We start from the raw sequence: 72,089 nt of genomic DNA, 5'->3' as shown, positions 1-72,089 counted from the left end.
TAGCAAATCTCGAGGCTCCAAGCCTGGCAGTTTCATAGTTCGAGTCCTAAAATCCCAAAGGTGATAAGGAGCCAGCTGCTCTGCTAGTGCATAGCAAACATTTGATCTTCCCAGCCTGGGAGAGAAACCTCACCGCTGTCCCCTACTTTACGTCAACTCGGGTAATTCCACATTGTGGGATCGTCATTGGCAATGCCCTCCTTCTTAGATACTAATTTCTGTATTGGCTAAAGCCTTTTTGCTTGCAAGTGACAGAAATCTAATGCAAACTAGTTCAAATAGAAAGGAGAATTTACAAGCTCACGGAACACGGGTAGAAGAAGCTTCCACTACAATCGGATCTGGGAAACAGTGAAGTTCTCAGGTCTCCACTTCTCAGCTCTGCTTCTCTCTGAGAGTTGGTCTCATTCTCTCCTGACAGATGGGCTCCCCCTGTGTGGTGGGGAGAAGGCCCTTGGCAACCCCAAACCCACAGCATCCAGGAACAGATACCCCAGCAGAATGAGAATCGTCTTCCTCATGGCATCCAGTTATCCATCCATGAAAGGTCTCTGGTTGACCCTAAATGGTCATATACCCAACTCATGAACTCGTCCCTGTTTCCAGGTGAGTGGCTTACAATCAAGTGGCAGGCCTGAGTTGTGTACCCTCCCCATGCCTGTGGGTCGAGTGAAAGGACAGGGGTTTGTGACTGGCAGCCCCCACCAACACGTGGAATGCACAGAACAGTCCTCCAAAGGAGAGAGGGTCCTGTTGCTAGAATAAGCAGGAAGGGGATACAGAGAAGACAAAAACGACACCAATTCTACTACACTGACTTCCCTGCCTCCCTGGGGCTGAGATTCCTAAACTCACACACACGCCGCCAGGATGGAGAACCTGAGACTTACGATCCACAAAGTATCATAAAAAAAAAAAAAAGAGAAGAGAAGAAAAGAAAAAATGGCTGTGTTACTCACAAAGATGTCTGATGTGGATATTTAAACGTGAAGGCTGCGGGGAGAGTGACTCCTCAAGCCACTGGGGCAGGACCTAGGAGTGTCTGGACATACTTCCACCCAGGCCTCTTGCACTTCTCAGAAGTGACCTTCTCTTTTCATGCTGTGGTGGCTAAACACAGGGATGACATGTCAATCTTTGTATCCCCAGGCCACTGTTGGATGCTCCTGGAACTGTGATGTTCAAGGCCTAAGGTTCTGGTTGTGTTTGAGGGGCCAGAGTTAAGAAGCCTGTACCAGGTTAGAGTTCCTGTGGGCAGGATTGGATTGAGTAGAATATGACACCAGAGGCAGTGTAGCCAGAGGGACAGATTCTCTTATAGCAAAGGGCACTCAAAGGTCATGGCAGGGCACATGGCACGGACTGCCACATCCAGGAAGGAATTGGGAGGTGATAAAAGATGGGTCAGGCAAGAGGTTCCAGCCTAGGGACATGAATGACACCAAAGTCGTGAGACCTGCTTCCCTGAGGTTCCTGAAAACTCCTGGGGAGGTTAGGCTTGAGCCTGAAAGGAACTGGAGGCGAATGTGGGACAATGGATTTTGTACTGAAATCATTTTCTAAGTGCCCAGTTGTTTTACACTTTAAGGTTTTTTATGCATATTTTATGGATTGTGATTTTCAATTGAAGAAAATGTATCTTGCATAACGGTCTAGGATATTTTTGCCTCAAGGCTATTATATCACTTATTTTTATATAATTGACATTCTAAATTTCATAGAAGTGGTTGTTTTTAGAGCACAGGGGGCTTTATACAGCACTTAATCCAGTGGTTTTTAACACTAGTTTTTTTTTTAATCACTGAAACCCTTTTTTGTCTCCTAGGTAAAATCTGTAAGATGGTGTCATTCATTCAACAAATATCTATGTTCCAGACACTGGGGCTAAGCCCTGAAAAAAGGGCAGGCATGAAGCTCTGTCCCCCAATGGGGCCTGGAGAGTCCCAGAAACCCCAGCCGACTCCTCTGCTGAGCCTGTCGCCTCCTGCCACAGCCTTACATTCCCCTGAGGCTCTGGCCCAGTGCGCAGATCCCTGATCTGGGGTCACGCCTCACTCAGAAGGAGGACATTGAGGTCAAAGGGCAAATCATTCATGTCGCATCTTACAATGTAAGCATCAGAGAGTTTAATTTCGTCTATCACTTTCCTTTTGCTTTAGACCAAAAAGAACATCACAATTCGCCCACCTTCCTCTTTTAAAAAAACAGTTCCTCCTACACCTGCTCTCAGAATTCCTTTGCTTCAAGTGGAGGAACACAATCTCTTTTTTTCTTGCTTGGTGCTCCCTTTAGACTGTCATTTTGCTTCTTGAAGGAGATCCGTGTGGGAGGATGGGAGTAGAGTTGGGTTGGCAGAATTAAGAAGGTAAATAACGGTCGCTGTGGGGGAGCAGGAGATTTGGGGGGAGAGGAGAAGATGCGGAAATGTGATTATGGCAAAATTATCAGGAAAGAAAGCGTAAAAGTTGAAGGTCAAGAGAAGAAGTAAAGGCCACTCAGTGAGGATTCTACGTGGATCACCAGAGCGTCAGGGACGGAAGAACACTGGTAATGAGGGTAAGCTGTGGATGCCATGGGATGACTGAAAGGAATTTATACAATAAAGGCATTTCCATGGGGACACATTTTCTTCGTGGATATTCTCTTGTCTCACCACCTTTGTGATCAAAGAACTACAATTGCTGGTCAAACTTGAGACCAGCCCATGACACTGAAATGGAATATGATGTAATTCAAAATAAATTAGCTGAGCACCTACCATGTGGCAGGTACTGTGACACACTGAGAGTCTAAAGGACTAGGAGTTACAGCCTTACCTCCCAGGAACCCTCTATCTGGAGAGGGAGAAAGACCCATAAGCAAACAAGCACAACATTGATTCATTCGTTGACCACTATGTGCTCAGTGCTTACTCTGAGCCGGGCACTGGGCTGGGCAACCGGAAATACAGGCCAGCACCAACAGAAACATTTCTTCAACTCCTGGCGTATGTGGCATGGGGGGAGGCAAGCCAATCAAATAATCACAGGAGCAATTACAGCATTGCTTCTGTTACTGGGCTATAAATGTGAGGCCCAGGGAGCTATGAGAGGCTGAAATGGGGCATTTGATCTAACCAGAGAGCTCTGGGAAGGCTGTCCCCAGCTGAGATCTGAAAGAAGACTGCAGATTGACTAGGCAAAGAGAGGAGAAAAGAGTCTTCTAGGCAGAAGAAATAGCTCCATCCAGGTCAGAGAGCAACGGGAGGGAGCTAGGTGCAAGATTGGTGAGGTCGGATGGAACCCAAGCAGGTACTTGTAAGCCACACACAGAGGGCTTTTGTCCTTATCCTAAGAGTAATGGGGAGCCATAAATCCTTTCTAAGAGTTCCGTGTAAGAAGCGCCATGGGCACAGAGAGGATGTAATTAATTCTTCCCGAGGGGTGGGGAAGTCTGAAAAAGCTACTGAGAAGATATGACATTTGGGCTGGGCATTGTCAGATGAGGGGGTATTTTTCTAGGTGATAAAACTGGGTAAAGCCATCCCAGACCATGCCAATGGCATGAGGAAAGGAAAAGGGGAAGGGAACTGGGTTATGTTGGGCAAGATGGGGCAGGACACGTGAGATTCTGGGTGTGCTGACAAGTCGGGGTGTGGGGGTTGCTGAAGGAAGAGTTGGAGATGATGCCAAGAAACCAAACTTGGGCAGTTGAGGCATATGCCAGAAATATGGAGAAGAGAAGGAAGAACAAGTACAAAGAGAAAGACCAAGCCAACTGGCCCAAAGAGGCGTTGAACAGGAGTCTTAGTTTTGTTTTTCCTGCCAAGGATTGTCTTCTGTCCCCCTCTAGGAAGCCAGGTAGACAAAATTGCCTCCACCATCAGAATTAGTGCTTGCCCTCTGAGAAGCTGGCTCTGGCTCTGGGTGGGGGGCCCTCAGAATGCCAAGTCCCCAGCCAGCTACATCCTCATTTCTGTACCCCATGGCTCTTCTCTCAGGCCCTTCTCCTTGATCCAGGTGTTCGGTTGCCCAGGTTCTTTGTCGAGGGTTCTGTTGATCCTGTCATGTGGACTCTGCCTTCTTAACTTTCATTTTCAAGTTTTCCACTCTGGGTTTTCGATCCTTCAGCTTGGCTTCCCAAGCTCCTTTTCTGTCACTTTCTCACCACCAAATTTGACCCCTTTAGACTCTTGAGACCCATCCTCTATGGATCTTTTCAACATCCTCTCCTCTATTTTCCTGCCAATTTCCCAGTTTGGTTATTCCTAGTCAATTTTTCCCAAAGACTCTGCCATATGATGCCACTCTTGAACCCACCTAAAATAAGAGCCACTGCTGATTCTTACTACTTTCCAGGGAGCCCACCGCTACCCTATCCCATCCTTTATTACCCATTCACCTTTGCTCTTTCAACAGCCTGAGGAAATGTAGCACCTGAAACATTTCAAACATGAATTGCCACCACCCACCATTCTCCCCAGCACCCAGTCAATGACTGAATCAAACAAACAGAAAGCTGGTCCTGGCATGCACTTCTCCACATCAGCTTCAAGATTCTGGGAAACTGAGTTAAGTTGAATGATTTCTGTTTAAAATAAAGCAGGGCCCTGTTAGGGTTTCATGAGGTAATGTAAGTAGCATGATTAGCCCAATGGCTGACACACGGCAAGTGCTCACTGAGGGATTGCTACTATTAAATATTTTGGCAGTGAAAATATATATTCACATTACTTTTATTTCATATTTTCCTGGTATTAGGTTGTATGGCAACTGGCTAACAAGCCAAACAAGAAGTAAATGACTTGGATTAGAGGTCCGCAAACCTTTTCTGTAAAGGGCCAGATGGTGTTTCAGGCTTTGCAGGCAACATGCTTTCTGTACTACTCCACGCTGCCTGTGTAAACTCAGCCTTAGAAAACAGCAAACAAATGGGTGTGGCCGTGTTGCAATAAAAGGTTATTTACAAAAACAGGTAACAGGCCAGTGGGCCATAGTTTGCTGACCTCTGATGTACATGGTGGCCTGTGATAAAATATTGACTAATAAATTAAAGAATTTATTAATTTAACAAATGGTCATTGACAGCCTACTCTGCTGGATGCTGGGCACACAATGGTAGGATGAAGAAATACAGTTCCTTCTCCATGGAGATGACAGCGAAGTGGAGGAGATGGACGTTAATCAAATAAGCACAGAGATAAATGGAAAGTTACAAATATGATTAGAGTTATGAAGAAAAAATATATGGCACTATTAGACTATTTGACACAGGGGCATTTGTTTGTTTACTTGGCTGTTTGGTGGGGGTTGGTTAGAGAAGCAAGGAAATGTTGCTTGAGCTGAGATCTGAAGGATGAGAATAAGTTTACTTGATTGAAGAAGTTGTGGAAGGGTTTCCCAGGCAAAGGACCCAAGGTGTGCAAAGCCCCCTGATGGGAGGAAAAAATGGAATGTCCAAAGAGTTGAGTTAAGACTGGTGTGGCAAAGCTCAAGTAATGGGAGCTTGGTGAAGATTATGGTCTCCAGCCTGAAAGCAACAGCAAGCCAATAACCAGCTTTAAAGCATGATCAGATTTGCATATTGATAAAAAGATCTCTTCAGCTAAGGTGTTGAAAATGGAGTGGAGGGGGACATACAACATTGCAATGAGAGAAATTTCCAGTTATGGCTAGATCATTCTTTTGAAAGAGAGAGATTGGGTGGTTTGATGATTTGCAAGTAAAAATTGCTTTTCTGCATCATGGAAAAATCATTTAAACTCTTTCTGGTCTACGGAAAATAAAGAAAAAATGAAGATTTGTATTTCATCAGTGCCAACCTTTTTATCTTCTCAATGTGTCTCTTTCAGCAGCAAAATGCAGATTAATTTGCATAAAAGTTTACTCACACACAGTTCTGGTGACCTACTGACTCAACTTGTTTTTCAACTTGACTTATTTTCCACATGTGAAACATTTTGGCTCAGATAGCAGACAGGTTGTAATAAAACATTTCTCCTGTTGTTTAAACTAAAATACCATTCATTAAAACTATCTGGAAATAAATTAAGTATTTTCAAAGATCAAAAACTGATAATATAACTGTTGGTTTGGTTACCCATAAAATGAGGTTAAAAAACCAAAGAAATAATTTTTTAGGCTTCTTAAATTATACATGTTCTTTCTAACGGCACCAAAAACTTACAAGGTCTAGAACAGTAGTTCTCAACTGGGGGTGGTTTTGCCCCCCAGGGGGAATTTGGCAATGTCTGGAGACATTTTTGGTTGTCACAGCTAGGAAGTGGGGGGAGTTGCTACTGGCATCTAGCGTAGAGAGCCAGGGTTGCTGTTAAAACCCTACAAGACAGACAACAGACCTCCAAACCAAATGTTACTAATGCTAGTAGGGTAGAGAAACCCTGGTCTAGAATAATGTTAATCCACCATCTTCCTTCAACTCTGTTCCAGATGATGCTATGAAGTCTTTCCTTCCTTTCTTTCTTTCTTTCTTTCTTTCTTTCTTTCTTTCTTTCTTTCTTTCTTTTCTTTCTCTCTTTCTCTCTTTCTCTCTTTCTCTCTTTCCTCTCTCTTTCTTGCTTTTTCTTCCCTTTCTTCCTTCCTACCTTCCATCCTTTCTTCCTCTCCCCCTCCTTCTCTTTTTCTTGTTGATCTTTGTCTTCATCTTTGCCTTTGCTGACCCACTTGTTGTCCATAATCTGAAATGACACCCCTTGGCTTTTGCAGAAGTCATAAAATACCTCTTGGACACGGGTCACTTCCACCCTGGTGCATCATGAAATCCATACGTGATTGACTCAGCTCCTATCACAGTGACTTGTGTCCTCAATATGTCAATCATTCTCCCTCACTGGGACTCACTCATCTCCCTGCATCCATTCCTGCCCCCTCTCCTCCATCAAGAGCTCTGAAAACATGCAATTTAATCTTGTCAATCTCCTATTTATAAAAAAAATCTTCCGTGACTTCCCAAGAGGAAAGTCAAAAGCTTCATTGGCCTGGGAGACCCTGCATAATCTCTCTCTGCCCCATCACCACTCCCTTTCTTAATTTCATCTTTGCCACTCCTACGACTCACTCCATCCATGCTGGACCTCTTAATTTTGAGAATGCCATGCTCCGGTCTGTCACAGACCCTTCCCTCTGCCTGGAATGCTGTTCCCTTTATTTAACATCTACTTACCTAACATCTACTTATTCTTCAAATCCCAACTTAATCATAATTTCTCAAGGAAACCTTCCTTGACTCCCAGACTGGGTACATAGCATCAGAACACTCAAGACTATTTAATTATTTATGTCTTATCTTTTGTTTAATGATAATGTTGGCCTTCTCCACCAGACTATAAAGAAAACCATGAGTGGGTGTTCAAAGAGAACTTTGCGTTTCAGGCTGTTTCAAAGAGTTTTGATCTTTTATTTGTAACCACATGTCATGGACCTAATGTTTCCTATAAGAAAATAGTGGACTTGGGCAAAATTTTCAAATAATCCTGGCATCTCGCTGTATCGTTGCACAACAAGCCACATTTATGCATCTCAATACAGAGTCATTCTGACTCTAATATGAGCGTGCTGGCTGTGCTAGACATATTTTATGCCCCACCTTGTGTTCTTCTGGATCACTCTTTACTCTCGCCATTGCGGCAGCAACCAGTTGGTATAACCTTACCTTAGCTGCTCACATATCTCTAGCTTTCAGCCCTGGGACTGAGGTATCATGGGACACCTCGGGGAACCTGCTTGGACGCATGCATGCGCAGCTTAGAAGTGCAAGGGATTTAGCACCCTGCAGAGAAACTCTTGGACAACAGTTGATGGAGCTAGTGTTCTCCCACCAGTCCTACTGTCTTGGGCAGACTATTCTGGAATACATTCTAAGTCTTCTTCAGAAGGTCCCAGCTGGATCAAGTTCTAGCTGCCTACAGTGATGGTCAAGCCAATAATGCATCCTTGAATTGGCTTTCCTTCTTTCCCTCTTTCCTCAATCCGTCACTCATGCTCTGGGACCACTTCCAAAATAAACTGTCTGCACGTAAACCCTTGTTTTGGGCTCTCACTTTGTGGGGAATGCAGTCTAAGACAATGACATTGGATGTTGCAGGAGTCATGTGGGAGCAAATGTTTAATCAAACAGCAAGGAAATTCCACTTAGCTCCAGAAATCCCAGATCCACCTGTGGTAAGCTAAATAATGGCCTCCTAAATCTATCCATGTCCTAATCTCCAGAACCTATGAATATGTTACCTTAACACGATAAAATGGACTTGGCAGATGTGATTAAGGATCTTGAAGTAGGGAGATTATCTCGGATTATCCAGGTGGTCCCTAAATGTAGTCACAAATCTTTATAAGAGAGAGGCAAGAGGGTCAGAGTCAGAGAGCAGGTCATGTAGTGTGGAAGCAGAGATCGGAGTGACGCACTTTGACGATGGAGGAAGGCGCCACAAGCCAAGGAGTGCTGGCAGCCACGAGAGGCTGGGAAAGGCAAGGAAATGGATTCTCCCCTGAGCCTTAGAAAACGAAACTTGATTTTAGCCTAATAAAACTGGCTTTGGACTTCTAGCCTCCATAACTCTAAAAGAATAAATTTGTATTTTTTCAAGCCACTAAGTTTGTGGTAATTTGTTATAGTACTAATAAGAAACTAACAGTCTACCTCTTTGAAAGTGATATGATTGAATGTCTCTACTAATAAAAATAATAGTAGCTGCTAATATTTATTAATCCAAGTGCTTACTGTGAGTCAGATCCTGTGCTAACCACTTAGTCGCCATTCTTCCCTAATTTTCACAACAACCCTATAAGGTTGATATCGCCACTGTTCATCATTGTGGATATCATCCTACAACACTCCAGAGCCATCTCCTCCCTTCTCTGCCCTGGAAGGTGGGTCCATATAGACTGCCTCCACTGGCTGCCTTGATCTCTGGCTTGTAGTTGGGTTTGGCCAGTCAGAGGCAACAGAGGAGACGGGTGGGCGGTGAGGTCTCCAGCTCTCTCCCTCCCAGGTTATTACCCATTGGCTGTATCCCTCTCCTAAGGTCACGAGATCACATCAGGTAACTTCTCCACAGAGCTTGCCTGCAGGGTCTTTGCTCCTACTACCTCTGGGAGTTTCCCCATCACTCGTTGCTTTTCCTGAATCCTGCCCACACTTCTGTAAATAGCCCTTGAGTAAGCACTCCTTAAATCACTCTGTTTCTAAGTGCCATCTGATTTCTGCCAGGACACTGCCCGATATTCTCCAATTTACAGCTAAGGAAACTAGGGCTCAGAGAGCTTAGGTAACTCACACATTTCATCCAAGTATAAAATAACCAAAGAATGAGATGAATAGCAGAAGTTTCATCTGCTTTTGCTGTGGTAGGGAGCTTTGCTGATGTCCTCCCAAACTTGAAGAAAAGAAACAAATTCATCTTTGTCATTGTTGGATCTATTGATCACATGCACACAGAATCTGCCTGCATTTTTATCAGGCCGTCTCCCTTAAATGTTGCATTCTTATTTTGTAGGTGCACCTTCGGGTAGTTTTTAATAATATATGCAAATTTTGTGAAAATATACCATTTTCTATCTTGTTTTGATCATCTTGACACCACATTTTCCTGTTACACAAACATTTTAGAATGTGGTTTGTCCTCAAAGACCATGCCAATTGAGAGGAAACGTTTCTGTGAGTCGTCTGAGTTATATGCGGCCATTTTTGATGAAGTCTGCAATTCTAACAGCTGTGTCCTAAATTAAGAAGAAGATGGGCATTTCTCCAGAGATGAACCAATTCATCAAGAACCCATCTTGCACATAATATAAAACTTTAATAATTCAGCCCTACTGGGGGGCTGGCCAGGCCAAAACACATTGTTCAAAGAAAAGCAGCTTGATGGCTTTGAAATACAAACAAGAACTTGAACTGGGTAAATAGAATGCGGCCAAGCACGGTTCTTAGGGAGTCTGCTTGAATGAATAGCTAAGAAAGATTTATAATTGCTATATCAATTATTTCTATGGGAGTGGATTTTTTATGATGCTTGAGGATACTTAAAAAGTTTGCTCTCATAAGTAATTTAAACGTTTCTCTTGAAATACTGTTTGCACTATTAATTTATTTAGCAAATTAATCATAGAATCATAACATTTTAGAGCTGAAAGGGGCCTCAGAAAAAATCCAGTACAACTCTCTCTCTGCAAACAGTTTCTTGGATCATTCTTAGCTCCATGCTCACAGTACCAGGGCCAGCTCTCCACACACCCCCCTCAGTCTAGCTCGGACTCTGGAGCACTGCCACAGCTGGGGCTCCAGCACCACTGGCTCCTTCCTGCCTGCAAAAGGAGATCAGGAGATGTCGTAAGTGAGGTTATGCAGTGCTCCTCTCACTGGTCACCAAACAGAGACTTTGTTCTGCTCTACTCTCCTACCTTTTTTACCAGAACTCAGTGCCCTCATGTCTTATGTCCCATACTTTCCCAGTCACTTCCGCTATGGAGGCTCGGAGAACCACCAACTTCTCAGTGTCTTGCCTTGCTAATCTTCGACTCTGCACTGCCTCTCTAGACCTGTGAAATCTCACCCTCCAAAATGGCTTTGCCAAGGTCATTCATCACAGAGCTCAAGACTCATGTGACTTGACCATTCCTTGGTAACATTTGGAATGGCTGATGACTCCTTCCCTGAAGCTCTTTCCTCCTTTGGCTTCCGTTACAGAGGCTCCCTCCTGGCCCACCCTCACCCCTTGACCACGCCTTCCAGTCTTTTTGCTGGAGTTCCTGTTTACTGTCCTCTTCTCCTCTCATTTTACAGTTCTTCACAGGAAATCGCAGGCATTCCACCACTTTCTTGACTACCTGTATGCTGTTTACTCTCAGGTTTAAGTCCCTGGCCTAGATCTCTCTCCTGAGCTCCTAATTGCCTACTGAACACCTTTTGAAGTTCCACAGCCCCCCCTCCCAGTTCAACAGATCCAAAACAGAGCTATTCTTCCCCCTAGATGTGCTCCCCACTCAGGTTTTTCTTTCTGCGAATAAGAATATCATTCACATAGGTGCCCAAGCAGAAATATAGAAGTTACTAGGTCAGTCCATCAGAGGTTCCCCATTGCTCCCAAGATAAAATCCAAACTCCTTAGTATAACAAAAATGGAGGCCTGAGGGATCTGGCTACCGCAACTGAAACAGCTTCATCTCTCGCAGCTCCCTGTCCGGCCTCCCACCCGCTCCAGCTAGACTATCCTTGCCATGACCCTCAGACAGACGCTGGCTCCTATTCCAAGAGTCAGTTCAAGAATTATGTCCTCCATAAAGCTTTTTCTCACCAATTTCCCCCTCTCTGGAAGATTCAGTCATTGGGAATAGGAAGAAAGAGCAAGTTCCAAGAAACAAAGAAGAAGTAATAGTGTTGAGGAGATTCAAGTTGTCTCAATTAGGGGGAACTAAGTAACCAGCTTTAAAAATAGGAGATGCTCAGAACTTTTCCCTCCCTGATGCTTCTTGGTGCAGGATGCTTTCCAGAAAATGAAATGGCTCTATGGCTCTGTTTACATAACAGCTTCTCTGTGGTTTTTCTCCCCTTTGGCTGCTTAATTCTGGAGACAGATGTCTTTGAGTGCTGCTAATCACGTCCCTGTTAGCAGAAAGTCAAAAGGGGAAGGATGTAGACAGGGGAGGGACAAAGGTGCACGTTTCCCTATCTGATGTCCTCCCTGCTGTCTAGCCAGAGATCCAGAAATCAAGAGGATCTCCAGGATTCTGCAAGTCACACGAGTCTTGGCTTCTTTTTTTTTTTTTTTTTAATTTTTATTTATTTATTTTTCCCCCAAAGCCCCAGCAGATAGTTGTATGTCATAGCTGCACATCCTTCTAGTTGCTGTATGTGGGACGCGGCCTCAGCATGGCCGGAGAAGCAGTGCCTCGGTGCGCACCTGGGAACGAACCCGGGCCGCCAGCAGCGGAGCGCGCGCACCTAACCGCTAAGACACAGGGCCGGCCCATGGCTTCTTTTCTTTCAAATTACCTCCAAGACCTCAAACGGCCATGGCTACTGAAATCAGAGGTCTGGCAGTGGTAACAAATAAGCGTTGATGTGGCAGTCAGTCCCCACACCTGACCACGTATACATGTTTATGCTACGTTCTATCATTGAGTATTTAAATATGTCACCTGCTTTTATCTGTCTGAACTCCTGTGTAAAAATTTACGAAAGCAGGTCTCTCACATCTAAAAGTACTTAATACATGGTTTCTGGGTTAGAAATATAAATGTAAGAAAATTCTGAAATCTAAACTGGAGAAGCGAAAAGTCTTAACTATCACGTTTCCCGGATGAAGTCTTTTGTAGATTTCTTCCATTGAGCGGCAGGATGAACAGTCTACAATCAAATCAACAAAAGCTAGTGGCTTCTTTGGGATTTTACTGAGGACGAAGGAGGATTAACTTTGTCTGATTGAACTGAGAGTTTCTGAATGATTAAGAAACTAGAGCTTGACTAAGTCAGAAACCGTGCGGTCTATAACAGAAGACTTCTGAAGAAAAACAACATAAATTTCCAGAAGAAGCAAGCAGATGATTTCTGTAACTTCATAACCAGGGCAGGAACTCCATTTGCTTTCAGTTCTGGAAAAAGACCCTGAACCGAGGCCATTCCAGGACAAGGGGGTAAACTGTGTTTTCGGTGACTTCTTGGAAAGAGAAAAATTATCTATTGAAACTGAGGCCTCTGATTTGTTTTAATAATGTCTCCATTTTAGTTGGGTGAATGGGGAGGGGAGTGAGTTTTGAATTGCCTGCTTTCCTAGCATAAATGGTTTTTACTTGGTATATTTTTCTAATGAAAAGGAAAAGAACACAATTCTCACTAGGGAAAGGGTTCTAACGTTTTATTGAGTCTGCCATGGGCTAGATACTGAGAGAGAGGTTCTTACATACACATTCTCACTTTTAGAAATAGTAACAATAATGATAAAACTCTGTTGGCACGGCCACCACAGACTGAGAACTTCCTGTGTGCCACTGAGTGCTAAGTGTTTTACACAGATCACCTGGTTTTCAAGGTTTTCAAGATTCGTCCACATTGTAGCACATATCAGTATTTCATTCCTTCTTGTATTATCTTAAGATATCTATATATAACTGCTGTGGCCATTGAATATCCTCTCCTATTGTAGTCTTATTAGCTCCTCTGCAGATAATGCTTTCCACAATCTCTACAGACCCATGTAAAGACAGCCAGTATTGTAATTTTTAGGAGACACATAGCATTGTGCATCTTCTATTACCTTCCTTTTGAGCTCTTAGGCCAATTGGCTTGGGAATAAACCACTCGTTTATAACTCAAAGGGAAAAGGACTCAAAGATCTCAGGCCTGTCCCAGCTCATGTGGGAATGGGCCAAATTAGGAGAAATCGGTTTCTGTAAAGTCTGCTGGTCCTTGTGCATCTATCACCACGCTAATTATCTAATTTACTGCTTTATGACTTGGGCTTCCCACAAATTCCCTCTTTTGGTTCTTTTGTGCCCATTATCTGACCTACAAAAATTTAGGTGGGGTGACCAGATGGGGATTGGGCAGACCATTTCTATCTAGCATTTAGATTTTTTTCCCATTCCTTCTTTAGATAATATTAGAGAGGGACTCACGGTGTTGGAAGCAACCTTGGTCAGCATCCTCTTTTTAAGAGGCCTACCAAGGTCACACAGCAGTTCCTAGCAGAACTGGGCAGGGTCTTTCTCTTGCTGAGCAGAAAATAGCACAGATGCCCTTCAGAATCAGAAGATCCAGCTGCGAACTTCCACTCTGCCTCTTCTTAGCTGTGGGACCTCCTCAAACCATTTTCTCCTGGAGGTGTGACCATTAAATGAGATAACATGAGTAAAATACCAAACATTGCACTTGTGCATGGTCTTCATGCTTGATGACTCTCAACTGCCGTCCTCTCCAGGTCAGGGCTCTTTGGTTTGGACTTTGAGTGGTCCATTCCAGGTAGCTGACCAAAACCCATACTGCTCCACTACCCCTCCACTTCCAGAGCAGGGAGACTGGTTGGGCATCTGGCTGCCTAGGGGAGTGCCCTTTGATGGGTTGTAACCTGAGTGTCATCTGTCACAATGCCAGAACAGAACAGGGGACTGTACCTTTGATGGACACAGGGCTTCCTTCAGTCCAAGAGATGCTTCATCTGAGTCTGAAGCCAGTCATCATCTCAGTCTCTGTATGGCCGTCCCACCCTGAGAAGCTCTGGTAGCCTCCTGGGAAGTGTTTTGGTTGGAAAGTAAAGGTTTATTGTTCCCACTTTATGGTTCCCAAGGGTGAGAGTAAACCCAGAACATAGTCTGAACTCCCTCTTCGGGCCTGAACACATTACACTATCAAATATAACCCACCACTTGTAATGGAATCCTATTACTTATATCACAGTTTTCTCACTACAAAATATTGTCTTAATTTTAACCAGCATACTTACTCCTCGAGATCTAATGAGAGCTTCCCGTGCTCCCCAGTGTCCCAGCTAACCAAGCAGACAAGCTCTGTCTTGCAGTAATGCTTCTTCCAAGCCTCCTCCTTTCTTGTAGGCTATTGACCCAGGATATTTTTACATTCTTTGGCTTTCCCAGAGGTGGGTCTAACTGATTCTGAACCCTCTTTTCCTCGTCCTACAATCTCTTACCCTTCACCAGCAGGCCTGCTGACCTGCTACTGACTCCCCCTAAACCTCCTCAAGGCCATCCCAGAGCCCAGCCCAAAACTACCACCTTCTCAACACATCTGCTTCAGCCACTTGGAGGGAAAAAGAAAAGACATGTCCCTTGACAATTAATTATTCAACTTTGGCAGGTGCCTACTATATGTAAATCTGAACTAAATTCTGTCACTTTATAGATGACCTAATGCAAACTAATTAACATTTCTAAGCTTCAGTTTCCCCATCTCAAGAGTAGAGATAGTAAGAGCACCCATTACATAGGGTGGTTTTGAGTAATATGGGAGATAATGAATATAAAGGGCTTGGTGTGGTGTCTAGCACACATAAGTAATCAACTAATGTCAGCTATTGTTGTTGTTGCTATGCTGTCATTGGACAATAGCAAATACAAAGATACATAAGACATACTCCCCACCCTCAAGGAGCTTACAAGATACTTGGGATGACAAGGCATAAGCATGTGACAAGAAGATAGCATCAGAGATATCCTCATAAAGTATGTGATGCCATTATTTTTCAGATGAGTGAGGCACAGAATACCGTAAGCTAGAATATAACTTGGAAAGATTTCAGGTTGATGGAGGAATAACAAGCTGGACCTTGATGGATGAAGTGCGCTTAGACAGATAGTGAGGGGAGGAACATTCCAGGGAGGGGAAACAGCAGTAAGCAGCACACAGAGATAGGAGTGTGCAAGGGTTTGGGAGACCATGAGTGACGGGATAAGTGGAGAATTCATGCCAAGTAGATGGGAGTCAGATTACGACAAGAATTGTGTGTAACTGTACACTGTATGCACTTGAGGTTTTAAGATACAAAGCTGTAGAAGCTTAACATGGTGGCAGTACATGGGGTGGGACTGGGTGAGAGAGACTACAACAGAATAATAACTGTTACAATCATCCAAATTTAAGGTGAAGTGCAGAGATTCAGGTGACTGTCTGGAGGTGGAAAGGGAAGCCAGAGTTGAAAGACGCTTAGAGGGAAGAATTGTGCCCAGATTCAATAGGCGAGGGCAAAATGGAGTGGGGGTGTTATGCGGGGATAAGGGAGGCAGAGATCACCCTAAGGTTCTAATCCCAGCAGGCAGGGAGAATGGGGATTGTGTCATTAATGGAATATGAAGGTCATTCATTCAGTTGTTTGTTCAATAACATTAATTCTGCACTCTCTCTGTCAGACCCTGTGCCAGGTCATCAGGATCCAGAGATGAACACAGCAGTTCCTGCCTTCCAGGAAATAACAGTTTAGTCAGAAGGAAAAACTAGATTGGTGAAGGAAGATGAATATTTACTCATAAGTTGATAGACCTGAAAAAACTTAAATGTCACCTAGAGTACTCCTTATTCCGCCCCACTGAAACAAACTGTAAAGATAAAAAACTGGAGTCCAAAGAAAGTAAAACTCACAGCTCTGGTTCCTGTCAGAGCCGGCCCAGAATGGTGGAGGGGAAGTGGTTGGTGAGAGGAAGTGGAAGGTGGGGCCAGCAGGTGACCTTCACACTCCGTGATTCTAAAGGAGAGCGGGGCCTCAATTTGGACTTGAGCTTGACCTGGGGAAGGGGCAGACTGTGAATGAGGGGGGTCTCACCAGGATATGTTGGAAGTGGGAAGGGGGGCACACAGGATCCTCTTTTCCAGCTCCATTCTCCCAAAACCTTCCTTTGGACAAGTTAGGCTCTGGAGAAGGAAAGAGTTTGCAGAAGTGGCATGAGACTTCCCTAGGGGCCTCATCTGGAATTCTCACCCTGGAAGGCTGTGGGAGCCAGAAGAGGGAGGCAGGGAGGGTCACACAGGCCGTCTGGGGAGTAAAGAGCCAATTTACATGCACCAGTGGTTGCAAAGAAGAGTCTATCTGGAAAAGAATGCATGTGAGTAGATGACCGAGCCCAGAGGAATGAGACATCTCAGCAGATTATCTGCCCCTCTCATTCTGGAGAACCAGGACTAGGTGCCCTTAACCAGCCCAAAGCCTAGAGTGAGACTCCCCCCAGCCAGGGAGAGCACAGGCCCCTGCAGGCAGCTTTGAAGCTGCTGAGAGTGTACTTCAACTGTGATCTCAGGAGGCGTGGGCTTCTGCCTTGGCCCCACTGCCCACCAGCTGGGAGTGTGGAGACCACCCACCTCATCAGCTGGACCTCGGGTCACCCTCTGTAAAATGACGTCTCCAGTGTCTGCTCCTTCTATTAATTTCCTTGGAACCAGAGGGAGGCTCACAGGCCTTTGATTTGACCCCTGCAATTAGTGTCCTGGGGCTCAGACCTGCAGAAGCAGGAAAGAGAGGCAGGATTTCCTTCTTTTTATGGATGAATAATATTCTTTTGTGTGTGTATATATATACACATACACACATTTTCTATATCCATTCATTCATCGTTGATGGACGCTTAGGTTGTTTCCATGTCTTGGCTATTGTAAATAATGCTACAATGAACATGGGGGTGCAGATATCTTTTCAAGTTAGTGTTTTCATTTCCTTTGGATATATACCCAGAAGCGGAATTGCTGAATCATATGGTAGTTCTATTTTTAATTTTTTGAAGAACTTCTATACTCTTTTCCACAGTGGCTGCACCAACTTGCATTCCCACCAACAGTGCACAAGGGTTCCCTTTTCTCCATATCTTCACCAACATTCCTTGTTTCTTGTCTTTTTCATTATAGCCACTCTAACAGGTGTGAGGTGATATTTCATTGTGGTTTTGATTTGCAATTCCCTGATGATTAGTGAGGTTAAGCACCTTTTCACGTACCTGTTGGCCATCTGTATGTCTTTCTTGGAAAAATGTCTGTTCATATCCTCTGCCCATTTTTTAATCAGGTTGTTTGCTTTTTTTCTATTCAGTTGTATGAGTTCTTCATATATTTTAGACAGTATCTCTTATCAGATAAATGATTTGCAAATATTTTCTCTCATTCCATAGGTTGCCGTTTCATCTGGTTGATGGTTTCCTTGGCTGTGCAGAAGCTTTTTAGTTAGATGTAATCCCATTTATTTATTTTTGCTTTTGTTGCCTTTGTTCTTGGTATCAAATCTAAAAAAATCATTGCCAAGGCCGATATCAAGGAGCTTACTCCCTACATATTTTCTAGGTGTTTTATGGTTTCAAGTCTTACGTTCAAGTCTTTAAACAATTTTGAGTTAATATCTCTGGTATAAGTTGTAACATCTCATACATTTCTGATTTTATTTATTTGAGTCCTCTCTCTTTTTTCTTTGGTGAATCTAGCTAAAAGTTTGTCTATTTTGCTTATCTTTTCAAAAAACCAGCTCTTAGTTTCATTGATCTTTGCTTTTGTCTTTTGAGTCTCTATTTCATTTATTTCTGCTCTGGTCTTTGTTATTTCCTTCCTTCTACTAACTTTAGACTTAGTTTGTTCTTCTTTTTCTGATACTTTGAGGTGTAAGGTTAGGCTATTTATTCAAGATCTTTCTTGTTTCTTAATGTAGGCATTTATCGCTGTGAACGTCCCTCTTAGAACTACTTTTGCTGCATCCCATAAGTTTTGGCATGTTGTATTTCCATTTGTGTTTGTCTCAAGATTTTTTTTTATTTCTCTTTTGATTTCTTCTTTGACCACTTGGTTGTTCAGTATCATGTTGTTTAATCTCTATATATTTGTGAATTTTCCAGTTTTCTTCTTTCAATTCATTTCTAATTTTATACAATTGTAGTCAGAAAAGATGCTTGATAAAGTTTCAATCTTCTTAAATTTATTAAGCCTAGTTTTGTGGACCAACATATGATCTATTCTGGAGAATGTTCCATGTGAACTTGAGGAAAATGTGTATTCTGATGCTTTTGGATGGAATATTCTGTAAACAGCTGTTAAGCCCATCTGGTCTAATATGTCATTTAAGTCCAATGTTTCCTTATTGATTTTCTGTTTGGATAATCTGTTCATTGATGAAAGTGGGATATTGAAGTCCCTTACTACTATTGTATTGCTATCTATTTCTCCCTTTAGGTCTGTTAGTATTTGCTTTATATATTTAGGTGCTCCTATGTCGGGAGCATAAATATTTACAAATGTTATTTTCTATTGTTGGATAGCCCAGAATTCTTTAGGTCATACCATGCCACCATCTCTCCACACATAGCCTTCACTGTTGGGACCACATGATTGACACTCAATCATGCATTACCTTGTGACATTATTCACAGGGTATCAGGCAAGGGAATGAAAACCCATGGCAAACTGCAAACTGTGAGGTAAGGTAAACTATTGCTAACTCAGTTCTCACGTGCTGGTGACTTTCTGCTTCCAAAGGATTCTAAGTTACTTTCAAGGGCCATGTATTTAATGTCTGTGGGAATGAGGACATCCTCCACCATCCAGATGGAAGCCTGCCTCTTCCGTCTCTGCCACTGGCTGTGCCCAAACATTCTTGAACCTAGGTCACTCTGATTCTTCAGTACTGCTCAAATTGGTCATTGCATTTATACCACTACCACTATTGTCTTAGTCCAGGCCCTAATTTTTTGCACCCGCCCCCAACTCCAATCTACCCTTTTCACTCTGCTGTCACAGAGCCAAACAAGTCACTTGTCTCCTTAAAAACCACCAATGTTTCTTCATTGACTACAGGGCAAGGTCTAATCTCCTTAGTATGACCAGAAGCTCTTTTCCTTCCAAAACTTTTTTTCCACTCCTTTCCAGGCACTCCATGCCCCCACAAAAAACTACCCACCATTATCTGAATACCCCAAGATTTTTATCTCCCTATGCTTTTGTACATACTGTATATTCTGCCTCTTTTTCTCCTTCTTACTACCGGAACTCCGTCTTTCAATGCCTGCCTCAAAAATCACCTTCCCTGAATATAGACTTCTATTAATTTTATTTATTTATAACAATCACCATGACAAAAAAATAAGAGGATACAATGTGACATACAGAGATGCACACTATACAGCAAAGTGAAATATATTCCAAAATTTAGCAAATGATAGGAAAGTAAGACAAAGACAAGAGTGATGTTAGGCCGTGAAGGGATTCTCAAACATTCCTACACATTCGCTAGCCGTTCACAGTTGTTCACTTAAGTCTCTGAGGCCCTTACGTGTTTATGTGTCTTACTCCTCCCCTAGACTGTGAGTCCTTGAGGACAAGAAATTCATCTTAATCATTTCTGTATTTCCGGAATCTCAAATAATGTGTAGCACTTGTTAAGCACTAAATAAATGGTTATTGGATAAATGAGTAAAGGTCTAAATGGATATTATACTCATCTATATACCCCCCTCCTGGTAATGAATAATTTATATATAATGGGTGAAGTGATGGAGAGAAATTCAGAGAAAAACATCTAAGTACTTGAAAATATGGTCATCCTCTTTGGGGAAAATAGACTAATCTTTGGGAATAAATTGAATATTAAGAAGGAAAACTTAGAATGAAAAGAAATGGAAAAAAGAGCCAGTGAAAGAGGAAAAAGTGGGCATGACATAGGAAGGAGCAGTAAGGAGGTAGGGCAGACAAGAAGAGTGATGAGTCAATAGCTGTGAATGCTCCAGAGACGCAGGATCTTCTAGAGTCTGCTGTGTTTTGCATTTCCTGTGCCCCTCATAGTAGCAGCTAAAGAAACATTGTCAGGTCAGAAGTCAGACACAGATACCTTAAGGTCCCAAGTCAGGAGCACAGCAGAGGGAGCAACATCCGTGCCCTCAGATTTAGTTTGCATCTCTGTGTGAACACATCTTCATGCTATTTGCTGTTTTTATGTTTACCTCAGCTTTAACCCATTTCTGGCCACCTGTTCCTCTGGGCTCCAGAGCTCTCAGAAGCAACCCCTCTATCTACATTTACCCACCCTGGCTGCCAACTCTTTGAGGAACAGGCATTGCTTCCAGATCCCATAGGATTTCTGCATCTGCCTAGGCCTTCCTGACTTACTCATGCTCTAGGGTGTAGCCTCTGGGTCTGCCTGCGTGGTCCTGGCTGCCTCACCTTACTCCTCAAACGTGCATATGCCAACCTGCACAGTTCCCTGCTCGGCGGCTCTCCTCCCCTTCCCCACTCCCAACCCGGAGCTCCCTTGCCTCTGACAGACTCAGAGATTAAAATGCTCTTTGTCTCTTAGACTAAGTTCTTTAATTTACTCAAAAGGGAAACTATGTTGCTTTGGTTTTTTTCCAATGTAGCTTAACTTAAAATCACTATAAATTTTTAAAAGACAGCTGGTGACAAAAGACAGTTATTACACAGAAATACCCTATAAAATGTCTACCATGTTTTGTAAGAAATTTCATCCAAATGTTTCTGATTTTGAAATTGTTCACTTGTAATTGCTATTTAAGTCCAGGAATCATTTCAACTACCATCTATAACATTTTAACAGGGTTTTTTTCTTTTGAAATCACATAAAAGAAGCTTGTATCACATGTATTCTTATTCTGTAAACCAAAAAGTTAGATGGTTGCTAATTCCAGCACAGTCCCCATGTTGGAGGGCCACAGATAAGGCTGCTTGTTTTAGTTTGCAAAATCATTCTTTTCTGCCCATTCTCATAGGGGAAATCCCCTTCTCTCCATCTAACTTTCATGGGGAAAAAACCATAAAAGGCACAATATAAAAATACTAAAAAATGGGACAATGGAAATTCCCAAATTGAAGTAAAATCTAAACAGACCACCTCTTTCCTGAGCAAATTGTCAAAGGGTAGAAGATGGAGGCAGCAACACCTTGTGATTACGTTGATCTCCACACGGAGTTTGGGAGCTTTAGGAGTTTCCCAGAAAGTAGAGAGTAAATTGTCCAACACCTGACTGTGTAAGTATGTGACCTCATCAAAAATTTTTTAAAAAATACAAATTCATCTTGCAAATGTAGTGTATGGTCCTTTGCACGTGAGGACCATCCTCTCATCCCCCTGAAGAAATTAAAGAGCTGAGCACAAGTTTTCGGCAGTGAACTAAACAACACAGACCCTGATAACCCCGAAACTATCACCAGGAAAGAATTAAAGAGATGCTGAAATTCAAGTGCTGGCGATGCAGCTAAAGATTTGAAAGTGCTAGAACAGTAAAATTGTAGAGACAAAAGAGACTTGAGAAGCTATTTTGTAAATGAGGACAATGAGCTCCAAGTGCGTCTGATGGGCAGTGAGGTGACAGCGTGTGAAGAGAAGCGCACAGACAAAGGCAATGCGCTTCGAACGAAACAAGACTGGGTGTAACCGGGGTGAGATGCCATGGCCTTGCCGGCGAGGGCCCGGGCTCTGGTCCAGGCTCACTTAGAGCACACTCCTTGCTCCCTCTCCCTGAGTGCAGAGAAGTTGGCCCCAATGTAGGTGGTGATATAAAGAAACTGAAAAATTCAAAGCTAGTGATCACTGTGGGAAAATGAAGAGGTGTGGGGTGAGAAAGCCGAAAAGCTCATGATAATTATGAGAATAAAAAATTGACTAAGTTTAGACAAATTTTTAGTGAAAATTGTATAATCACATTATAAACTATCTTTCAAGCATGTAATTAAAAAACATGTCCTAACCTATTTTTTTAAAGAAAGTGTCCTTTTTTAATTCAGGTTTGTCTTTTTAAAGATTCATATGTTAATTTGATCTACAGCAACAGTAAGTACCACTTCTTCAGAAAAGCAAATTATACTATGGAACAAAGTGCTTAGCAAGAGCCTCTGCTTTGCTCCTTTTTTGGGGGGGGGGAGGGTGCAGAGTTTCTAGATTATAGGCACCAGAACTCAGTCTCGTTCTCTCTCTGAGCACCGCGTCCTCCCTTTGCTATACCTCTAAGTAGAAACGGCTCCCAGGTGGCCCCCATAGCCAGCTGTGGTTCAAGGTGCTCTTCAAGAGCACAGCACGAGAGTTTGAGTCCGATGGGGTGCTTGAAATTGTCATACTCATTGCCTCCAGGCACCAGAGTTTGCTGTCGATAATGAAGATAATCAAAGGAGGGGAAAACCCAAACGACTTCAAATAAGCCTAAACTTCACAAGTTTCAAAACTCAAAGGCTGGTAATTTGAGTTAAGGATCTTTTGTGGGCTGAACTTGACTTAATTAATGTCCCACCCTTGCCTTTACCAATAATGCCTTCAAAAAAGAGCAGTTGAAGCTGTCTTTCGGAAATCAGATAAAGGAAAAAATTAGGTCCATTTGGCCTAAAGAAGAGAAGATGGAGAAGAGGTTCACTAACCACCTCAAGGGTAAGATATGATATCCTGAGAGGGTTGGTGGGCTTGTCCCAGCAGGCGTTCAGTAGCAGGTAATATAAGCTATTTTCATTAACAGCAGGAAGAAATTGGTGTAAATTTCAACACATAACAAGTACATTCTAGTGAGAGTTACTGAAAAATAACTATAAAGGAAACATCCATCTCTGAATACTTTAAGAATGAAGTAGAAAGCAGGAGAATAGATTATACTTTTTCTCTAGATCATATTACGTTTGAGCACATCAAAGTTCATCTCACATATAATTGCTTTTGTGCTCTCTCTAGGATTATTTGGAAGGAAATTATTGTATTTGTCTATGTGTTCCCAAATTCCTACTAATATATTTTACACAAGGAAGAGAGAAAAGCCCTCTGTGATTATCAGCTTCTCTTGCTTAACCTACAAGCAGCTGAAGATGGAGGAGGTGGGATGATAAGCCTGGGAGGATGAAGGAAAGGAGAGGAGAGTGCTGAAAGCCAAAGGAACACATGACCGCTGAGTCAAGCAGATATCAGGGACTCATCTTCCACCAGAGCCCAGGCTACTTCATCAGAGGAATAAGGACTTCTGGGAACACCAATTATAAGGTGAAGATAGTGGCTATCAACTCTGACTGTCCTATACCATGTCATCTGAGCCCAAGTTTGTAGAACTCCCACCATCCTTGCACCCCAAGGAGATCAATCTACCTTGAGAAATCCCAAGTCAAGACAGAAAATGTTGTTTTTAGAGTTGATTCCTTATTACATTGACCAAAATATATTTTCCAAACTTTCCCTGAAGCTATCAGGCTTTCTAAACTTGGGAAGAATAATGATATCTGATGGAAATTCTCAACTATCAATTCTCTAGAAGACCACCAGAAAAAGTAAATCAAGCAAAACTAAATTTATTAAACGTATTGAAGTAAGGGAGGACGCCACCTTGACAGTCTCAGAATAGAAAACTGAGACGGGTTATCCAGAGAGATTTAGGGCCTAGGCTGGATGACTTTAAGGCAGGGCTTGAAGGCAGGAACTGGCTGGGATTGGGCTGAGTTTATGACAAAATAAGTTGATTTGGTAGATACAGTGGGGCACAGATGTTAAAGCGAGTCTTGATGAGTAGGCTTAGAAGTAAGCTGTCGAGCTGGAGTGAGTTTGTGTTCTCCATGAAGCAGACTCTGGAGCAGAGTTTATCTTACCGAGCCCCAAGGGACTGGTGACTCGCAAGTGGGCCCTTGTTGCCTGGACCTGCCTGCGCCAATAGAACGAGACCCGCTTCAGAATTGCAGGGCAGAAACATTATTCATTGATCAATGAATGGAGGAGGCAGAGCACCTGCTCCAAAACACCTTCTCTCCGAACGGAAGGTGAGCAGAGTTCTTACGGATGCAGATGGAGAGAGGTCTCCATGTCGTCGCTCGGAGGCGGGGGCATTTGGGGCATGCGCAGATCTTCCCTTTTTGCACCTGGCAACTTTCGCGCATGTCACCCCATCACCATCTTGGACCTTTCTGGGTCGGATCCATCTGCTGTTTGGCCGCCTGGCATTGTTGCACGTTGGTTCCCATAAGCAAGCACAACTTAAAGCATTTGACATGGAACATGTTTTAGGGACTTCCCTGGGTGACATTTAGAATTCAGTGTGATTATCAGGGAGTACCCTTGAGATCAACACCTGTGCAATGGAAGGAGAGGAAGCCAGATTGGCCAGGGAGAGAAGTCAAGCTGTGATGCAGGCTCCACAGTCAGTCAGTCCCCATAAGGAGCTCTATGTATTTAAAATGACTCATTGGAAGTGTCCCACATTGGGCCACGTCCTTGGACATGAGCTAGCCCTGGAAGGAAGTAACTGGCAAGGCAGCTTTCTGCATTGAGGTAATCTCTGAAGGGAATGACGGATAAAGGCTTTCTGCTGACAGCATTCCCCAGCAGCTAGGGTGGAAGTCTTTCCTTGAAGAGGGATCTGGACAGCATGGTCCACAGTCTCACCATCCATGAGCACGTATTCCCTGAACAAGCAGCCGTTGGTTATGATTATTGCTTGGTCTCAGCACTACTCAGCATAGGCACAGGAAAATATGTCTGGTCCCACTATTGTTTAACACAGGAACAAGGAATTAGGATAGTTTCAGTTTTCAATACAAGTTCTGCTTCTCTCCTCCTCATGAAATTCATCTGGATCTCAGATAAAGAGATGCCCTTCTTTTACACTAGTGAGGTTCTCTAACCCAACCACCTTCACCCACCTTTCTCCATTCCTGTATTACGTGTCTTATTCCCTTATCCTATGCATGTTCCATTACCGCTCACCAGGGATAACTTCTCTATGTAAAAACTGCCTCAAGTTTTCCTCAGTAAAATAAATGCATAAAAATTGCTTTATTTAGGCTTGTAGATCTCTGTATAATTGCCATCTTCCTTTCACCATGAAATGTCTTCAAAAAAAAAAAAGAAAAGATAGTTCTTCCTGGCTTCATTTCTCTTACCAAACCTCCCAATTCTAACTTTGTTGTTCTAGTGAAACTGCCCTTTGGGCAGTCACCAGTGATCTCCCTTGATGTTTATAGGATTTGCCTGTAGTGACCACCACCTTCTTAAAACTCACTCTTTTCTTTGCTTCTTATATTCTGCAGGTTTTCCTTCTGCCTCTAAAACAATTATTTCTTTGTCATGTTCATTGTCTTTCCTTCTTCCTCAACATTTCTCTCAAAAATGAAGATGTTTCCTATTTCTATCTTTTCCATTCTAGCTAGTTTTTCTGGGTTGCTGATCTCCACTTATATACACAGTACCTTTATGTAAATGATACATCCCCGACTTTTTTCAATATCCAGTTGCCAGCTAGAAATTTAGAAGTGATTAATTTTTCAGGACTTCAAACTCACCATTTCTAAAAGTAGACTCAACAGGAACCCCTTCAAGAGTGCACTTGTTGTATTTCCTATCTATATCCCTATGTATGTCCCTATTCTACACAGAACGTAGTTCTGTCTTGAGCAGAGTTCAGTCAGGGAAACAGAAACCACACCAGTTATTCCAATAGAGAGAATTTAATACAGGAAATAAGTTAAACAGGCATTGGAGGATTGAAAAGACAAAGCAGAAGGGAATTTTGAGGTATCACAAAGATGAGTACTGCAGGAAGAGGCTACCACTCACAGGGCTGGTGGGGAAGAGGGAAGGGTTAGGGTTTTTAGGACTTAGATCTTTGATCTGGAAAGAGGGCTCTGCCCGGCTGGCACTGATGTCTCAGGAGCTCAGAGGAGGAGCCTCATGACGCCCTGTGGAAGGGTGCCAGCCTCTGGTGCTGGTGTCTCTGAGGCAGCTCTCTTAGAGGCTGCTTCTGGGCATGTGGGAAGAAACTGGAAGTGAGAACCAACAGCAGCTTCCAAGGAGAAGAACCATTGTTGTGATGACCCTGACAGCAACAGCAAGCAAAACAGCAAGGAGTGTGTCCCTTCTCCCCGCTCCAGACCTCACCAGGAGCAGCTGGCAAAACAGAAAAGCGGTCTGTGCAGCCCCCACCCCAGCATCCCAGGGCAGGGAACAACAGGGTGGGTTTAGAGCTCAGAGGTGGTAGTTTAACACCAGCACTGGTGTCATAACCTTCTAAACCAGGGATCAGCAAACCACAGCCTGTGGGCTGGATGTTTTAGTAAATAAAGTTTTATTGGAACACAGCCTTGTTCATTCATTTACATATTGTCTGTGGATGCTTTCCTGCTACAATGGCAGAGTTGAATAGTTGCAATGGAGACTATATGGCCCACAAAGCCTAAAATGTGTATCTGGCCCTTTCCAGAAAAAAGTTGCCAACCCTGCTCTAAACTTCCAAAGCCAAACAACTCTATTATTTGACAGCTGTACTTACTTCACCCTCAGTAGCGAATCATCTGTCAAGCTATACATCTATAATATTATCATTCCTTCTTGCCTCTGTTTGCTCAGCCATTACCTCTCCTCGTCGTCATCTCCTTTCATCTGTCTTCAGTCTGTTACATACCACTACCAGACTATTTTTTGGAAAACTCATCTCTGGAAATGTTTCTGCCCTGCTCAAATACCTCCATTGCTTCCCTTATTCGTTAAAAAAAATTAAATCTAAAGGCATTAACCACGTTTGGCCCCAAACTACATTTCCTGGCTTGTTTCCCATCACTTTCACGCACACTCAGATCACTGACTTGTCTCTGACAAACCCTACTCTCCACTATCTTTGTGATTTGCACTGATGCCTCTGGTTTGAGAGAATCAAAAAACAAACAAACAAACAAACACCTCTACTAACCCATCTGTGTTAAAAACCAATTGAGAAATAGACTCTCAATTGGAGTCAGGAAAATGGAGATCAAAATGTTAGATTTCTTACTGTGAAGGCAAGGGTGGAGTATGTGGTTACCTCATGCAATAAAAAGAGTGTACTCTCACTGTCTACTCCACTACCTCCCGTTCATAGCCTAGTCAGACTTTAGCAAATCCCACTCAAGGCAAAAACTTGGATCTGCAAATAAAACACTATCCAGGATCACTGCCTCATGCTGATCCAGGATGGGAGAAAATAATAGAAATTAGCACCCCAGTGCTTTGAACTTTATGATAGATCAGCTCCACCAAATGGATCAACGTGGACCGTTGGATGTCTCTTACCATCAGAAGGGGTGGAGTAAGAAACAAGATGGATAAAAGACAAGGGTGTTTGTTAAGGACCCTCATATTAAAAAAAAAAAAAAAAACAGATTGAGGAAAGAGAGGGTTCCTTTAATCATTTCCCATGTTTTTGTCTCCTCTCCTTTGGGATTCTCCATGAATTATATCAACCAAGAGAGTGGCGCTCCTCTGAAAGGGAGATCAGCTGTTCATCCGGGCAGTCTTGTTTCCACCTTCATGGGCTGCTTCCTCAGTACCACTGACTGCTCCTGTGGTATCCTCCTGTGGAAGCATAAAAATGCTCCCAGACAGCACACTCATTAGATTAACTCCAAATCTCCGCTGCATCCAAGGCTGAGAATTTGCTCCCTCTTCTATTTCTCATCCCAAATTATGCCCAACTACACTGCCCAATATAGCTCACCAGAGGTTAGGCAAGATGATTAAATGGCAACACTAACATATTCCACAAATAAATTTCCAACAACATAAAGATGCCCCAAATTTGCATATAAACTCCCTCCCGTTGTGAAATTCCCAGAAGAAATTGAAGTCCAAAGATTAAATTCTCTTGCAAGTTAAATCCAAATAATTTAATATGCAAAAGAATTAATGCCCTTAATTCTCCTTCCCCAAGTTCTGTTCTACTCAGCTCAGCTAAAGCACTCGGGCTCAGACACCTGGTGGAGTCCGGGTTCCTTCAACCGCTGCTGCCTGAGATTTGTGTTATTGAAATGAGCGTCATTTCTTGTGGGCCCCAACATTTAAAGAATCCAAAGTAACACCCGCAGCAGCACCACTGCACTCATGAAACTTAAAACTGACAAAACCCATGCCCTAGAAAGCTCATCTCAGGCAAAACTATTTCCTGAACACAATAGTTAGTCTGGAGCCACATTAATGCGGCCAAAGACCATGGCAGCGAATGAGTGGGCCTAAAGAAACAAGGTCATCAGAGAGGAGAGAGTCTCAATTTTAGTCTTGCCAGGATGCCAGTCAGCTGATGTCCCTTATCTAAAGTTCATGACTGTGAACTTAAACCCAATTGGGAGAAATTTCTCCCAGAGGTTAATTTCTCCTAAGAGGTTACTATCACATCTGAGGGAAAAATCCAAGAGCACACTACCTCTCTTCTCAGAGAGAGGTGTTGAAGACACCACAGCCTTCTTAGAAAGTGTAGAAATTTGTAGAAAGTGGTTACGGTACCAGTCACAAGATCTTATTTCTGTTTCCCTTCAAGTCTGTATTTCAGGTGTCCTGGTGCCACGCCTAGTGTGGTATCTATTTAGACCATCATTTCCATATCCATTTCCCAGCAAGCATTTCAGTCCTATGACACAATGGCTGCTCTCTCTGCCTCTTGAAGTAGAATTGCTTGGGCCTATGAAACCTGTTTCCTAGAAAAGGTATTACCCGACTCCCTACATATTTTTCTGCTGGAGTCTCGCCCTCAGTAGATCTCTAAACCAAAGCTTCTACGAATATCTCAAGATATTTTCTTCCCAGGGGTCTAGTGAAAGCTGATTTCTCTGCCCTGTATCCTCAGAACACTACGGTCTTCCCTCAGCTTTTGGATGTTCCAGGCTTTGGCTAGAATTTCACTCTGCTCAATCTTTTTCGTTTTCATAGGATATGTCTCTGGGGGTTCATTTTTCTCTTATCTGTAAATTCTTTCCGAAAGACTCAGCTGAGATTCTAACAATTAAACCTAATGCTTAAATGGATCATTTCCTTATTTATCACAAGTAGGGCTACCGTGATTTTTGGATCTGAGTATCACCAGTTAATGGATATTTTGATTGTTTTCAGTTTTCATTTATTATGAATAATGCTGCAATGAGCATTTGCATACAGGTTTTGGTGAATACAAGTATTTTCATTTCTTTGGGGAAGATTCCTACTAGTGGAATTGCTAGGTCATATGGTAAGGGGATATTTAACTTTATAAGAAATTGCCAAACTGTTTTCTAAAGAGGCTTCACCATTTTGCACGCCCACTAGCAATGAATGAGAGTTCTAGTTGCTCCATATCTGGCCATGCTTTAATCTCATCCATACCAGTGGGTAGGTAGTGCTATCTCGTCATGGTTTTAATTTGCATTGCCCTGAATAAATAGTGATGCTGAACATCTTTTTCATTGTACTTATTATGTATATTTCATATATCCAAACCAGTGACAGGCCCATCTTACGACTGGTAGTTAGGTAAGGGAATTACACTGGCTGGAGTTGTGGTGTCAGAGTAAAAGATAGATGCTGATAAGGTTGTAGCAGGGCTCTGACGCTTGAGTGACTGACAGTAACCACTTCTCTTACTCAGAATGCTTCCCAGAAGACACGTAGAGACAAAGGTTAGTGCTGGCAAGTTCTTTCTTGCTGGAGAAATGATGAGGTAATTGCATAACTCTCAGGTTTTAGCAAGGATGGTGATTAGGAGAGCTGCAACTAAACTAAAGGATTTAGCGAGAAGTGAAAGGATAAGGTCTGAGTCCCAGAGCTCAGCGATCTAGCTCTCATTTCCACTGACCCTTTCATTCAAAAACAGTTTTTGGCCAGGACTTCTTATATGTGCTCAGAACTTGGATGAGGAAGGGGGGTACACCAGTGTGTCTTGGGTCAGGGGCAGAGTGGGGTGTCAGGAGAACCATGGCCCCGAGGGTGGGCAGGACTCGGGGGTGGGGACAAGTCTTGGCGAAGAGGGAGAAGCTTCTTCCCCCACAGTTGCTCACCTCTGCTTGCTGCCCACCCCCTCCTCATCCTTTAGCCTCTTCAGCCTCCCTCTGTGGGTGGAAGAACGTGGGAGATAAGAGGGGAGAATGAATGTTTAGGGAGGAGATATAGGGTATATGAAGTTGGGTTGGGTGGGATAAAGCAAGTGGAAAAAGAGATAAGCAATGATGTCAGAAATAAGGGTACAGGTTCTAGTCTGCTTCTGGTACTCACTAGGAATGTAACCATGGGAAATCATTCTACTTGTTTGGACCATCTAAAAATTGGACTGCGGATCCTTGGAGACGCTGTGGTTGGAGAGTCTGTGGAGATTCTGTAGTTGTTCTGCTGAGCTTTATAAATACTTTTCCTTGTGATCAGATTTGATATCTCAGACCTTGCCTTCACTGATCTCATAAAACTGATCATTATAGCATTTGAAAATCTGGACAGTTGAATTTCTGTAACATTTTACTTGAAATCCAGAACTCAACATAAAGTAATTGTTGCTTCAAGGTGAGAGAGTGGGATTAGGCAGGGGGGAAGCATGGAGAGGCATTTTGATTCTTTTAAATCACTCCTTTGCTCCTCACATACCAATAGGATTTACTCTCAGAGCACCATTTGGGAAATGTTAGGCTGGATCCAAGCTTTGACTGGAATGCAGTCAATGGTTCCCATATTTCTCATGTTCATTCACTTGGGTTTCTTTGTGTTAAAAGAGAAGTGCTTCCCAGAAAGAGCCATTTTTCTTGACTGTTGCTAAGAAATAAATTCAGACCCCACAGCATTTGCTATATACCAGGGGATGGAGGAAAATAGAAGATCCCCACCCTGGTTTCCATTAGAGGGGAAACTCTGACCCAAAATAATGGAATTAAGTCTCACCCACTTCCCACATTAATAAAGTGAACAGCCAGTAAAAGCTAATGTCAACTTCTTTTAAGATTCTGGCAAGCCCTGCCAGACAAAGCAAGAAGAAAACTTTATTTCACAGTGATGGGGACCCAATGACAGCAAGGACAGGACAGGTTCCTGGCTAAGTGAGGCAACTGAGTCTTTTCTTAACATGGGTTCAGACTGTACTGACTCCTAAGTGTAGTTTGCTCTTCGGGGATATGCTTACTGTAATGGACCAACTAGTGAACAACCCGATGGGTCTGCAGCTCCTTTTGGTGGACATAATGAAAAGGAGACTGGAACTGAAGAAGTGGAGTTCACCATTGCCCATGGGACTGAAGCCCGTACTGGCATGTCCTCCCTCCACCCCAGCTCCTACTCTGCTAAGAGTAATGAGCATCAGCCATGCACTGGGCTGAAGTCTAAAACTAATGACGATTGTAGGACTCAGACTTGGGACCTGGCCCACTGGATAGGGAAAGAATCTAAAGGAGGTAACAACTGGACAGTTGTCGAGGAAGGGCATGGAGTTTCAGAAAGAGAATTACAGAAGGAGAGGGGGAATCCAAAATGTAGAGACCCAAGTTGGGATTGGAGAAAGGTTCACAGGGGATTCCCCACCCCAAAACACCCTGGCATTAGGGGGCTGTGGTAGACTGAATAATGCTCCACAAAAGATGTCCCAGTCCTAATCCCTGGAACCTGTGGATTATCCTATATGGCAAAAGGGACTTTGCAGATGTTTGCAAGTGGGATTAGTTAAGGATCTTGAGATGGGGAACAATCCTGGATTATCCAGGTGGGCCCTAAATGTGATCACAAGTGTCTTTATGAGAGAAAGGCAGAGGAGGCTGCACAACAGAAGTGGAGAAGGCAACATGACCACAGAAGCAGAGATTGGAGTGACGACAAGCTTCAGAATGCTGGTAGTCACCAGAAGCTGTGGAAAAGCAAGAAAATAGATTCTCCCTTGGAGCCTCCGGAAGGACCAGCCCTGCCAGCACCTTGACTTTAGCCCCTTGAAATTGATTTTAGACTTTTGGCCTCCAGAACTGTAAGAGAATAAATTTGTGTTGCTTTAAGCCACCAAGTTGGTGATAATTTGTTGAAGCGTCCATAGGAAACCAGTACAGGGACAATGTGAAGGAGGAAGAAAGAGAGAGCTGTTTCATCAGCCACTTTGAATGGGGAAATGTGGGGAGGAGAGGGAAGAGGTGTGCAGGCTGCTCAGAGAAGCCTCCGGCAGAAGAAAAGGAGGGAGGAGCTGCTTTGAGGGCCGCCTCAAGGCATGAGAGAGGCACTGATAATGAGAAAAGGAGTTTTTTAATGAAGTTTTGCTGTGCTTTGTGAATTAAACCCATCCCCATTTTGGCATGTTCTCAAAAGACTGGGAAAAGATATATTTATTTTCAGTTAAAATGTATTTCTGAAGGAATAGCATTTCTTTCAATGTTAATGAATGGGTTCAGAGGTATCTGGATTTTATCCTGGGGATTTTAGGAGAGCTTATCTGATGTTTTGGACTTTAGATGGAGTATTCGGCTGCATTTGGAATTCAAGTCATCTTCCTAGTCTAGCTCAAGAGAGCATTTCACCATGACTTCCGAATTGTTGGAGTAATGATGGAAAAGAGGCAGTCACTTTGGACTGTCACCATAAAGCCAAGAGGACAGAGTAGAGGGGAAGTCACATATGGGATTCAGTATTGTTGTCAAAGAACCATACATCATACTCTTCATTTACATGAAGACCAAAAACTCTCCCGTACCAAACCAGAGATTTGTTTTTAACCTGCCTCAGTGAAGACCCTTCCTCAGGGAGAGAGGTCAGTGGCAGGCGTCCATGGTTTAGTTGAAGGCTTCTGCCCAGCTCTACTCGCAGAGACTAGATTCCTGGGGAATCTGCCTAACCATTGCTATTCGCATCCTGAAAATGAAAAAATTCATAGGAAGCACTATGCTAAGGAGACTAAGGGAGAAAGCGTTATTTTTAGTCATGGTTAGAGCATGTCCCTAAAGTGACACAAGAATGGATAGACTTAGAAAACTGAGAACCTGAAAGTCCACAAGGGCTGGTATTAGACGTTATTTCTAGATTTGATGACAGTCTGTCTCACTGCCTTAGACAGACTATACGGCAAGGTGGAGAATAGCTAAGATTCATACCTTGAATTCCTAAACACCAATCGACAAGATAGAGAGAAGTAAAAGGCGACACAGAGGAAAGTCACCCAAGGGTAGCTCACCTTTAGGTAGGAAAGACTAGGTGGATTCACCATCTTCCTCATCTTACTGAGAACACAAACCTGGGGTGGGGGCGGAGGTTAAATGTTGATACTGATGTGTTCACTTGCCTGGAAAATTTCAAATTCCCCAGCTCCTCATTTTCATAGAACGAAGGTTGATTAGCAAGTAGGCTGAGCACAGCCTGTCTTCCATGGCACCAAGAGAAATCTTATCCACCCAGTGCAAAGAAAAACAAAAAATGGAGTGGGTTGGGAGTGGGAAGAGGAGTGGGATCCCACAAAGAAAAAGTGGTCTCCTCTTGTGACGAATGTGAATTTAACAAAGAAAAACATATAACAAGGTGGAGAATTTCATTCATCAGAATTCAAGCTAATACTCCTAATCGAGGAGGTCAGACCCTAAGAGGACCCTGTGTCCCAGGGCACTGGACACAGAAGGGAATGGAGCAGAAGGAGTAAGCCACTTCTGGGGGTGATTCAGTCAGAGTCGCTGCAGAAATAGGCTACAATCCACAGGTTAAATGAAGAGGGTAATCAAGGGGTTGTTTCCAAAGGTATAGACAGAGTCCAGGAACAACAAGGGAGGGTGAAGCACCAGTGACCAGCAACAGTGCAAAACCACTGTTTCCTCTTGGCCTGGAGGGGCAAAGAGGTGTCTGAGCTGGAGTTCCCCCAGAAGCAGAGGATGAGACAGGACTCCAGGGTGAGCAGTTTATGTGAGAAGTGAAGGAAACACCAGTAGGGTAGTAAGGAAATGAGACTGGGTAGGAAGGAACTGCTGTCAAAAAAGGGCAGCAAACCTGTGACCACTGTAGGCAATTGGCACTTAGAGAGACGGGCACACTCTGGGAGCCAGGATAAAACAGGCACAAGGTTAGCCACCCATGCCAGGGGAGCCACTGTGGCCCAAGCTGGGGATGGAAGATCCACCCAGGCAGGGTGTTAGAGCCCAAACAGGGTAGAAGGACATGCATGGGGTGGGAGCGGCCAGTGGGAGGAATCAGAGCCCAAGCTGGCCAATTCCAGGAGTGGGCAGCCAGGAAGGAGTCATCAGAACCCAGGTAGAGAAAGAATGACCACGTCTGGGAGGGGGTGCAACCGAGATGGGGGATTGAGTTCACACTGGGGCATTGATCAAATAAGGAAACAGGATAATAAGAGTCGGGTTTCTCACTGTCGTAAGAGGAAGAAATAGTAGAAAGGAATATATCTAGTAGTGTTGTATTGGAATTAAAGGCATAGGTGTAAACTTGTGGATTTCAACATATGTATGTAGGTACAGAAATAAAACAGATGTAAATGTGTGTATGTATGCATATATATGAATATATGTGCTTGCATATATATATACACGCATTTCCACCTCTAATTATATATATATACACGTATATATTGGTATACACACATATATACACTCATTTACAACTATATTTAAATATACATATTATTTATGCATATATATTTGTATACACACATATATGCACACACATTTACATCTATATCCCAGTTCTGTCCACTGAGGGGCCTACGAGCAGGGAAATCCCAATAAGAATGAGTATTTACAAATGCCTAGATATCGGCTTCTAAAAACCATTGCCCACTCAAAGAACCCAGGGCTCCTTGGAGAAACGGCTGATTCTAGCACTGCGACAGGGAGAACAGGAGCTGAGCCTGGACTATCTCGTTCTGCCGGAAAGCAAGGATGTGCTGAAAGATTGACGGGGATGTAGTCGAAGGACACCGAAGCCAATTTGAGTAGGCTCCCGCTGGCCAAGGATGGGACAATTTTAGCATCAAAATAAAATAATGATAGTAACAAGTGTTTACCCATTGAATAAAATAGGAAACCACACAGTTATAAATGAACAAATGAATAAATTGAAACTTTGATGATGAACAGAAGATTTACAAAATTTCAAAGTCCCTCTGCAGAAACTATTTATTAACTATAAAGATGAGAGAGTACTTTACAATGAAGAAGCTTGACAGACACACCTTAGTCAAGTGATCAAAATGAACATCAGTTATGTAACAAATCGAGATCATGAGCCACCTGATCGGATGCAATTAAAAGAATGTAGCATGGCTTCTGTGTTACTTTTGCTGAAGATCAATAACCTGATTTTAATTATGAAGACACATCAGACTGACCCACACGGAAGGACATTCTACAAAATAATTGCTTGTAATCTTCGAAAGAACCAAGGCCATGAAAGTCTGGCCTGAGGAACTGTCCAGACTGAAGAACATGACAAAGATGTGACAGCTAAATGCAAAGGGAGATTCTGGATGGAATATTTTGCTAAAAAATATATTACGGGGACACTCAGCAAAAACTGGAATGCAGTCTGAGGATCAGATGGCAGCAATGTACGGATGTTAATTTTATGATGTTGATGGTTTACTGTGGTTATGGAGGAGAGTGTTCTTTCTTTACATATAGGAAAAAGGATAAAATGCTTATAGGAAATACATGCTATTCGGAGATGATAGAGCATTAGGTCGGAAACTTACTCAGGAAAAGAGCAGTCTTTTTGCTGTACTTCCATATTTTTTATAAGTTTGTGGTTGTTTCAAAAGTTTTTTAAAAAATGAAAACGAAAAGAGCAACTGTTCCAAGCAATGTAACCATCTTCAAGAACAAGGTCAAATTTGTAAGTAATCATTTCCCTCCCCCCAAGAAAACACTGTGAGGTATATTTCAGTTGCTGAATCAAATGTTTATTCTTGAGTTTCCTACTACTACTAAAATCTATTTCATAATTAGCTCCTCTTAAAACCAGTTTCTATTTCACAGAAATTATATCCTTTAATAATTCACTTTGAAATATCCAGTGCTGAGGGTGAGGATGCTTCAGGGCACAACTCCAACAACCAGGCCCCACGGGCCACGTGGAGGCTCTCCTCCCCACCCCGCCCCCCACAGAAAGCTGCTAACAACTCAAGGAACACCTCTGCAAAGCCAGCCAGGGTGTCCACGTCAGCTGGAAACAGAGAACACCATTCTTGATTCAAATTACAAATTCAGTACTGTACTGTACACATCCAGCATTACACACGCTTAAAATAATATAAGCATGCACAATGACACATTAGGTCTCACTTTTCAAGTAAACATAAGCAGGCAGCTACCAATTTTAAAACCAGTAAATAATCTCGTTTTACCTAAAGTTAGAAATGTTGTTGCATACACATTGGCTGCTTCAGAAGCCTTGGGCATGCAGACAGGAAGAGGAGAAAATATTTCAGCTAAGAGTAATCACATTGCATGTATTTAAAAATCTTTCCAACCAAATCATATTCAAAGGAAGACTCTCTCGAAGGGCCATGGCCAGTTTCCAGGCTGAGTGGGTTCCAGGAGAGGGAATCACGCTGATGTCCCCTGACACAGCTGTGCTTCTTCACAGATCCTGGAGGTACAAGTGCAGGCAGACCCACTGTGGTCCCCAGGGTGACTCCAGACTCTGGGGGCAAGAGCACGGGGTTGTCCCTGGCTCAAGAGACCTTGGAATTCCCCCAGGTCTGCATGGCGGCTCCAGGCTGATGGGGGCCGTTCCAGCCTGTCCAGCCCAGAGGCAGCACTGCTACAGTTCGGCAGTGGCCTTGGGAACTGCTGAAGGGATCATTGGCTCCACCCCCAGGACAGTGCTTGACAGTGAAAGATGGTTTTGTTTGTTTGCAGTTTGAATATGATCTACAAAAATAGCCTAACTGGTAATTAATAGCACCATGAAAACATAGATAATGGTAGAAAACAGTATCACAAAATGAAGTCGCTTTTGGTTCTGGGCAACGTTTCCTGCCACTAACGTCAGTAAGTCAACAAAGTAAACCATTCTGACTAAATCTGGGGAAGTAAGACAAATAAGATGTCTTTCTGGAGCAAAAACATGCTTGTAGGAAGAAGGTAGGCAAGTTATAGTCATTAGGCTGCCACTATATATATATATATATAAAATCGAGCAGAGGAGGGAAAAAACGTAGACATAGCTCCCTACGCAGAGTGTCTGTCAAGTAGTCATGTAGAAGCATTTTTAAAAAGGAAAAGTGAGGGCAGCAGAGGCATCTGAACTCTTGGTGGAGTGGTCAACAGGGGCTCAAAGAGCTCTGTGAACTAATGTGTTAGCATACTATAGTTACATGTCCACAGTTCAGAAATAAAATAACTACAGTTTTGAAGCATCTCCCTCTACTGTCTGATTGAAATGCCCATCCCTACTGGAAGAAGAGGTAGTCTGTTAGTGAACTGCGGACAGATGCTGGCCCTGGGCTGCCCTATTGCTTTGCAGATTCAGTACCCTTAGCATCTTTAAAAAATTTTTGTAGATCATGTGTGTTTACTAGCTGGTGCATTGCTAGAAGCATGTGTGCAGACAGGGATTCCGTCCCAGTGAGGTCTATGTGTGAGCATGAGCTGGGCTTGCTAGAAAGCTAGTTGCGAGCGGGTGTTGGTTTTGAGAGAACTCAACAGTGCTGAGGCAGTCTGTTAAAATCCCTACTGACTGACAGAGCCACTGGTCCAGACTGAACAGAACACCAGTAGAAGATGTATGCAGTCAAATCAGGTCAGACTCTCCGTGGTTCAGGAAATGAGAGAATCTTGCACTTCAAGCTGGAGGGAGCTGGCCAACATGGTTCACGCCTGGGTGCCAGAGACTTCCATATGACGGGTCACATCTGTAACAAAATTTAGCAAGAATTCTTTAAAAGCTCTCCATGTGCCAATAACCTTCAACAAGATTTCTCCTTTCCTCTGCCTCTTGTAAAAACATACACACGCACACGCATGCACACACACACGCATGCACACACACACATACACCCCATCCAGACTCTTCTTATGCTTCAAAACCCAGCAGCAGTTGCACATTTCCCATGAAGTTTTACCCAGCCCAGTCTCAACTCCTATGACAGACATTATCTGAACGCTATACTTTGCCATTAATTGAGGACTTTTGACACTATCATGTGACTCCAACTCTCCATGCCAACACATCGCCTCTCCCAATGACATTACAAACTGAAGACAAGGACTGCCTTGGGTCTCCCCTCCCTCTACCCAACACACATTACTCAGTATGGTGCTATTCATGTAATAATCATCCAATAAATATTTGACCTAGATTCAATATTCATTTATTTATTTAATAAACATCTCTTGAGCACCTGCTGTGTGCTAAGCCTGTGGAGTCATCTGTTTGGGGACCTACCCTCCAGAAATTTTATGAAGCCTATTTTACAGAAGTGCTGGTCATGCTCTGCAGGGAATTGTGTGTGCATAATGCTTTCAGAATACAGAAGAAAGACCTGCCTACCCTCAAGAAGCTTACACTCTGGCCATTTTCACAGTTATTATTACTTTACATCTAATTGCAAGGTATATGCTAGGCTTGGCAGTTGGGTATGAAACCGGCCACCTTTGATTCCAGCCACAGCTGGAGGGGACACTTCTGCACATGCTGACCATTCGAGCAAAATAGCCCTCCCGTGCATTTCGCTGCTTTTCTGCCTCAAGGCTTTCTCTGAAGACTTGAAAGCAGGCTCATCCCAAGCACCTGGCACAGCTCAGGAACGAGGGAGAATTAATGCCCCCTGCAGGCAACCCCAAGCCAGTGGGGACGGGCGCCAGCAGATAGATGTCCTACTTGCTTTCTTCAGGAGAACAGTCTGGGAGACATCCGCACACGTCTCAGAGGTCCTGTGGCCTCTAGCTGAGACCTTGGTAAAGTACCCTTCATTTGCTTTTCCTCCTTGTCCGTCTCACTCTCCCTGCTCCCTCACCCCTTCCTCCTGGGGTCACCTTCCAAATGAACTACTTGCACTCAGGTGTCTGTCTCAGGGTCTGCTTTCAGGGGTCCACTAAGGCAGAACACATTATTACGAGCACAGAGACCCAGAGAAAAGATTTTAATAGCAAAATAATGAAACACAAGCTCTTTGCTAGTGTCTCTGGAGAACCAAAGGAATCAGTTGGTATCAATCTGTCTCATCTAAAAAATGAGAAGATGGACTAAAGGAGCGTTTGGCTCCCTTCCCGTGCTATAATCCCATGACAACAGACGCTATGTGCTTGCCTTTTATACAGTCCTTCTCCACTGAGTGGTGGCAAAAAGGCGGTGGCTTCTGTCTCACCGTCTGCCTCACATCATTGCAACCTCAAAGGCATTAGGATTACAGATTTTCCACAATGGATGCTTCAAACTTTCTGGATGCTCCACAATGTGACAACCCTCTCTCCACGGAGAAGGTCAAAGTCCCACCTAACTGGCCTTCTGCGGCCATCCAAGTCCCCTAAACCTCACATTCTTTACATCGAAATAACTGAATATCTTCACCAATTTCTCCTTCTTCCCCTTGGTAGCACCAGCCCAGATCTCTCTTCCAAATCTCAGTCCCAAATCTCCATATATCTGTGTAGCCCCCACAGTGCCTCACTCAGTAATTTACATTTTTAACAAGGAAGACTTAGAATCATCTCTATTCTTGAAATATCAATTAGAAAATTGCTCTGATACAATAGTGGCTTATGAACTTTTGTTTGTTTATTTTTAATAGTGGTTTACAAATTTATTGTTTGTTTTCAATGTACTTCAGAAAACATAAATTCAGTTAAAGTGAAAATTCAGACTTTCACAGAAAATACTAAAATTAGGCCTGAGAGACATTTTCTCTTCCTTTAAAATAAGAATTAAAATTCCAGGCTTAATGTCAAGAGCTCTTCCCTTCCCAAACCCCCAGATGGAGCTGTACCTGCGAGTCTCGGCTTTTTAGCTGTGTTCACTGAGGCCATGAACATGTATTCACTATTAGGGTCGTGCACACTGGAGCGATACTTCTGGAAGAAAAAGTCAGAAACATGGTTTGTCAGCTACTCTTCCCCATATCCATCCCTGGTTTGCTGCTCTTGTTTGTTTGTTTTTGCTGTTTTCTAGTCTTTGTTGAAGTAGTATATAACAGAAGTGTTACAGTGTGACTTCGGCTCCTGACTGTAGGCTAAGCAGGAGTCCAATATGAAAAGAGCTTTCTGCCGAACTTCCTTCCTCCTTTTTGCCTTTATTGTTCCTTCCCCAGTAGACTTAGATCATGGGCCCTCTCCCACTCTCTTCCCTCTTTATCTCTCTTGTCAAGTGCCGTTCTGCGCAGATATACACACTGTCTGGTCAGTGATGACCCTGTGGACGTACTTGCAGAATATGCAGACTGGGAACCTGTATTGTGAAAGACTAAAAGTCACATCCCCCAGCACAGAGATATTTTGCTGTTGTCATTGTTGGTGTTGTTTTATCTTTATGCTTAGCTTTTCGGTGGTTTTCTTTAAAAGCAAGGAGTCCTAATAACTCACCATGTAAAGAAGCTGGCTGCTTCCTTCCCAGTTGCTCCTGGCACCTTCTAAGATGTTCTCGCTGATTGGTTTTTACTTGACCAGTTGAGTGACAACTAATTGTTTCGTCTTTGCTTTAACTCTTACGAAGCTTAGAATCAAATTTGCTGCCCACATTTAATAATTTTTAAAAGTTAGAAGCGTCTATTTTTATGTTTTAATTTTTCTCCTGACTTTTTGTCTTCCTTGGACCCAATTTCCTTTTCTCTTTTGAATAATAATAATAATATCTCTCTCTCTAAGCCATTGACTCCTTTTTGGAATACAGTGGCTGTAAAATAAATGAGCTTTTGTTCCAAGTTAGTAGCCAAATTAGTAGATATATCTTGAGGAAAAGAAATCATCTACCTGTTGATTAAATTGCTCTGGCAAGAGCAGTATGTGCAGTAAATAACCACTGATATTCCTCAGTAGAACAGATGCAAGAAAAGGTAGAAATTGCTCACCTTTTTTACAAGCCAACATATAAGTACACAGGCGAAAATGTAGACCACCACAAAAGCCGCACATCCTATGGGTAACCAGAACTTCAGTTGGCAACAAAGCTGTGATTCTGGGTTGGAAAACAGACATGTTAAGGAAAAAGTCTGAGAATCAAATCTTCTCTTTCTGTGCTGCATCACAAGTGCTTTTACCAAACTTAAAAGAGCTATTTAATCACACGAAGCTTTTCTTCATTACAATCACGAAATCCAGTAAATGGTAAATAACGTTATCTTAGTATTAGAGCAAGGATCCAAAAACTAAAACCTAAAAGACTCTATACACGTATATGTTTACAAATGTGGTTAATAAAAAGGGCTTTTCTGTCTCTATTTTGCAGTAAGTAGGAAAAGCAATGATATAAAACTATTATTTTCAATCACCTCACTTCAAACCCAGCATAAAACACAAACCTTAAACCTTAGGTAAATAGAGGTTATAGCCATTAAGCCATGGGTTTGAGCAATTGTCTTAACTTTTTTCCCTGATTTTAATGGCATATGTGTTTTAAAGACAACATGACCTATTTCTAACTCAGCAGTCTTCATGATTAAATTGCATATGACTGATTAATACTAATTTTTATTATTAATAATAAATCATCCCTTGCATATTTTCATCATAAATGATTGCCATCAATTGCACTTAAATCAACTCCAACACAAAAGATACTTATTTGTTTAATTGTTTTCATTAGTGAGAAAATCGTCAAAATGTGTATGTATTTTTAAGTCTGGGAGATGAAAACAATGTCTTACCATAAATATGCAAATATTCTTTGCTAAGAACGTCTTCTAGAAAAGGAGGAGGATCAAAAACGAAGAGTTTGCACGAGTAGTAGCTGGCGTGGGAAGTGTCCAGGTTAGACAGGAAGAAAGACACACTGTTGTTGGAGAGCTGAGACTGACAGAACTTCAGGCTCCTCACGGGCGCCGTGTCTCCACTCTCCTCAGTCTTCGTGAGGTTGCAGAGGACTTGCCTCCCTTTCAGCAGCTGCATTTTAAACTGCCGGACAGTCTCGGGGTATTTGCATGAAATTTGTACACCTCCGTCGTGAAATGTAAACATCTCAGACTTGGCAGAATCATTGATTTTTCCTGGATAAAAAGAAAGACAGCAGAGCAAACATCACACTTTATGAATACGTTGGCCTAATCATTATATTCGAACAGAGAAGTAATCTCTTCATAAAGCCACCTCTACTGCACCCGAATGAAAGACCCCCACAACCAAAAAAGAGAACAAGACCAAAGGTGAAACTGTTGAGGAGAAAACCTAAGCAGACGCTTGCATGTCGTATACGAATGTATGACGTGTAACATGTGAAATCATACCGTTGCAGGGTATGAATCAAGCAGATATGGTTCCCGCCCTTCAGCAGCTTTCATTATTGGAGAAAGATGGTAAACAAATAAGTATGTAGTAATGCCCCGTAATTCGTGCCAGGAATGCAGTGCTCCTCGAATAAGGCAGGTGGGTTGGGGTCTAATTTTGATTGGAGAATCAGAAAATGCCACTGTAGCAGTGACTTTTAAAATTGAAGTTGAGGAGGATTAGCACTTAGTCAAACAAGGAGAGATTTGGGGAAAGGTGTAGCTTAGGACAAAAACTTTTACAAGTATAAAATAGCTTAAACTGAAAATGGATGATTATATATATTTACACTATACCCTCCTGCTAGAGAGTAAAAGGACGGATGAAGCATTTTCAAATGATAGAAATGTGTCTTCTCTGCGCACCATCGAGAACTGAATGAGGTCTGAGGACAAAGGTGAGCTCCAGGTTGCTGTTTACTTTTCCACTCTTTTAATAAATTGTAAGCTTCTAGGAAGCCAAGCTTGTTTTCATGAGCTGCGTAGGGATCACAGAGGGAAGCATGTGAAATGGCTTTGGCCTGGTTGCAGATTCTGAGTTGTCAGGGTTTAAGTTCAAACTGATCTTTGCCTTCCTTTTTTCTTTTTCTTTCTTCTTTTTCTTGTTTCTTTTTGTGTGTGTGTGTGTGTGTGTGAGGAAGATCAGCCCTGAGCTAACATTCGATGCCAATCCTCCTCTTTTCGCTGAGGAACATTGGCCCTGGGCTAACATCCGTGCCCATCTTCCTCCACTTTATATGGGACGCTGCCACAGCATGGCTTAACAAGCGGTGCATTGGTGTACGCCCGGGATCTGAACCTGCGAATCCATGGCCGATGAAGCGGAGCATGTGCACTTAACTGCTTGTGCCACTGGGCTGGCCCCCTTCTTTTTCTTTTTTTAACATGAGAAAGTTTCATGCTGAAACTGTTTGGGAAAAATTATTAGCATGACAGTTCTTTACTTAAGTTTTGAAATCTCTGTCTTTTGTCTTGAGAAAAGTATGTAACAAGTGTAAAGAATTTTTAAGAAAAAAGAATTACCTAGTCCTCCAGTGAAATAGAGATATTATTTGTGTATTTTTGCTCTTTATACTTGTTTTATATAGCAAACATATTATTTTGTGTTCTGCTGTTGTCAGTGAATGTTATACCATAAACATTCCATTTTTTACATAGTTATTATAATTATCCTTTTTAATGACTATATAATAGTCCATAATGTTAATCTATCATAATTTATTAAAGCATTTCACTAATGTTGGACATTGGGGTTATTTTTAGCATTTTGCTTTTATGTAAATATTATAACATTTGGTCAAAATGTTATTTTTGTTAATGTTACACATTATTTTAACACTCTGTATTGCCATGTTGCTTTCTGGAAGAATTGCTCCAATTTATAAGAGGGCTAGCGTTATGGAAGGGGATCATTTACCACAACTCTGCTTGCACTGGTTGCTTTAATTTTATTTAAGATTCACCACAGTTTCTTACTTTGTTTAATATCTCTAGGCTTTAACTGATGTCTCTCATATTACTAGGGAAGAGATTTTCAACTTGGGGAATTTGATTGTGAAAATACACACACATGTTCTACTTTTCAGTTATGTCCAGATTATTCAAACTAATTCCCACACCAAAACAACCAAAAATGCTGAACAAAGTGTCTAAAAATATTATTAAAAGGATTAAAGAGATGACAAAAGGAAGAAAAATTACTAGGTTAAATTTGGAGAACCAGAGAGATGAGCAGAGCTTGGAAGCTGCTTTTACTCTAAGAGCATTTGCTGTTCTCCCAGATTCAAACTTTTGTTTTTCTGTCTCAACTCCTAGAGTCTACAAAGTGAGAAATCTAGTAGAAGACCCTCCCCTCAAAAATCTGGGACTCCAAAGAGTTCCATCCTTGGAATACAGGCAAACCAGAAGTAAACCAGCCCCTGTGCAGATTGAAACCCACCTTCAAGTCACTTCAATAGTCTGGAAAACCTCAATCCTTGAACTTTGTTTAAGATGATTTTGGACTATTACTACCCCTAGGCTTTTGAAAGTAAAAATGCAAACTATTCTAGAAAGAAAAGATTTACATCCTAGGCCTCAAGTCGTTTCTACAAATAATATTTAAATACAATGACAAGCACACCATAAAAAATAATCAGACATGCAAGGAAACAAGATAACAAAAACAACAGACTACAGAAACAAACCCACAAATAATTATATCTTTGAATTATCAGATCTCCAAAACAGAAATAAAAATTAAACTTGTAACAATATCTGCAGAGCATAGGAAACTAAAAAAAAAAAAAGTCAACTAATTTGAAGAAGAACCGACTAAAACTGGCAAAAAAAAAAACCCACACTGAGATTAAAACTCAATGGATAGGTAAAGATCATATTAGACAGAGCTAAAGGGAAAGCTGATGAACTGGAAAATAGGTTAGAAAAATTATTCAGAATTAGTCATAATCCACAGATTCAAGAATCCCAGCAAATCACAAGTAGATATGTGTGTGTGTGTGTGTGTGTGAGGAAGATTAGCCCTGAGCTAACATCTGTTGCCAATCCTCCCCTTTTTTTGCTGAGGAAGATTGGCCCTGGGCTAACACCTGTGCCCACCTTTCCTCTACTTTATATGGGACACTGCCACAGCATGGCTTGATAAGCAGTGCGTCGGTCCGTGCCCAGGATCTGAACCCGCAAACCCGGGGCTGCCGAAGTGGAGCACGCGAACTTAATGGTTATGCCACCAGGCTGGCATGTAGATTTTTTTTTAAATATGCACATCTAGACATATCATAGTGAAAATCCTAAAAGCGGGCAGAGAAGAGATTGATCACCTTCAAAGTAGCAACTATTAAACTGACAGGTGATGTCTCAACATCAACAATAAAAGCCCTGATACAGTGGAATTATGTCCTATATCTTCAATGTGCTGAAAGAAATGACCTGTCAACCTAGAACATATTGTCTAGGAGGATAGTAAAGGTATATGTAACTTGGAACTTTGATAAGTGAAGTATGCATGTTGCAATTTCTTGCAGAATATATAATCTAAATGAATATCACAGAATCCAGTCTAACAGTTCGTATAAAGGAGGAGAACAGTGGAATCAAGAAGGAAAACACAGGAGTGGAAAGGCTTCTGTGAGCTGACGATGTTTCATTTCTTAACCTGTGGTGACCGCGGGAGTGAGGTGGTATGCTTTATAATTATGCATTAAATTGTACATTTATATTTGTTCACTTTTCTGTATAGATGTTTGTTTCTAGAATTAAAAAGTTTTAAAAGTATAGAGAAGGAAAATAATGCTCATTTCATTTTAAAAACAGAGGGAACAATGTAAGCAAAAGGCAAAGAGGAAAGAACTGATGGCCTGAGGGGAGATGCAGTCTATATCCGATTGAAATGGAAGGTGTTTTGCTTGGGGACGTGCTTGTCTGAAAGGAAATTATGTTGCTCTACTATTGTTTTGATGCTTATGTCTCTACTATCTGCTGCGGAAGTTAAAATCAGGGGGCTGGTTCTCAGATCCTTTAGAAATGTTCAGAGCAAATTTCCCAAGGACTTGAGAATGGCAGCAAGTAAACCACAAAGAGATCTTGAAGCAAAAGTGTCCACGGCCACGGTGTGCACACACAGTCGTAGATGCAATGCCTTCTACTTCTGAAGATGATTTGTCAGCAGCTTTCTCCCCTCTTGTGCCCACACTGTGACTTATAACCCAACGCAAGATGAAACATGGTGGTCGGCGGTACAGGGTGCAAGTTCAATGCAGTGGTTCCCAAGGAAACCAGAGGCAAATTCTGGCTTTGCCGTTAGCAAGCCTCTGTGACTAGAGTACCCCTCTGGACTTCAGTCTCTTCATCTGTGATAAAGGAAGTGAGAGCAAAACATCTTAAAGTTCTTTCCAACACTCACTCCCTATGGATCCAGGATCAGAACATATCCAGATGAGACTACAAACAACTGAGAGACCCATTGCTTTGCCGTCGGGTCCTCCAGAGGAGAAACCGTGTTCCCATAATCCTCTCTCAGTCCCGGCATAATACTAGGCTGTTCCAGGGAGTCAGGAGAGATGAAGATGAATGAGACTATCTTCCTTGCCCATAAAAGTATTTAGGTAGGGTTAGGAAGACGACCTAAATTTTTTGCTAGTGGCAGTGCCAAGGGTGTGTGCCATTGACATCAGAGGAGTAACTGGGGATTCCAAAGTGTCATTTCCACTGGACACGCTTAATTTCTCTTTGTATCATTTTTAGTCTAAAAACTTCCTAGGTCACTTTTTTATTACTAAATGTAATGATAAGAAGCCTGACTTGAGTTTCCACATCCCCAGTGCTTAAGATTTCATCTGGAAAACAATTTGGCAACTCTAAATCTGCAATTTAACTGTTTTCAACTAAAGAAACTCTGGTTTCTGGCATCTAACCAATTGCTTCATAATTACTTTGGCACCTATAGAACAGATCTGCTCCAACGCCTGATCACAAATTCCCCTTAGCCTTGGTGACATTTGAAGAATAGTATCAAAAGGAGATCACCCCTATGACCATGAGTAAAGCATTTCATGGAAAGACAAACAATTTAAGGAAAATCTGAATACATTCGTTTCTTATAACTGAAGAAGCAGTTAGAATCTTTTCTCCACCCTCCCTGGGGTTCTTATCTCCAAGTCTAGTATTCAACCAGGGGTAGTAGTACGATAGCACCAATTTTTATACCAGCGTTTGTTTTGATTGGTTGGGTATCAAGTTTGGTCAGTTCCTCTGCCATGCCAGTAGTTAAACTTGTGAGTGTCCACCTCACCAGTCTTTTTCTTCCTTTTCTCATGCTTAAATTTTCTTCATCCACCATCTCTTAATATAAAATCACCCTCCACAATATCCTCTCTCACACTGTCTTTGATATGTTCCTCACTCTCCCTAACATACCATCTCCAATTCCATAAATTCTCATATACACTGTCTGTCCATGTTTTAGACACCCTGTAAACACCCCTACCTTCATGCTCGTGTTTCCTGTAACATGATTCAACCTCTGCCCAGCATCACACACAGTCAGACCTGATAACCTTAGAAATCATATAGCAAGTCCGATTCTTCCATGTACAGTCAACTGACGGCCCAGACAGGTTAGATTATTTGTCTGAGGTCACACAACCTCTTGGACGCATGAAAGATTTTGGGTTCAATCTAAGGTTGAAGTGACACTAGCAACAGCCAAGGGAAGTGTAATGGAAGCAGCAGCCACGCGAAGCTAGACAGTGGTCACTCCAGACCGAGTCCCGCAGGATCACTGTTGGATCTGTCTATAGGAAGAAGTTCTAATTTCTTGTACCTCTGTTTCATGTCTGGTAGAATCTATCTACATCTCCCCCATGTAAACTGCAACTGACGCAAACCAGCCTCACCTCTCTCTGGGACTCCAGAGCCTCCTAACTTTCCGCTCTCACTCATCCACCATCCATTCTCCTCAGGGCAGCCAGATCGTTCTTCAAACATACATAATCAGATAGCGTCATTTGCCCTGCTCATCAACATCCAGCGCCTTCCCATCTCACTTAGAATGAAATCCAATTCCTGCCCTGGTTCCCATGACCTGCATGACCCACCCTAGCTCTCCAACGCCATTTTATACCGGCCACTCACTACACTACAGCCACACTGCTCTTCTTTTGATGCCTCAGACACGAGAAGCTGGTCCCCAGGGCTTAGAATTTGTTGTTTCTTTGCCTGGAATGTTCTTTCTGATCTTCCTATGGCTGCTTCTTATTTCCCCAGCAACCATTGACCACTTAATCCAAAGTACACCCCTAGTCACTTTCTAGCATATTACCTGAGATAAAGTATTTATCATTGTCTGAAAATATCTGGTTTATTTGTTTGTTTATTGTCTGGCTACCCCACTATAATGTAAGCTTGAAAATCAAGGACCTTGTTGATCTTTTTCACCAATCCATCCCAGGTATCTACAATAGCACCTGGTATACAGTAAGTCACAATAAACATTTATTGGATGGATGGATGGATGGATGGATGGATGGATGGATGGATGGATGAACAAATGAATATGTAGATCTCAGTGATATTATAAATCTGAGGAGACGAATTGTAGATTATAGAATGTAAGAACCAAAAGCACTCTTAGAAATGGTCCAATTCAGCCTTTCATTTTACATTTACATTTATCAAGTTAATCTAGCGTCAAAAAAGTGAATATCTTGCCCAGGATTACACAGCTCATAGCTGAGACATGATTCCGGTGTTAGCTATACCATATCGCCTTTCTTCTGGAAACAAGTACATGAAAATATACAATCAAGCATAAAAGACATCTCCTTAACTGGGATGTCAGGTTCTAATGAAAATTATCTGTTTGAGCTTTAAAGACATAGGTTCTTCACCTGTAAATATCCACTGGGTTCATACAGACTTGTTTAGATGATTGATGATTCTCTTGGCTCTTCTATGTCTATGGAGGGGAGGACAGGTTTAAACCTGGTGGAATATGTGGATCCTCCAGAGTGCACAGTCATTAAATTTGCCCAAGGGATGGCCAGGACAGGAGCTCCTGGACCAATGATTGTTCTAATACATACACCCAGATGTTTCATAACCACAACGTGTTAGTGATTTGTGATATAAACACCATGCTATATCTTTTAGCATTTAATGCATTGTTAAAAACACAAATAAGAATATGTTCTCTTGACTCCTGGTGATGAGTCTTAGAATCTGAATATTAAGTCTTAGTTTTTGTTTTTGCTACCATATCTGTTTACTCCTTGTTGGTACTCCTAGACTCTGAGTACTCGAGAGAACAGGTACTTTATCTTCTTAGTCACATGAATACTATGTCTAAAGGGTACAGTCTTCGCAATAGAGGCTCAAACCTGTTAACCACTGCTAACTATGATTTTTATAACATTACCGTTGATATCAATAGACTAATGTTTTCAAGAGGGAAACCAGAGGCTTTATATTAGGTGACCTCTTTAAGTTTTCAAAGTTTTTAAAGGATAAGAGCATTTGCATCTTCTTTTTTAAGGGCTGTTAAGAAAATCTCTGAAGAAAAGGTCATTCACCTGAGAATTGCCCTATGGTTCAGAAGTTTATTTGCAAGTTGATTCTTTCAATATCTGAACTATTTCATTTCTTCAGCATGAGAGGATCTTGCCAGAACCCATCTGCCAGGACCCTTTGTAAGCAGTTGTACTTTCCCAGTTGAAGAGCTTTTGGCAAAAACACTTAGAAAACCCATGCCATGCAGGGGGTGCGAGACAAATCAGCAATTCAACTTGACTCTCCTTAACTCAGACTGCTAACCACAAACCTCCACAAAGGTCCCAGAGTGATAGCGAGATAAGATCTCCTGAGTTCGCAATTACTGATAGTGCTTGCTAAACACGTTTTCTGTAATCCAACAATGATAAGCTTTAGCTTAGCACAGCACATGAATGTAACATAAGAGGCAAAGTTCTAAAAATTGCAATGTTTAGATTAGGTTTTTGTTACATTTGATCATTTACAAACAAATTCTGGCATTTAAAAAATGTGCTTTTTACCACTTTTTTCACCCTTCATAAAAGCAGTGTCATTTCTTTTGAGTCTAATAGCTAAAATTTTTAGAATCCTGATTAGCATATTTTTATATATGCATCATTTTAATATTTACATTATTATTCAAAGGCATCCATATTATAAAGAAGTGATGGAAATTCGTAGGAAGGGTAAGCATAATAAACCCCATCTAAATTCTTAACATTTGCAGAAAAGAAAGCCAAAAAATATAAAGAAAAGTGAAGAGAAAGTCAAAAAGCCAAAAGACTATATATACACTCACACATACATGAAACGTGTGAATTGTTTTTACTCTCCAAGGAACTCTGTAGGGAGGATAAAACAACCCTTGGTCCTCTAAGTGCATATAATAAGGAAAATGGAAGATTGATTGTCTTCTAGTAAAAACTGATTTTCTTCATGAAAATGGAAAAATCCCAGAGGTGTTATAAAACTTTGTAGCAATATTCATGAAGTAATTAATTTTCAAGCAAATTACTTTTCTAGTTATTTCATTGCCATTGATTTGAAATTGTGCTAGTAGGGAAATCACGGACATGACATAAACCCAACTCTTCTCCACAGATGGGGAGGGAGAAGGAATTCCATCAGCACCACGATGTCCACGTGATTTCCTGTCCTCAGCCGCTGCGCACAGCCCCTTGGGTGCACAGACAGGGTGTCCACTGGGCGAACTCGTTTACACTGAAGGCTTCAGCTCTCTTCTCTACCCCAGGAACCCACACCTTTCTCTCCAGCCCACCTCTCCCCTCGGCTCCGGGGGGTATTTCCAACGTCCTTTGAACATCTCTATCAGGATATCCCCTGACACAACAAGAGTAACACTTCCAAACTGAATTCAATATTCACTCACAAACCCAAACCTCATCCTCTAAGGGAGTCAGTAGTCTGACCCTTGGAACCTCAAAGTCTTCCTCATTTCTCCCCCCTCTGACTGTCCTGATCCAATTGGTCACCTAGTCCAATTGACTCCAGCTCAAGGATATCTCTTGAATTCAATTTCTTTTCTCCACTCCCATTGCCAATCTGGGACATTTTCATGTCTTCTGTCATCTGTGGAAGCATCTTCTTGACTGGACTTCTCAACAACAGCCTCGCCCCTCCAAGTCCGTCCCTAATGCTGCTCCCCAAAACTGTGCTTCTAAAAAGCATTTCACTCTCCAGCCTAAAACTCTCCATTAGATTGTTGCTTATGAGTTAAAAAATTAATTTTCTTGGCATGATACAAAATCCTTTCACAGTCTCATGGACCATAGTTCAAGCCAGAGTGAACCTTTTGGCCATTCCTTTCACATTGTTACTTCTGTTTCCATAGACTAGGATGTCCAATTACCCCCTTTATCTGCCTAGAAACCCTCATTCATTCTTTAAGAACCATTTTAAATTGGTCCCTGAGGCCCCTAGACAAAGAATCCTATCTCTATGTTCTCAATAATACTTTGCTTACATCAGTATATTTATAATGCGTATAAGCTTAGATCATAATTATTTTTATCTATCTTTCTCACTTAACCATGAGCTTCACAAGGATAAGGACTTCATCATGGTCACCTAAATAATCTCAGGACCTGGAACCTATTAGAAGCTCAATAATATTAAATAAATGAATGTGTGGAAAAATATGAGCATGGTTGGTAAATGTCCTGCAATGGGCTGAGGGGAGGAGAAAGAAAAACAGCAAGAGCTCTCATTCACTGGATACTGGAGAACACTTGTTTCCCAGGCCAAAGTCAAAGACTCAAACTGAGTGACGCCCAGCCAATTCCCTGAAGCACAATAGGTCTGAAAGTTATATAAATATCTAAGCTTTCAAGAGTTTCCAAAAAATACTAACAACAACTTATAAGCATTGAGTCTTTCTTATGTTTTGAGTACTGTGTTAAATGCATTACATGCAATATATCATTTGACGTTTCTAACAGCCTTTTAAGTCAGATTTTCTATTTTTATCCCTATTTTACAGATGAGGAAACTGAGGCTTGAATAACTGGCCCAAGGTTATAGAGCCAACATGTGATGGAGCCATAATTTGAATTATACAATCTGAGACCGGAGCCCACACGCTTAAAAAGCGTCATAGTGCATTAAGCTATAATTGGAAGTTATTTTCAGATATTGCTTTTCCTTTGAGATGTACTTGGTATATAATCATCCCAAACACTTAAAGCAGTATTCACATTGGTGCCATATATGTATTCTGTGATTGAAATAGTTATCATACATCAAAAAATATACAAAATAATTTCTTAGATATGAAATTACATTGTGCTGAACACACTCATTTCCCTCAACATACTCATCCATCAACCACTGTGTGTTGAGCTGCCCGTGTATCTGAACTTGCAAGAAAGTCAGCCCCTTGCTCTGACAAGGTCTAAATTCTTAATGATTATTCTGTAACTCACCTGCCTTTAGAAATGTAAAAATATGGATTCACATACACAAGAAACTTTCATCGTAAATAAATAAGTACAAACAGGAGCTCGATGAGATTTTTGCTTTAGACTTAGGACAAAACGAACAGAACTTTAATTGTGGGTGCAGGAGAGGTTGTGCTTGTTGTTGTTGCTCAAGAATGGATGTTTTTGATGCTGAGCTGTGGGGGAATATAAATGATGTCCGTAACAAGTTTTATTTCTCAAATTCAAAAAGTTACATTTAAGATCTTTAATTGCTTGTTGAAGGTGCCATGTCCATGTCAACATGGCTCAGACAAACAAAAGATCGTCTCAGAACCAGTGGTTGACTGAATCAAAACCCTTGAGTCTGTCACCCTCCTTAAGGACAACGTGTTTCCTCTTAGCTTTTGCTTAAGAAAAGCAGATACAGGCATGAGTATGTAGCGCATGACCTAGAGGAGGTTCGTTTCCCCAACTTCTGACTCTCTTCAATCTTACAAATCTTGGTCTGTTTTCATCAAGCTTCCAAGCCAAATCAGTGAAAAGAAAAGATTTTTTAACTAACAGCTTTCATTCGTGTTCTATATTCTCTACATACTTCCATTCCACTTTCCAAAATATAATTTTGAATTTTTACAAAAAGGTTTCAAATGCCAAAATTCTTATTTTACTTAGAATGACCAAAAAGTACCATTTGATAGACCCAATTTATTGTAATAGCAGTGGCACAGAGATGCCATTTATGGAGCAAATGTAGCCCTTTTTGGGGGGTATTGAAGGCTACAAATGGTTTTTTAAATATCTTTTTAAATTCACAAAGCCAAATAAATCTTTTTGCATATGAATTCATATTCTTGGCATAGGGAGATTGCTTAAGTTATAGGTTTTGCTCAGTTTACAACTGTAAACACTGAGGCCATTGTTTTCAGGTCAAACAAGTCTATGGATCTTACAGTAAGCAAAGCTCAGATGAGAATTGAGGGCCTCCCTGCACACCTACATTCTGTTTCTACCCAGAAATGGGAACATGCTGCTAGTAATTAAAAAACTATAATATTCTATTTCATCTGAGGGAGTTGTTGACAGGAATGGCAAGTTATGAAAGCCATTTTGTTCACTAATGAGAAAAAAACAAGGGACTTAAGATTGTACATGAGAATAACAGGCATTTCTAGAAAGAAGGAAAAAAGACAAAAAAATTTTTGATTAATTAAGGTACTGGGAGAAAAATATCCCTGATATTAAAAAACAAAACAAAAAAATCCCCACTTACAACAGCAGATTGAAAAGGCTTACCCAGTCCCAAGCAATGTTAATGAAAACACTCACAGAACCAGGCATATCTTGCTGGAATTCCTGAGTTCCAATATTGAAATGAATAGCTTACAAGATTCTAGAGAATTTTTTTTAAGTTACTTACAAAGGAATGAGAATCAGACTAGCATGGAACTCTTCACCTGCAACCCTAGAAGCCAACAGACAGTGAATGAATATCCACAGACTATTCAAAGAAAAGACTGCACTCCAGGAATCCTATTCCCAGAGAAGATGGTAGTCACCCATCGGAGTAAAGGGTGGAATTCCTGCTGGAATTCAGAGAGTTCAGGGTATCTGAAGAAAATGATGGAAATCTTCTGATCATTGGATCAGAACAGAGATCACAAGCCAGGAGCAGATGGCAAGAAGGATGCTGTCACTGAAAACAGGTTAAATAAGTGTAAAGAAAGAATCCTTGAAACAAGAGAGAAATGCCATAAGAAGAAACTTAGCAATGACCTGCAACTACAAGTTTTCAGTTATTTTAACAAAACCTCTGTATGGGGCAGGGGTGCGCTAATGGAGCAGCACGAGAGAGGGAAGGAAAGAACATTCCTACATTCTCATGTCAAAGGGAGGGGGGTGGGCATCAGGCAAGGGCATTGTCATTCATTTGAATACAATAATAAATCAATAGACATTCAATTAAGATGCTCTGAACATGATAATGACTTAGTCAATTAAGAAGTGTAGTCAACCTTCCACATTACTGAGGGAAAGAGGAGTTAACAGAAACTTCATCATACCAACAAATACAAAAGAGAAAAAGAGGATACTATAACAAAGGAAAATAAATAGAAATAAACATCCTATTGAAGGAATAAAATCAATAAAGGCTTACCATGCTGAGTGAGAATGGCCTAAATTCATCTACAGAAAGAAAAGATTGACAATTCAGAATTTTTTAAATCCAGCATGAACTGGAAGGGGGTGCTGGGAGGGAATCAAAGGTCAGCTCAGCCCCACAGACTCCTCTCAGCGCTCTGAGGAGGGGCCGGGGCTGGAGATGCCAAAGGGCTGTTTTTCCTGAGGTGGCGGAATTCAGGAGTCACTGCTTCAGTGCCTTGGTGACAAAAGCATGGCTCAAAATGAGCCTGAGGATTATCCTCCCAGCTTCCACCCAGAACACGTCAGGAGACATGCACATTTATTAAGCACCATCTGACATCTGTCATTCCCACTCCACTGCTTTCAAAGTGGTCTTTCTAAAACCAGAATTCATCTGGTCACCCGCATGGTCCCCATTGCCCATAAGGTCTAGAAAAAGCGTCTTCTAAATGCAATTAGAGGTTCACATTTTTCCCAGATTCTTTTACAATGAGGAGCCTCCTATTGTGCCAGAATCATTAAAAGACAACAGCTTTGTTAAATTTTACATAGAAATCGAGAGAAGACTGAGACTCACCATGATTTCCAACCTCTTAACTCACCAACCAAGCAACAAAACTGATGAGAATTTCTCTCTTTGAGGTTTGTGTCATATCTGAGCCACTGCACCCCGGTGTGGAAAGAATGTGGATACTGAAGTCAGGCACATTTGAGTTCTAATCTTGGTTCTGCCACAAATGCTATGTAACAAATCAATTAGCCTTTCCTGGTCTGAGATTCTTCAAACATCAACTGAAGTTGAAAATACCTACCTTTTTGTGGGATAAGCAAGCCTACAAAGTCGGGAGGATTAAAAATATGCAAAGGAAAGGGCCTGCAATGCTCAGTTTACTTTGTGTTTGGAGCTTTTAAAAATGGTAGTTGCTGGATAAATGCATCGAGGTGATATTTTGAATTTGAAGGTTGTTAGCATATTTGCCATCACCACTTAGCCATTCATGCCTCAATTATGCCAGCTGTCAACAGGAAAACAGCCTGTCACGTGGCACAGTTTTCTGTGTGATGAGAGCGAACACTGGTTTTATTCCATTAGAATCTAAGGCCAATACCATTTTAGAAGTACAATTTATTCATCAGCTTAGTCTGGCAACTTGAAATAATTCAACCTAGGCTGGGTCCATCCCTCCTCAGAAAATACACCACTGCTAATTCAAATCTCCTGAGCACAATGTCACCACCATAAGTGCCCAAATGGGTTTGGCATATCAGGATGCTTTTTAGCGGTACAGACAAATCCTTCAATGACTTGTACCAATGTTCTTGGAAGAAAATCCAAAATCCTTCACTTGGAAAATCCATACAATCTGAATGGTCTGGCCTCTGCATTTCTTTTCGGCCTCATCTTGCACCATCCCCAACCACTTCCCTCTCTGTGTTCAGGCACATCTGCCTTCTTGCAGTTGGCTGACCTTCCTTCATTCCCTCCTGCCACAGGCCCTCTGCACTTACTCTTCTCATGGTATGGAATGTCCTTCCCACTCTCATGCCCTTCTCCCCATCTACTCCTACTTGTTCTTCACATCTCAGCTCAGGTACCACTTTCACAGGAAAAACTTCGATGAACCATGCTCTCCAGCCCCTCCTCCACATCCACCAGTCTAGACAGGCTTCTCTCTAACATCCTCTCATAGAACTGAGTTCTGCTGGTAATTACCATTAATTCATGGAACTATTTGATTAATGTCTCTCTCAACCACTCCGTTAGCATCATGAGCACAGCGACTGACCTGGTTTTGCTTGTCATTGTACATACAGCACTCCTGCGTGGCAAATGCTTGGTGCTGAGTGAATGAATGGATAAGTGAATGAATGAATGAATACTAATTCCGAAGCTATTCATTCCTTGTTCATCCTGCTAAAGGCCTTCATTGGGTTGTAGAAGAGGCCCAGTTAAACCATCAAGCAGTCCCGAACTGCCCTTGGCACTTATTCTAAGTAGACACTCATTCCTCATTCCTCTTTACTTAAGGGCATCTGAGCCACCTTGAGTTACCACAAGAGCAAACGTTTGACCAATCTGCTTTTGTTTTTTATTTTTTTGGAGAGAAAAATAAAGTATATTTCTTTGTACCACTGCAAAATTTATTTCTAGATAAGATTATACCTACGAAAAGCTCTTCTTTCACTTCTAGTGTTGACAGAACGTCCCAATTTAATATAATTTCTCTTTGCTTCTCTCAGCCTCCAGAACATGGCTCAGAGTTGAAGACAAAACAAACGTAATGCAAAAATGTACCGAGTAAGAAGCAACAGAAGCACGTATATTAATTTAGTTGTGGGCAGCGTTATTTAAATTGTTCTAATAAAGTCTGATCTATACCATCTGAGAGAAAGAATCCAAGACTTCTGAATAATTTTTTTTAATGTCTACAGGGGCTAGGGAATGTTTTTACATCCCGCACTGGTCTTGAAAAAACTCTGTGGCAGCCTGGGCATTTCTGACAACAGACCACCCAGAGAGGATTAAAATAAAAATCTTTCTTTTCAAAGCCCTTCCATTTTATTTTCTCCTTCAGAAAGAGTACCCAGCCCAAATGCCAGGACTATTTAATTTTCATTCTGGAGACACAAGTCATTTTGCCTTTCATCTTTCTCTGAGAACAGTAAGCCAGTCTTCGACTTCATCCACTAAAGGTAACTCCAAGCAGGTAATTTAAAATTTTAATAGTCCAATGAAACATTTTTCTTCGTCTTAAAACACAGAATCAAAGGCAGCAATGCAAACTCAATGCCATCAACAGTGACGTGGATGACAAACACCCTTAGCCATGTTTCTTGGGCTCTTCTGCAATTTTTCCTACTTCCAAAAAAGAAAAAAAAATTCTATTTGGTGCCTAGTTTTTCTACTTTTGATTTTTATTAATCTTTGCTGGAATTATAACTTAATAGCAGATATTCAATAGGCCACTTACCTGTTAGAACTTCAACTTGGAAGCAGAAGAGAAAGAAATACCAGAGGTCTGACTTCATGTTTGCCAGAGACGGACACAGCCCTCTCCGTCAGTGCTCAAAGCTGACAGCAAACTCATGTTCTCAGTTGTTTTCTATTTGCCAGAAAGGAAGTGGGTTTGTGGGGGTTGATGTAGTGTCACACTTACCATCAAGTCAAGAAGGTGTCTCTTAATTGTCGATGGCTCTATGGAGGCATTTCTGCTTATGGGGGTTAAGCTTAATCCACAGATTGTTGATGATTTTGAAGACAAAGGAAAACTTTACCCTCATTCTGGTACCAATAAAACAGGTGAGAGAGACAATGCCTCTTCTTTTCAGAACCACCCTACTTCTCTGAATCAACAGTCATGGAGATCACAGAATCTAAAAATAGCCACACGATGAATAACATCTATTTGACACATTTCTATCTTATGCTATTCGCTCCAGAGATAGAAAGCCTTTGAAATAAGATAAGAAGTAAATGAAATTATTACAGAAATTGAAATGAAGATATCTGAAAGAGGAACAACCTAGGAATCTGAGAAATAGTATTTACAAGGCATTCATTGTAGATTATAATTTTCCAAATGATCGAGTCAGTTTTAATCTAACCTAAACACTGTCTGCATATTACAGCAGGGTCTGTAGAAACCAGAGATCCTGCACCTACAGCCTCAGATGAAAGCAAGAAAGTTGAAAAGCCTTCCCAAGATCTCTCAGGACCTGCAGAGAGATAGAGTAGACAATTGCGACAACAGTAATCTTAATATAAGTAATTGCATTTGTATGTACACAAATGTTTTATATGAAATAATACATGTTAATGCAAAATACATATAAGATTAAATGTAAAATATATATTTAATATGTATAAAATATATTATGAATATAGCTAATATTATTAAATTTATATTGTTTCACATATATTTAAGTTGGTTATTTGTGGATATAGATTTATATTATGTTTTATATATGTATTAATTCATTTACTCTTCTTGACCATCCTAGGATATGAGGACTACTAATCTCCCCATTTTATAGATAAGGAAAACTGAGGCACTGAGTGGAAAGTGCCGGCCCAAGTCATATCATTAGTTAAGTGGCAGTGCCAGGATCTGGAGCGTCTGGCCCCAGGATCCTCACTCTTAACTAAGCAGGTGGAGCATTCATGCCAAGGCCTGCTGAGCCTTCCATCCAGAGGTCTGACTTGGCTTCCAGGATGCTGGATCCAGGCTGGGTTCCTGGGGAGCAACACGGCGGGACCAACTCTCAGCCCGCAGAGGGACATCTAGGTGAGAAGCTGCAATCAGTTGGGCAGGACAACCAAGGTGTCTGTCCAAAACGTCCAGGCTCTGAGCAGAATCCAGGTTTGGGCTTCCAAAGGCAGGTTGGAGGCTGATCCTGCAGTGATCTCCCATGTACTGAGGCTTCCACGGGTGCCTTGTCTGGGCTCCTGGGCCTCAGTGGTGGGTGTGAAAGGAGCTATTCTAGGTGTTGAGCTAGCCCAAGCAGTAAAGACCAGGCTGCCTGGACCCCTGGGAACCTGCCACCCCGATTTCCTCCCTCTGCCTTCCACCATGCCCCCTGAGGCTTCCAAAGGAGATGCTTCCAGACCCACTGTTCTTGTACTAGAGTTCTTTCCCAGCAAAGGGACAGGCTGTGGAGAATAATTGCTTTTTTCTAACCTAGTTGTGGCCTAGCTCTGGATCTAAGTATGGAGAGCTTTTACTTCCTTTGGTAAAAGCTGCCACAAATTCTAGAACCAGCTGCGGTTATGCAGAGGAAAACAGGGCAGGACCATAATAACGAACATTTATGGAGACCATGCTATGTGCCAGACCCCGGGCTTAACGTGAATGATCTCGCTCAGCTCTCACGACTACTCTAGGAGGTAGATCCCATCACTATGCCCATTCCACAGATGAGGAAACTGAGAGTTAGAGAGACGAAGTAAGGAGCCCAGGATCACACAGCTGCAAAGTGAGGGAACCAGGTCAGACCCAGACAGTGAGACTCTGAATTCCATACTCTTAATGACCACACATGCTAGTCTTCCTTTATCTGGCCAGAAATTACCAGTAACATGATTTTCAGGCCTCATATTTTGGTGGAAGAAGGGGACTTGGGTCCTAGACGAAGTTCCAAAATATTTGAATGCAAAAGAGATTTCCTAATAAAATTTGTTGCCATACTTCTACCTCAAGGGGAGAAAAGTTACACAAGATATGGTTGGGGTCAGCTTTAGTGCAGCTGGATTTGTGCGTTTGTATTTGCTATGCACCCATCTGCTTTTTCCAAGCCCCACACTTCTCTGTTGTAAGACATTCAGTGGTAACCGATCTTAAAGTGGAGCAGACTCGCTTTGATGCAAACGGTGCCTTGTGTCTAAGACCCTGAATGTGATCCTTCCCGTGCCTCCTCTTCTCAACAATCTCAGCTAAGAGTACAACTACTTGTGGTTTTAAATATTCAGAACTGCTTTTCATGGGCCTGGAAAATAAACTGGGCAAAAATTTCCATTCCCCCCACAGGAAGCACTTTTTGTTTTTATTTTTTTCGTTTTTTCATTCCATGACTTAAGAGGGTTTTGACTTGTGTGCGCAGATGCCTGGGGTGGGGGTGGGGAATGGAAAGTCTGTTACATTAAAAGTGGGATGTTTATTATCACTTGCTTTGCGGGCACCAGGGTTCACGATACTGCGCTGTGCCGGCTATTCTCAAGTCCCACGGGTGAATATCTTTCTTTTGCTTTGCTTGAAACTTATTGACAGCAACATCTACGTGTGTAGGGGAACACACACACCAGGGCCACTGAGTCCAAATGACGGAGTTGAAAAGCATCCCCAAAGCGTCTGTGCTTCCCCTGAACTTGGCTTGCTGATCTGAAACAGGAAGGCACTGAAGGAGAAGGGTCTTCCTAACCAGAACTGCTTCTCCTCCGACGTTTCCCGTATGGCTGAGTGGCACCACCATCCAGCCACATCACCAGCGGGGAAGCTCCATGTCAGCCTCTCTGCCCTCCACTAATTCACCAATCTTGTCCTACTTCTTAGCTGAGGCCACGTCTTTTGTCCCCCTGTTGCGAGGGTCACTGCCTTACATCAGGCCTCCAGCATCTCTCTTCTGGTCTTTCTGTCCCCACTCTTGTCCCGTTTCTGTCTGTTGCCACACTACAACCAGAGTAAGTAATCTTTGTACAACGTAAATTGAATTCCTCTGTGCTCCCCTGCCTAACACCCTCCATGTCTTCCCGCGGGTCTAAGACAAGGCCCAGACTCCTCACAGGACCCTGCAGAGTAGGCCTCCATTCAGCCTCATCTCTCGCCACGTTTGTTCTTTCTTCCTCCTGCACTGAGCACTTCAACCATATTGAATGACGTGGAGTTCTCCAAATTCCCCAAGTGAACTCCTCCTCCAACCACCGGGAGCTTCTCCTTGTCCACACTTCCCTTCCTCACCACCCCAGCCTCCCTTCTTCTGCAGAAATCCTTCCATCCTTCAGACTTGTGCTGACACCGCCATCAGTTCATCGAAGAAGCCTTTCCTGCCCATTCCCTCACTGCCAACCACGTCCATAACTGGCGTCCGTGAGGTGGCTTCTCTGCCTCCTCCTAAAGCCCCCGGCTTCCCCCATCCTCGAACTCATCATACTACTGTAACGAGCTGTTTGCTTTCTTGCAGCCCCTACTGGACTGTGAGCAGTGTCAGAACAGGCACTGAAGATGCCTCCCTCACAGCCGTGTCTGCAATGCCCAACACAGCGCCTGGGGCACAGCAGATGCTCCAGGACGATTTGTGACGATAGCGAATGAGTGTTTGAGGAATCCTTGACTTTTGAAGGAACCACAGTACCTCAGGAACAATCACCAGGTAACACTTTGCTCTGAATCATAATCTGAGGGCAGAAAATTATCAAGATGTATTTGTATTTCATCTTGAAACTAATTCAATAAATATAATAATTAATCACCCTGATTTATCTCTTATCTGATAATTTGTCCATCCCTAATCATCAAAGAAATATTCCATTTTAACAGCCAAATAATATTTTCTCATTTAAAAGTTATTAGTTAATCTATAAAGCGGATAAATTAATTGCACATTTCCATGAATGGGGAAAAAAGTCACCATGAAGGTGTGACTATAAAGTGATATGATTGATATTTTTAACAAAAATGCCCCAACTTCGTCGCTTTGGCAGCAAGGCCTTCATTCTGATGATGGTGCCATTGCTCAAAATGTCATACAGCACCTCCCTGGATGCCATTCCCTCCAGCCTCTGCGGGATTCCGGGTCCCTCCGTCCTGTCCTTTCCCCCCGTCGCCTTCCTATAGCTCCATCCCCTCAGTTTATAAACCTGCTAGAATCTCCCCAGGCATTGACACATACAAACACGTTTCCTCAGACCCTGCACCCCCTGCTGTCTTTCTCTCTTCTCTCTTAGTAAAGAGAAGTCCACACTCAGCCTCTGCCTTTCACTGCTTCCTAGTTGTTTCTCGGCCCACTGCAGATTGGCTTCTGTCTCTGTTATTCCATGGAAACTGCGTTCTCTAAGCTCACCCATGAGTCCACACCGCCATCTCCAACCAGCACTCTCCATCCCTCCCTCCCTTGGCCTCTCTGAGTTGTTTAATGCTATACTTACTTTACGTTGATGTTATACTTACTTTATCCTGAAACAGTACCACCCATTCCTAACTGAGTTATCAGAAGTAAGAGCCATTCTGCTTGTTTTAGTTTACTTTGTATGTCTCTACTCTGAACTATTTTGGGTTGAACTTAAAATCTAACTCTCAGAAGAAAACCTTTATCCTCCTAATTTCAAAGGACACTTCATTGACACTTCATTGTGTGGTCCTCATGTACCAGAATCATTGCTGTCTTCTGTTTAACTCTCATCTGTCAGACCCCTTCCACCTTGGGCTTCTCTGCCAGTTCTAATTCCTCTCTCCTCCTAAATGTTGATGTTGATGTGTCCATGAACTTGAGCTTCAATCCTCTGCTTTCCTCATTCTATATACTCCGCCTGAGTAATCAAGCATATAATATCACTTGTTAATCAAAAAATTAAATGGGCTAAAATACCAATGCCATTTTTGTGTGTGTGACTCTTAACCTGATTCTGAAAGCTATTCCAAAAATATTTTGACTTGTAATAGCATTGTTGAAATGAGTACATAATCTTTCCCAAAAGACTAAAGCTCAAAAAAGACTTACAAACTTATATGCGTACAGAGGTCAGGCAGATAGAGCAAATGAATGAAGTGGACCTGGCATAAGGCAATAGGGAGTGGTGGGAACTGGGGCAAACTGGAAAGCCCACAGGAGAAGCAGCCGATCAGATCCACTGCACATTGCCACATGGCAATATGAGTCCAGTACAGCCATAGCTTCTGATTTCTTCCAAATAAATACGAAATTCTAGTCTCTGTGGAAAATATCCTAATATTTAAATTTTGCAACTTATTCAAAAAATTTAAAATACGATGTGATCCATCACTATGAGAGGCAAAGAAGGCATCTCTGAAGATCCAATTTGGCCCATGGACTATCAATTTTTAACCTCTGCTTAAAAAGCTAACACTCATTTGGCAGTACCTCCATATACATATGCATATAATGTCAGAAGATCCTTGTTCTAGACCTGGCTCCATCATTTACCAGCTGTGTGGCCCTGAGCAAGATGCCTAACCTCTCTGAACAGAAATTTACTCATTTGCAACCTCAGAGGATTCTTGTGAGGACCAAAAGGCAATGGATATGAAAGCTCTTAAGAACTATTACATGATACCAAAAAATCTAGTTATTATAATCAACTTTCATTGACTAAAATTTCATGACTTTTTAATAATTTTTTGATATTTTAAAAATATCTCATTACATTTTGACTCATCTTGAATTTTTATACATGGGATTAAGATTGGTGACCCTCTTTCAGAAAAACATGACAATAACATTATTGACCTTCTTTGGGTAGCTATTCAGACTAAGATTTTAATAACTTCTTCCCAGTAATTGATATATTTTTAGGATATAAGATGATAACTCCAAGCCTATGAAATTCATTCCATTTCAAAACTGCTCCCTGTTTCCTTTTCTTTCTTTGCAAGCACCTTAAGGGCAAAGGCAGCATCTTCTCCAATTTCCATCTAGAATAAATGCCCTCCACTCAAGCAGCTCAGATAGGCTAGAACACTAAATACGGAGATTTGGTAGATATTACAGAGGTGAAGTCAAATGACATTGGGCTTCTTGGGTGTGCTTTGTGTGAATGGATGACACCTACTGGTATAAACAGAAAATCTGCTCTTGCCTTTTACGAAGAAAAATCAATGTTCATCTTTTAACCCAAAAGAAAAAGAAAACCACATCCAGCAGAGTCCAACGCTGTCAAAAGTGTAATTGCCAGAAGTACAAGTCAAGGATTTCATGGAATCATGAGAAAATGTTCATGATACAGTTAGTGGAAAAAGCACATTATATGTATTACATGTACATGAGTTTAATGTTTAAATTTTTAGATAAAAATTTATAAACAAAAAATATATACATACATTAGAAACCATCAAAAGATAGGCACCAGTATATTAATTTGCTAATTAATTTGCTAGTATTACAAATAATGCACTTTTGAGATTTTCTACTATTATCATGTATCATTATCATAGCAGGAATAAACAAACATAGGGGGGTGTGTATGTGTGCTCACCCACTTAACAGTTTTTCCTTTCTTAAAAGTTTTATGAGCCAACAAGTTGGACAATCTAGAAGAAATGGATAAATTCTTAGACTTATACAACCTCCCAAAACTGAACCAAGAAGAAATGGAGAATCTGAATAGACCAATAACAAGTAAAGAGATTGAAATAGTAATCAAAAACCTCCCAAAAAATAAAAGTCCAGGACCAGATGGTTGCTCCGGTGAATTTTACCAAACATTCAAAGAAGATTCAATACCCATCCTTCTCAAACTATTCCAAAAAATAGAGGAAGATGGAACACTTCCTAAATCATTCTATGAGGCCAACATCACCCTGATACCAAAGCCAAACAAAGACAATACATAGAAAGAAAATTACAGGCCAATATCGCTGATGAACATTGATGCAAAAATCCTCAACAAAAAATATTGGCAAACCGAATACAACAATACATTAAAAAGATCATACAGCATGATCAAGTGGGATTTATACCAGGGATGCAGGGATGGTTCAACATCCACAAATCAATCAACGTGATACATCACATCAACAAAACAAAGAATAAAAAACACATGATCATCTCAATAGACGCAGAGAAGTCATTTGACAAGATACAACAGCCATTTATGATAAAAACTCTCAACAAAATGGGAATAGAAGGAAAGTACCTCAACATAATAAAGGCTATTTATGACAAACCCACAGCCAACATCATGCTCAACGGGGAAAGACTGAAAGCCATTCCTCTGAGAACAGGAACGAGGCAGGGCTGCCCACTCTCACCACTCCTGTTCAATATAGTACTGGAGGTTTTGGCCAGAGCAATTAGGCAAGAAAAAGGAATAAAAGGAATCCAAATAGGTAACGAAGAAGTGAAACTCTCACTATTTGCAGATGACATGATTGTATATGTAGAAAACCCTAAAGAATCTGTTGGAAAACTATTAGAAACAATCAACAACTATAGCAAACTTGCAGGGTACAAAATCAATCTACAAAACTCAGTTGCATTTTTGTATGCTAATAATGAACTAACAGAAAGAGAGTTCAAAAAGATAATACCATTTACAACTGCATCAAAAAGAATAAAATACCTAGGAATAAATCTTACCAAGGAGGTGAAGGACCTATACAATGAGAACTACAAGACATTATTGAAAGAAATCCATGATGACATAAAGAAATGGAAAGATATCCCATGCACGTGGATTGGAAGAATAAACATAGTTAAAATGTCTATATTACCTAAAGCAATCTACAGATTCAATGCAATCCCAATCAGAATCCCAATGACATTCTTCACAGAAATAGAAAAAAGAATACTAAAATTTATATGGGGCAACAAAAGACCCGGAATAGCTAAAGAAATCCTAAGAAAAAAGAACAAAGCAGGAGGCATCACAATCCCTGACTTCAAAACATGCTACAAAGCAATAGTAATCAAAACAGCATGGTACTGGTACAAAAACAGACACACAGATCAATGGAACAGAATTGAAAGCCCAGAAATAAAACCACACATATACGGACAGCTAATTTTCGACAAAGGTGCTAAGAACATACAATGGAGAAAGGAAAGTCTCTTCAATAAATGGTGTTGGGAAAACTGGACAGCCACATGCAAAAGAATGAAAGTGGACCATCTGCTATCGCCATTCACAAAAATTAACTCAAAATGGATCAAAGACCTGAAGGTGAGACCTGAAACTATAAAACTCATAGAAGAAAATATAGGCAACACACTATTTGACATTGGTCATAAAGGAAACTTTTCAGATGACATGCCTACCCAGACTAGGGAAACTAAAGAAAAAATAAACAAGTGGGACTTTATCAGATTAAAGAGCTTCTACAAGACAAATGAAACCAGAATCAAGATGAACAGACAACCCACCAGCTGGGAGAAAATATTTGCAAAACATACATCTGACAAGGGGTTAATCTCCATAATATATAAAGAACTCACACAACTGAACAACAAAAAAACAAACAACCCAGTCAAAAAATGGGCAGAGGAAATGAACAGACACTTCTCCAAAGAAGATATACAGATGGCCAATAGTCACATGAAAAGATGTTCAATATCATTAATCATCAGGGAAATGCAAATCAAAACAACACTAAGATATCTCCTCATGCCCGTTAGAATGGCTATAATCACCAAGACAAAAAACAACAAATGTTGGAGAGGATGTGGGGAAACAGGAACCCTCATACACAGCTGGTGGGAATGCAAACTGGTGCAGCCTCTATGGAAAACGGTATGGAGATTCCTCAAAGAATTAAAAATAGAGATGCCCTATGACCCAGCCATCCCACTACCGGGAATCTATCCAACAAACCTGAAATCAACAATCCAAAGAGGCTTATGCACCCCTATGTTCATTGCAGCATTATTCACCACAGCCAGGAAGTGGAAGCAACCTAAGTGTCCCTCGTCTGACGATTGGGTTAAGAAAATGTGGTATATATATACAATGGAATACTACTCAGCCATAAAAAAAGACAAAATCGTCCCATTTGCAACAACATGGATGGGCCTGGAGCATATTATGTTAAGTGAAATAAGCCAGAAAGAGAAAGACAAACACTGTATGATCTCACTCATATGTGGAATATAAACCAACACATGGACAGAGAAAACTCTACTGTGGTTACCAGGGTCAGTGGGGGTGGGGGGTGGGCACAAGGGGTGAAGGGAGTCATATATATGGTGATGGACAAACAAAAATGCACAACCCAAAATTTCACAATGTTAAAAACCATTAAAATATCAATAAAAAATAAAAAGTTTTATGAAATTACCTCGTGCATGAGGAAGCAGAATACCTAAAGCACAAAGGGCAAAAGTGATTTAATAGCTTAACAATGAGCTTTACATTTTGGCCAAGTAAGGCCTCTGATCTGTTTTTCTTTACAAAAAATATTCATTCTCACCTAATTGTTTTTCCAAATGAACCTGAGAATCGTTGTCAGATGTTCACAAGCCGCCCCCCCCCGACCTCGTTCCATTGTGAGATTTTGACTCATTGAGTGCTCAGACCTCTGTTACTGCTTCTGAATCCCAGGAGCATCCTATAGCCTAGTAATTCACAGCTTCCATAAACCATTTTATTTAAAAAGTCAAATGAAAGTTTAACAGATATAAAATTAATCTCACACTTTTTATCAAAGTTCGCCTTTATTTCTTAATCACTATTTCATGTGTTGAAGAGACTGTGGTGGCTATAAGCAATTAACACGTAACAAGAGTTTTCCCCATTCTTAAGTGCTGAACCACTTGAGAAGAGGGGCAAGTATCTCATGAAGGCTACTGGGGTTCGACAGAAAAGCAAATGACAATGAGAACTAATATAGCAAATGGGTAGCTGTTTGGGGCTCATGACAAGTCAAGAAAAATCAGAGATAGCTGAAAAGTTTGATGGAGAAGACAGAGCAGAATACCCTGATGATTAAGGCTGGTAAAAAAGATGATATAAGACAAAAAATATATTAACTCACATTTTACGGCGTAGTACAGTTTACACGATACCACATGTACGTTATATGTTAAAAACCAATGACTTGCACAGAACAGGTGTTATCGTTCCTATGCTATAGGAATGAAAACCCGTCTCTGAGAAGTTTATGTTTTGGCCAAGTTAGCTAGTCCAGAGTCAGACCCAGAACTCATGTGTACTTGTTTCTGGATTAATGCTCTTATAAGTATCTAGAAAGAAAGAGAGAAACAAAGATGCTGGGCTTATAGAAGTTTATCCTTATGCTTAGTTCTATTTCAGTCTCTCAGAGTTTCCATTTTTCTATGCCTAAAGTATGCAATTATAAGTAGTCTTGGACCCAGCCTCTCCAGATTGTAGGTGCACTGAAGTGTCCAAGCATCTTTGATGTTAGCTTTTCATAAGTCATTTGATATAAAAATATAAACAAAGTTTTGGCAGGTGCAGCTATAAAGCCATTAAAATTAATGTCACATTTTATTATCAAAACCCCCACCTTAAACTCTTAGAACTATTTTGTGACAGTTATACTAGGCTTATTATCGAGATACTGTAAGCCCAACCTGGACCCCCAGCCCAGAGGTGAACAGTTTCCTCAAACAGCATATTGGATCAAAATCCCCAAGGAACAGGGGTGAGTAGGGCAAGGACTATGAGGAAATTGTCAGAGTGATACTAAAGTTCATCCAGAAGAATAAATATTTATACTGGCCCGCCATATGTCAAAATATATTATAAAGTTATAATAATTAGATCATTTTATACTGGCACAAAGATAGACAACTCAATGGTAAAGAATATATATCCAGAACTAGGCACTTGTGTATATAAGAATTTAATATTTGATAAAGTCAATGCACTGGATAGGATTCAGTTGCAGATAACAGAAACCATTTTCTAGTTTAAACAGAAAAGGATTTGTCATCAGATATTACAAAATCTTTGGAAGGGCTGGAGAAGCAGCTTCTGCGCTTAGCTTCCAGAAATAATTCCCAGCCCCCAGACTCATAAGATTTCTATCATGATCTTAAAAGCTGCCGTGGCCACTGTTGGAGGCTACATGTCAGCAGTCTGCTGACTCTAAGACTATCCTTGCTGGCCATAATTTGTGCCAGCAAAATAGATGTCTTCCACTTCTCTTTCAATAATGTGATTCTCAAAATAAGTGTTGTGCTGGCACATCTGAAAGGTAGCTTTCAGATTTCCAGCCTCTGCAATGTGGGAAGTCTCACTTGGAGGCTGGAACGGAATTTGAGCGAGCCAATTCTCAGTGTCCACCAAAAACAGCATTTCATATCAGCTAGGAAAGAAGAGTTATTTAATAAACAATGCCAGAATATTTGGATAGCTAGTTGGAAACAAATTCCTTTAGATCTATACCTTACACCATACATCAAAATAAACTGCATATAAATTAAAAAGTTAAATTATAAAATTCATATTAAAAAATAAAAGAATATAGAGAAGTATATTCAAGCATAAAAGCAACAAAAGAAATCTCATAGAGAAACTTTGATTGGCTCCAAAAAGAATTCTGCACATAAAAAAAATAAGGATTGTAATTCAAACAGATGAGAGACAATATATACAAGAAAGAGGCAAAGGATTAATATTTTTCATATGTAAAAGGCTCATGCAAATTGACAGGAACACATTAAGACCTCACAGTTAGATAGGCAAAGCACTTGAATACAAAATTGACAAAAGAGGGAAAATGTAAAAAGATGTGTATGAGTATGATAAACAGTGACAAATAGAAAGAAAGGTGGGGTCAAAATATTAATATCAAAGAAAAACTGAAGACAAAAAAAGTCTTTTTATATTGATTTAAAAAACAATTCACAATGAAGATTTAGTAACCATAAATCTTTATATGTGTATAATATATCAATGGAAAATATAAAATAAAAACTTCCAGAAATATATGGAAAATTGGCAGAAGTACAATAGTTATGAGAGATTATTCTTAGTCTTTGTGAGTTCAAACAAGCAAAAAGTTTACAGATAGAATTTGAATAACAAAATTATAAACGTTGATTTATTAGATACATATTAAACTTTTAGTCTATTAGAGACCATACCTGCTTTTCCAACATGTGTGGAACATTTATGAAAAATGATTGTGTATTAGGACTCAAAGAAACCCTCAGTGTAACTTAAAAGCAGAAGATGTACACTGTCTTTGATCACTATGCAATAAAACTGAAAATTAGTAAGAAAAATTTAAGTGTTAAAACATAGCTACCTGAAAATTTCAAAAATCACTCTCTAAAAAGCTCTTTGGTCAAAGAGTAAATGGTAAATTGCAATTATAGACTCCTTGGGGAACGTGGCAATAAAATACCACTTATCGAAACATATTAGATGTGGCCAAAGCTATAATTGGAAAAAAACGTATTCATGTAACTTTAGTTTTCTTCTTATTAAACGAGAATAAAATACTAATGAGCTAATCATGTAGATCAAGAGTTAACAAAAGGGGGCCAGGGACTGGCCCTGTGGCATAGTGGTTAAGTTCACGTGCTCTACTTCAGCAGCCTGAGGTTTGCAGGTTCATATCCCAGGGGTGGACCAGCGCACTGCTTATCAAGCCATGCTGTGGTGGGCGTCCCACAAATAAAGTAGAGGAAGATGGGCACAGATGCTGGCCCAGGGCCAATCTTCCTCAGCAAAAAGAGGGAGATTGGCAACAGATAGTAGCTCAGGGCTAATCTTCCTCACCAAAAAAGAAAACAGGGGAGGGCAGCTCCATGGTATAGTGCTCAAGTTCGGTGCACTCCACTTCAGCAGCCCAGGTTTGCAGGTTCGGAACCCCAGGCCTGGACCTACACCACTTGTCAGCCATGCTGAGGTGGCAACCCACATATAAAGTGGAGGAAGATCGGCACAGATGTTAGCTCAGGGCTAATCTTCCTTAGGAAAAAAAAAGAGAGAGAGAAAGATAAAAAAAGAAAAACTAAATAAGCCTTTAAAAAGCAGAAACACAGAATTAATATATATTTAAAAACAGAAAAAATACTGAATTAGGAAACAAAAACAAATTGTAATTAATAAATTAAAAGTTCTGTTTTTACTTAAAAGATCATTCATTAACTTGAGCATGCATAATTATGAAAAATTGAAGGAATCACCTAAGACTTGGAGGAAGGCACTACCCCTGCTGTTTTTCAATATTCAGAAAGATATTTAGAAGAAATAAGGGCTACACATTCTTTAAAAGAGGAGAAAGAATTATCAGATACTGGTTCTGATGGGACTGATCACCAAGAAAATCCAAGAGAATGAACTAAAAAGGTATTACGATTATTAAAGAAGTTCAGTAAGATGGCCACGAGCAAAATAAATACAAGAAAAACCAATAGCTTTCTATAGGTCAGGAAAAAAAATCAATGGTTAGAAAACTACACGGGGGAAATAACAATAAGTATATACAACCTACATCATGAAAACTGTGAAACTTCCTAAGGGTCATAACAAGATTTGGATAAATGAAGGCCACACAAGCCTCCGATGGGAACATGCAATGTTATAAAAATATCAATTCTCTCCAAATTAATTTATAAAGCAATGTTTTTCATCTGGAATTTTCATGTTTGAGAATCTGACCAAATGATCCAAGAGTTCTTGTGGAAGAATAAAGTTGAGCATAATCAAGACAATCAATGGGCTGGAATGTGAAGTGACAAGGGGCTGAGTCCTAAGAATGGGTGTAAGAATTACCTAAACTGAATATCGAATCCAGAAGCAAACCCACATAACATAAGAATTTAGTAAAATGATAGACACATAGAATTTCAAGTCAGTGGGGGAAATATGTATTTTTCAGTAAATAAAGAGTTAGGAATAATTAGCCAACTATTTGAAAAAAAATTGTTAGAACCCTACCTCATAAAATATGGCAAGATAAATTCCTGATTCAAAATCAAATGTAAAAAAAAATGAAATCATGAAAGAATTTGAAAAAATTTAGTTTAGAAAAGTAAATCCTAACTGCTTGGAATGAAAAACTCCTTCACGGTTAGTGCTCAGGCATTCTCCTCATCTGTACCGTTATCTTTCTTTAATCAATGACCATGTGTTAGAAAAAATAATAAATACATTTTTGGAAAAATGTACAGATGACTATTTGCTTGATCTCAAAGTGAAGAAAGTATTTTAAACCTAAAAACAAAAGAAAAATAAAACATAAAGTAAAAAACTTTGATAAATTTATTTTATAAA

General features: G+C 41.3%; 1 protein-coding gene across 1 annotated transcript; it reads right to left on the bottom strand.

Annotated features, from left to right (window-relative positions):
• Positions 1–36,031: 36,031 nt before the first annotated feature.
• Positions 36,032–57,744, bottom strand: ICOS (inducible T cell costimulator). Its single transcript, XM_014784756.2, has 5 exons — positions 57,649–57,744; positions 41,955–42,293; positions 41,160–41,266; positions 40,083–40,167; positions 36,032–38,009 (listed from the first exon to the last, which is right to left on the bottom strand). Exons 1-5 carry the CDS (start codon positions 57,704–57,706, stop codon positions 37,969–37,971), a joined length of 630 nt encoding a protein of 209 aa, XP_014640242.2. The 5' UTR covers positions 57,707–57,744; the 3' UTR covers positions 36,032–37,968.
• Between the last annotated feature and the right edge of the window lie 14,345 nt (positions 57,745–72,089).

The sequence above is a fragment of the Ceratotherium simum genome, chromosome 9, assembly GCF_057802395.1.
Source record: "Ceratotherium simum simum isolate JZ-2026a chromosome 9, ASM5780239v1, whole genome shotgun sequence".
NCBI classification, from domain to species: domain Eukaryota; kingdom Metazoa; phylum Chordata; class Mammalia; order Perissodactyla; family Rhinocerotidae; genus Ceratotherium; species Ceratotherium simum.
This window is presented reverse-complemented; position numbering and strand designations above follow the sequence as displayed.

What these genes read in the sequence shown, in the direction of transcription:
- ICOS (XM_014784756.2), bottom strand. Translation starts at nt 57,706, where the DNA reads ATGAAGTCAGACCTCTGGTATTTCTTTCTCTTCTGCTTCCAAGTTGAA. An exon ending in TATGTTGGCTTGTAAAAAAG is followed by an intron (nt 40,168 to 41,159) that starts GTGAGCAATTTC and finishes TTTTTCTTCCAG; the next exon opens with AAGTATCGCTCCAGTGTGCA. An exon ending in TAAAAAGCCGAGACTCGCAG is followed by an intron (nt 38,010 to 40,082) that starts GTACAGCTCCAT and finishes ATTTTGTTACAG; the next exon opens with ATGTGACCCGTCATATGGAA.